Source organism: Bubalus kerabau, chromosome 5 (genome assembly GCF_029407905.1).
Source record: "Bubalus kerabau isolate K-KA32 ecotype Philippines breed swamp buffalo chromosome 5, PCC_UOA_SB_1v2, whole genome shotgun sequence".
Taxonomy (NCBI): Eukaryota; Metazoa; Chordata; class Mammalia; order Artiodactyla; family Bovidae; genus Bubalus; species Bubalus kerabau.
In genome coordinates, this window is record NC_073628.1 from 39,864,760 (window position 1) to 39,925,005 (window position 60,246).

Genomic DNA, 60,246 nt, shown 5'->3' on the forward strand with positions numbered 1-60,246 from the left:
TAGCAGAGGAGAGAGAAAAAGGAAAGGACACTGGCATAACTCTGCTAGACCTGGTTTGGGAATCCCTGGTGGTCACTAACCAGCTGTGACTAACCTCTCAAGTCTAGAATCCTCGCCTCAGAGAGCTGTTGTTAAGATGGAAACAAAAAATAGTATGTTACCTGTTGCCACAGTACCTCGCATTCTAAAAATATTCAAAGAATGGTAGCATCTGCTGTTATTCTATTGTATCCTCAGCATAGAGTTTCAGTGTTCTGCACATAGTAGGTGCTAAGTTAAAATATCTGACTGATGGTGTGATTTTATCTGGACTTTTAATATTTTTTTCTACTGACCCTGGACTCTCTTTCCTCTTTTCCTTTCCTCCTGCCTCTTTCACATTTGTCTTTCCATCTCCTTTCTCCTTCTCATTACACTCCACGTCTTATGCAACAATCTTTGTCAAGTGCTCTGAACAACATTTTTCAAAATCCAACTCCAAAAGCCACTGCCTTGGCAGCCTTACCTGAAGGTCAGCAGCAGTGACAGTGGTTCCCAGTCTCCTCTTCACTCTTGCTCCTTGTTTAGTAAATGCCTGGCTGCAAACACCTGGACTCAGGATGCCCCCTGTGCTTGATTGTGCCTCGGTCTGTTCACATGGTGCTTCCCGGTGGTTTGTGACAAGTTTGTCTGCTAGCCTTTTCTTTCCTCAAGGCTGAAGCTAATTCTGTTTCTTATGATGCTTCCTGCATGTTCGTGTTCATCAGTCTCATAAAATTGTTTATAGCATTTGTTAGTCAGCAAACGATCCCCCTTGCCTGTCTTCCCCCTTTCATCCCTTCCACTCCTTCACCCTCCCCTTCTGAAAATATAACCATTAATTATTGTTTGTTTTGCTCTGACAGAAATTTGTGTTTGCTTTGGGAGAGTAGGATGAATGTTTTTGTGCCTATGACCCATAGGCACAATATTGACAGTGTGCGTACCTGCGTGTTCAGTCGCTTCGAGTCGTGTCCAACTCTTTGTGGCCCCTGAACTGTAGCCCACCAGGCTCCTCCGTCCATGGGATTCTCCAGGCAAGAATACTGGAGTGGGTTGCCATGCCCTCCTCCAGGGGATCTTCCTGACTCAGGGATCAAACCCACATCTCCTGCACTGCAGGTGGATTCTTTACTGCCGAGCCACCAAGGAAGCCCAATAGTGACAATACATCCTTGTATTATTTCAGAAACATACTAAACACTTTAGAGAGCAACTGATCACAGTGGGATGTAATCCCGCAATAAGCTCTGGATTCCCTCCCACCCCCATAGCCTCATAATTATTAAAGTGTGTGTGCAATTATGGGGTGTGTCTTTAGACTAGATTGGAATTCTGTCTTCAATACTGTACAACCACAGGCAATTCACCATCCTCTCAGCTTTGGCTTCCTCATCTATAAAAAGAAAATGATAATGTTTATCTCAAAAGGTGGGAATTAAATGTATGTAAAGCATGTAACAGACACTCTAACATAGGGTAGGTGTAGGGACATTCTCTGACACAAAGGGAAATGTGAATTTCCTTTCTAAATTTGTTCTTTCCATGGGGATTTATAATCCAGTAGAAAAAGCCAAGACCTCAATAGATGAAGTAGACACTAAACATAGTCAAAATGAATTTATCAAACACACAGCACATACCATGAGCCAAGCGCTCTATTAAAAGCAGTTTACAAACCCAGGGATCAAACCCAGGTCTCCCACATTGCAAGTAGATTCTTTACCAATTGAGCTACCAGGGAAGCCCTTATGAACATTACCTAATTTAATTTTCACAATAGTGTGAAAGTACCTTTAACTTTCACAGGTACTTTTGTAACTGTTTTAAGATGAGGAAACTAACATCCCGCTGGCCCGACAGTTAGGAAGAGGCGAAGCCCGAGCTGTCTGGTACCAGTGTCCATGCTTATAATCACCGTGTCGTAATTTTCTTACTTATGCCTTGCACATGGTAGGAACCAAAGAAATATCTTCAAGTCTACCCTAACTTTTCTGACCAAATCAGAGAGTAGTGATCACACATTCCCAGAAAAGCACCTTTTACCTATTCTTTGATCAAAACAATTGACTCCTTTGCAGACAGGCTAAAAGTCCAACCCAGCCTGGTGCAAAGGAACAAAACTAGTGTATTTTTTATTTTTTTTACTGTCAAGAGGCTAGTTCCAGTGACTCTATAATAATAAATATCTTAGAATGTGAAGAGGTTGCCTTTTTTTGAAGGTCCCTTTAGACTCCACAGATTCTCTCAGAGAGGTATCATTTGGTAAGACCCTTTTATATTTGCTTTCTTATTTAATTCTCACAATTACCTTACAAAGTATCTTTTATAGACCTAATTTATACTGACGGAGAAATTGGAGCTCATAAATGTTCAATTCCCAAGGTCACCCTAGCCAGGAAGTATTTAGGATTTGAACTTTGAATTGTCTGAAGCCACTGATGCTTCCATTGTTCTCCTCTTGGAAATATCTATACGACTGCCCTTAGCACCTGTGGATTCAAGAGTTCTGAGTACTTGTGTGAATCCAGGTGTGCTCATTTAAAAGCACTCTCTGTTCCCAATCAATGAAGGAGTAACTCTGGCAATAACATTTCCTCTTAATTCAGATCATTTTAAATCTCCAGGACACCAAGGTAGCAGCAGCTCTGGTTTAGTCATGATAAGGGACAGAAAATATTTTGTTCTACCCAGTCTGTGACTCTATCCATCAACTTAACGATACCAAAATACTTCAAAGGTTCAGACAGCTATAGAAAGACTAACTGTAGAAGCCCTGGGCTTCAGTTGTATTTAACCCTGATTCAATAATATTAACAGCTCATCTTGCTGGGGAAACTTTTGTTGTGAGTGACTCTTTTAGACATTTGAGGATGTGGCTAGGAATATACTTTATAACCATAGTGTTGATATTTCTTATTGAAATCATTAGAGACAGTGACTTAAAAATTTTTTTATTGAGGTATGGTTGATGTATAATATTATATGTTTCAGGTGTATGACCTAGTGATTCATGATTTTTAAGGCATGCTCCATCTATAGTTATTATAAAATATTGGCTATATTGCCTGTGTTTTACAGTATGTCCTCATAGCTCATTTGTTTTCTGCATAGTAGTCTGTACCTCCTAAAACCCTACCCTTAATTTGCCCCTCCCTGCTTTCCTCTCCCTGCTGGTAAACACTAGTCTGTTCTTTATATCTGTGAGTGTGTTTCTTTTTTGTTATATTCACTAGTTTTATTTTTTAGATTTCACATATAAGTGCTATCATACAGTATTTGTCTTCCTCGGTCTGACTTATTTCACTTAGCATAATTACCTCCAAGTCTATCCATGTTGCTGCAAATGGCATTATTTCATTCTTTTTTTTTTATGCTATGCTAAGTCACTTCAGTTGTGTCCGACTCTGTGCGACCCCTTAGACGGCAGCCCACCAGGCTCCCCCATCCCTGGGATTCTCCAGGCAAGAACACTGGAGTGGGTTGCCATTTCCTTCTCCAATGCATGAAAGCGCAAAGTGAAAGTGAAGTCACTCAGTCGTGTCCGACCCTCAGTGACCCCATGGACTGCAGCCTTCCAGGCTCCTCTGTCCATGGGATTTTCCAAGCAAGAGTACTGGAGTGGGTTGCCATCTTTTTTTACGACTGAATAGTATTTCATTGTATATATCTGTTGTTGTTGTTGTTGTTCGGTTGCCAAGTTATGTCTGACTCTTTGCAACCCCATGGACTGCAGCACACCAGGCCTCCCTGTTCCTCACTATCTCCTGGAGTTTGCCCCAGTTCATGTCCATGTATGTATCTATCACATTTTTGTAATCCATTCATCTGTTGACACTGCCTTTCCTTGAAGTAAACAATGTAACCATTAGAAGTTCCACAAATTTACATTTTGTTTTTTGGCTGCGCTGGTTCTTGCTTGTGGTGCACGGTCTCTTCATTCTGGTATAGGCTTCTCTAGTTGTGGCATGTGGGGCAGGCTTAGTTGCCCCTTGGCATGTGGGATCTTAGTTCCCCAGCCAGGGATCAAACTCATATACCCTGCATTGGAAGGCTGATTCTTAACCCCTGACTACCAGGGAAATCCCCACAAATTTATGTTTTTAAACAGAACCTCAAGTCTGTTCAAAAAGAAATTCCAAAACAATGTCATTTACTGTGTTGAAGTACAGTTGATTTACAGTGTTGTGTTAAATTCTACTGTACAACAAACTGATGCCATTGTACACACACACATTGTTTTTTAATATTCTTTTCCATTAGAGTTAATCACAGGATTTTTTTTTTTTTAAATCATAGGATATTGAATATACTGTACTATACAGTAGGGGATTCCAAGGTGGCTCTCGTGGCAAAGAACTCACCTGCCAATGCTGGAGACGTAAAGTGATGCGGGTTTGATCGTTTGATCCCTCGGTCGGGAAGATCTCCTGGAGGAAATCATGGCAACCCACTCCAGTATTCTTGCCTGGAAAATTCCATGGATGGAGGAGCCTGGCAGGCTGCAGTCCATGGAATCACAAAAGAGTCCAACACAACTTACCTACTAAATAACAATGGCAAAGTCTCTTGATGTTCAGTTAAGATGCTGTCTACCCCCCAGTTTTTTAAGCGATGGGTTTGGGTTTTATAATTATTTTTAAAAATATTTATCTTTTAATTTATTATTAATTTATCTGGCTGCACCAAGTCTTAGTTGTTGCATGAGGGCGCTTTAGCTGCCACATGCGAACTCCTAGTTGCAAGGTGGGATCCAGTTCCCTGACCAGGGATCAAACTCCAGCCCCCTGCATTGGAAACTTGGAAGTCTTAGTCAGTGGACCGCCAGGGAAATCCAACTCAAAAAACTGAATGGGAATAACTGAAATATAACAGTGTTTCTTTTGGGTTTATAGTCTGTAGGCAATTAATCATTTTCTTCTTTTCTGTATTTTTTGGATTTAATGTAAATACTCATTTAATGAGAATGCATTAACTTTTAATTGTAACTACATACAAGTTTTGTAGTTTAAAAATTAGATCATGATTTCTAAGCAAGTATTTTAAAGAATACTAATCTATACACATTTATTCATTGTTCTTTAAAAATTTTTTTATTTTATATTGGAATGTAGTTAATTTACAGTGCTGTATTAGTTTCAGGTGTATAGCAAAATGATTCAATTACACATACATATATATATTCCATTTCAGATTCTTTTCCCATAAAGGTTTTTACAGGATATTGAGTAAGGTTCCCTGTGTTATATGGTAGGTCCTTGTTGGTTATTTATTTTATATATAGCAGTATGTATCTGTTAATCCCAAACCCCTAATTTATTCCTCCTTTTCCCCTTTGGTAACCATAAGTTTGCCATATCTGTTTTGTAAATAATTTCATTTGTATCATTTTTTAGATTCCACATATAAGTGATATCATATGATATTTGTCTTTCTGTATTATTCTTATATGTTTAATTTAATAAGGTCCTTATCACCACTAACTTTCCCTCTATTTCTTCCAGTTCAGAGCTGCCTTCCTCATTTAATGCTTTTCAGTTAATGGTGAATGACCTCTTGGGGGTCTGAGTCTTGATACCAGCTTGCAACATCCGGAAAATAACGTCAAACCTATGAATTCACTGGGAGAAATCTAAAAGCGAGTGGCTTCTGCAGTGGCAAAGAATCTGCTTGCAGTACAGGTAGCTGCAGGAGACACAGGTTTGATCCCTAGGTCAGGAAGATCCCCTGGAGAAGGGAATGGTAATCCACTCCAATATTCTTGTCTGGAGAATCCCATGGACAAAGAGCCTGGCAGGGTCCATAGGGTCACAGAGTTGTTCACGACTGAAGCGACTTAGCAGGCACATACACACAATCTGTTTGTAAATACACCTTCTCTAATTTTGAAAGCACCAACTGTTTCCTGTTGGGATCTTCACTATTATGCTTCTTAATGTTCGTTTTCCCATTCTTTGGAAGCAGAATGCTCATTTTTACCTGAGTTCATTGTTACACAGAGAAGCCTGGCAGGCTACAGTCCATGGGGTCGCAAAGAGTCGGACATGACTGAGTGACTTCATTTTTATTGTTACACAGCTGAAAAACTATATTTCAAGTTTCCCTTGTAGCTAGGCAGAGTCACAACAAGTAGAAATGGTATAGATTCTTCTTACATTTTTTTCCTGGTATGTATATTATTTTTGAGGCTTGAGATCTCCATTTACAGAATTTAGTTTATAACAGATTCGAAAACCAAACTTCTTGACCTCCCAATGCTAAAAAACTAAATGTGCAAAAGAACTACTATTAAATAGCACATAAAAAGCTATAAATTATTCTTCAGTTCAGTTCAGTCTCTTAGTCGTGTCCGACTCTTTGCGACCCCATGAATCGCAGCACGCCAGTATCTTTCTAAAAGGCTCATCCTTCTCTAGTCTTCCACCCTGCTCTCTAAATGATGATATGATTCCTGGAGCTCTAGCATATATTTTGGAACATGAGGGTTAGAGTCACACACTAGACTTGGAAGAATAGAATGTTAGAACCGACCAGGGTCTCTGATAAGTTGATAACTGGCCATAACAGCCTTGAACTGCCTCTTTCACATGAGAAATAAACTCTGTTGTATGAAGTTTTTCTGTTACATACAGCCGAACAAATTCTAAATAATGTATTTCTGGAACTAAAATTTTATATTGTGGTAGCTACCTGTTTCAGAGAAGGCAATGGCAACCCAGTCCAATACTCTTGCCTGGAAAATCCAATGGATGGAGGAGCCTGGTAGGCTGCAGTCCATGGGGTCACTAAGAGTCGGACTCGACTGAGTGACGTCACTTTCACTTTTCACTTTCATGCATTGGAGAAGGAAATGGCAGCCCAGTCCAGTGTTCTTGCCTGGAGAATCCAAGGGAGAGGGGAGCCTGGTGGGCTTCTGTCTATGGGGTCACACAGAGTCGGACACGACTGAAGCAACTTAGCTGCAGCAGCAGCAGCTACCTGTTTACATAACCCTTATCACTCACTAATGTATTTTTTTTTTTATTGCCTGCTTCCTTCCACTACAACGTAGGCTTCTTAAGGGCAGGGCATGTGTGTGTGTGTGTGTGTGTGTGTGTGTGTGTGTGTGCTCAGTTGTGTCCAACTCTTTGCGATCCTGTGGACTATAGCCAGCCAGGCTCCTCTGTCTGTGGGATTCTCCAAGCAAAACTAAAGGAATAGGTTGCCATTTCGTCCTCTAGGGGATATTCCTGACCCAGGGATGGCACCTGCATCTCCTGTATTGGCAGGCAGATTGTTTACCACTTGAACCATTAGGAAAGCCTTTAAAGGCAGGGACTCGGCTTATTTTGTTGTATCCCAGCCCCTAAAGCAGAGTTCACCATATAGGGGCTCAATAAATATTTGTTAAATGGTGTCTGGTGCAAACTGCAGATGTGGGAACTGCTGGTTGAAGGAGTGACAGCAGGAAGTATAATGCTTGTATTCATTAACTTACGTGAAAGAAAGTGAAAGCGTTAATTGTTCAGTCCTGTCGGACTCTTTGCGACTTCATGGACTGTAGCTCACCAGGTTCCTCTGTCCATGAATTCTCCAGACAAGAATACTGGAGTAGATTGCCATTCCCTTCTCCAGGGGATCTTCCCAACCCAGGGATCAAACCCAAGTCTCCCACGTTGCAGGCAGATTCTTTACTGTCTGAGCCACCATTGAATGATAACAATTTAGTCATACTGTTTCACACTTCCTTGCCTTTGCTCCAGCTGCTCGTTCTGACAAGAATGTCTTTTCCCTTGTCCACCAGTCATGCTCCTACTTATATCTCAAGTTTTAACTTAATCACCACTGCCTCTGGGACACTATCCTTCAATCACCACAAGAAGAGTTGATCTTCCTTTATTCAACTGTATTTCCAATTCTCAATTGAATTATAGCACTTATCACCCCACACTACAATTAATTTTTTACATCTCTGCCTCCCCAACTAGACTCTGGACCTTGAGGGTAAAGTCTATGACTTATTTATGTCTGTTTTTCCCAGTGCTTAGTCTAATTCCTGGTTCATGCTTGGGTGCAGTACATGTTTGCTGAGTTGTTAGCAAGATGACAGGTCTGAGGCTGTGATTTGCTTCTGCTAATTGCAATAAAACCTTAAAAATACTTTTGTATTACTTGATTTATGGGGGAAAAATTAACTGTATTGGATCAGCTGAAGGACAGTCTGGATTCTAGTCCCAACCCCAGAACTTCCTACCTAATGACCTCTTTGAGTGTGTTTCACCTCTTTGAACATCTACACCTTCGTTGATAAATCGGGATGTGATGATCTCACAGGGCTATAATGAGGATCAAGCCAGCAACTGTGGGTAAAAGCTTTTTGTAAATGAACTAGTAAGCTTCATGCAAGAACAAATTTAAAACTGCTCAAGTTCATGGGACTTCCTTGGAGGTTCAGTGATTAAGACTCCATCCTTCCAATGTAGTGGGTGCAGGGTCTGTTCTGCTGGGGAACTAAAATCCCACATGCTGTTGGGCTTGGCCAAAAAAAAAAATTTTTTTTTTAAAGTGCTCAAGTTCAGAGTTTGTCCTTTTTAAAGTAACAATAATCCCCAGAAAACTCTCCTCCCTGTCCTCTGGGTACAAAGATAACTATACTATACTATGCTATGATAGATAACTATCTTAGGTCTCTTCTCCTTATTTCTAGAGCCTCCACAAGCTGAAGCAACTTTCAAATTTTGAGGCCCCTCATCTTGAATCAGTCTTCTCCCTCAGATATAGCTAGTATTAGGGATACTTACGGAGAAGGCAATGGCACCCCACTCCAGTACTCTTGCTTGGAAAATCCCATGGACGGAGGAGCCTGTTAGGCTGCAATCCATGGGATCACTAAGAGTCGGATACGACTGAGCAACTTCACTTTCACTTTTCACTTTCATGCATTGGAGAAGGAAATGGCAGCCCACTCCAGTGTTCTTGCCTGGAGAATCCCAGGGACGGGGGGCCCTGGTGGGCTGCCGTCTATGGGGTCGCACAGAGTCGGACACGACTGAAGCGACTTAGCATAGCATAGCACAGGGATATTTAAATTTCATCTAGAATGAACATTTATAAGAAAGCCTTTCCTTGCTCCCTGAAGATTCAACACTAAGAAATAGCCAAAAGCTGAGGTCTCGTGTGCTTGAAACCTGGGCCAAACAGGAGTTCCAGCACCTGGAAGACCCCTCCCCTCAGCCTCTGAAAACTGGGCCTCTGAGTATCCTAAGAAACGTAACACTCATTTTTGTGTTTCTCTGGTTCTTTTGGTCTCACCTTGATTTGCTTTAGCAGGCTAAAGAATCCAGCCACTCAGTTAATAAGAGGGAATTGTTATGATTTAAAGACTTTTGGGAAAGGAAGAGGGGGGCATGAGGAGATGACAGATGAAAGAAGTGCCTTCTAATTGGTTACCTTTAGAGGTGTTTCCATGGGCCTCACCTAGGGCTATAGTTAGGATCAAATGGAAAGATGGGATCATTAACTCAGCCCTGGAATGCAGTCTAGCAGCACTGATGAGATGCTGCTAGACTGGCTGCTAGAGACTAGACCTCTCCATTCCTCTGGGCTGGCTGCTCACAAAGGGTTTGTGTTGTTAGAAGTGGTGAGCATTTTGTGAATTTCTCCAGTGTTCCTACCGCTTCTGTTTTCGTGATAGTTTTAACTACCTTTCCCTCTTTATGGGGGAAACAAAACAAATGAACAAAAACGGACCTTTTTCTTTTATGGTGCCTCTAATCTCAGATTAGTTTTTTGGACTTTAAAGATTTCCTTTCCAGGCCATATGTGCCTGGACAAACACAGGAACAGCTGTGAGGTTCAGGTTTTCAAACCTGCTCCATTCAGAGGATTTCTACCACATTTGCCATACTCAGTCTCCCATATACTTCCTCACCTTCGCCCTCACTATCACCCCCCACCCAGAATGCTTGTGGGGGTTAATCTCTTATTAGTCTTAAATCATTCTAGGGACTTGGCAGTCCAGTGGTTAAAACTTTGCACTCTCATTTCGTTTGGGCCTGAGTTTGATCCCTGGAAGGGGGAATTAAGATCCCTGCTTGCCGCCTGGCCAAAAGAAAAAAAAAAAACATTAACCAATGATACCCAGTTCTCAAAAGCCATCTCAATTCAATTCAACCTTATTCAAACTACTATCTATTGGGTATTAAGTTCTGTGTTAGACTATGGGAGCACAAAGGTTATGGTGGTTTCTGACCTCAGGGAACTCACGTTCTTGGAGGGAAGGAAGGCAGGAAAACTCCTTGAATACAATGTGATCAGAGACATTACTTTTAGCCCCATAGGAAACACATATGCCTGAAAGGGTTTAGGGCAACTCATATATCATCCATGAAACTATTTTGAAGTATTCAAATGCACATTTATGTATATTTTCTTAAAACTCATTATAGTAAGCATCAGGTTTTTTTTTTTTTTTTTTTGGTATGTCACAATTGGATTTAAGGCCCTTGAGTTTAAGAACCATATATATTTTTTCGTATCCCACCCATGGCACATATGGAAAAGAAAATGGCAACCTACTCCAGTGTTCTTGCCTGAGAAATCCCACAGACAGAGGAAGGATACCTTTGGGCTATAGTCCATGGAGCCGCAAAACAGTTGGACATGACTTAGCGACTAAACAACAAACAACGTGGCACATAACACTCAACGATACTCATTTGCCTTAATAGCTGGTTGCTTGATGTGCAGAAGAATGGAGTTGAAGAGAGAGCTTGGACTGGGCAATCCGGCAGTGCTAGGTTCTAATTTTAGCAGCGGCATTTGTTAGTGGTAGACTTTGGCAAGACATTTAGCCTCTCTGAGTCTCACTTCTTCTTAAAATGGAGACAAGAACATCTTCCTCTCAAGTTGTTATGATTTTTATTTGATAAGTGAAGTGTTTGGTTTTAAAGTAGAATTCTCTTTATTCTTCCTCTTTTTTCTGGTAGGACTATTGGAAAGGGGATAGTCCTTTGCACCTTTTCACAGACAATGTGACATTATTTTTTAAAATGAAAAAATACGGACACAGGCTTTAAATCTTGCAAAGCATAGAAATTAAACCACATCTAGCGACTCATATAAGATCGTAAGCTTCACAAGGGCAAGGATCATGTTTATTTTGTTCAATACTGTCAACTTCTTTATCTCACACTGTGTGCGTGCATGCTAAGTAGGTGCAGTCGTGTCCAGCTCTTTGCGACCCCATGGACTTTAACCCACCAGCCTCCACTGCCCATGGGATTTTCCAGGCAAGGATACTGGAGTGGATTGTCATGCCCTCCTCCAGGGTATCTTCCTTACCCAAGGATCAAACCCACGTCTCCTGCGGCTCCTGCACTGGCAGGCTGGTTCTTTACCACTAGCGCCATCTGGAAAGTCCTTCTCACACTGCTGCTGCTGCTGCTGCTAAGTCGTTTCAGTCATGTCTGACTCTGTGCGACCCTATAGACAGCAGCCCACCAGGCTCCCCCATCCCTGGGATTCTCCAGGCAAGAACACTGGAGTGGGTTGCCATTTCCTTCTCCAATGCATGAAAGTGCAAAGTGAAAGTGAAGTCACTCAGTTGTGTCCGACTCTTAGCGATCCCATGGACGGCAGCCTACCAGGCTCCTGCATCCATGGGATTTTCCAGGCAAGAGTACTGGAGTGGGGTGCCATGGCCTTCTCCGCCTTCTCACACTAGGTGTTCAATAAAAATAAAAGGAAGGAATGAATAAATTGATAATAACACATTTATATAAAAATAAAACAGCTCACAAGAATCAGTTTGAATTTATTTACTTATTGACTGTGCCATGTGGCACGTGGGATTTTAGTTTCCCTATCAGGGATCAAACACATTCCCCTTGCAGTAGAAAGGTGGAGTCTTACCCACTAGACCACCAGGGAAGTTTCCCAAAAAATCAGTTTACAATATTTGGATATTTTAAATTTGGATTGTCTCAAAAACCTAGATCCAATCTTTATACTTCTGACCTCAATATGACTGCCTGTGGCACAAACCCATGGGTCTAATGGAGTTTGATTCAGGACAGTTGGCAGTAGGACTCCAGAGTGAAGAAGTTGTTCCTGACAGCTCTATAGCTGAAGGCAGAATAAGCCCAGAAAGGGCCGTTTACTACACAGTGAGATCTAAAACATGCCCCAAAATATCAATTTTGAGAATAGGAAGAATGACACTATCTAGCCAACTTTTGTCTGAGAAAAGGTAAAGCTTTTGACTGGTTAAGGGGCACAGTACCGTGTGTCTATGATATGTTCTAGTTTTCAAAACAGTTTTATACACATCTTGTCATTTGATCTCTATAACAACTTTGTGGATTAAGTAGTTCAGTAAATATTTGAGTGTTTTCTAGGTTCCAAGTACTATGCTTAGTACCATAGGGCATTACATTTGGCTAAGTTACTGTCTTTTCTTTCCAGTAATAATAATAATTACCATTTATTGGGCTTTTTCTACTTGTCAGACACTATCTTGTTATTTTTTTGAAATATATCATCATTTTAATCCTTAACCTATGAAATTGGCATTATTATTTGCTTATTTTAGATGTAAAGAAAATGATGCTGAGATATTAATAACTTGTCAAGTTCACATAATTAACAAGTAAGATTAACAAGTAAATTAATAAGTAGATATGGGATTCTAACCTGGGTTTACTTGATTCCAAAGGCTCTGTTCTCTTAACAAGTTACAAAAAATTCCTAGTAAATAATTTGGCTGATAGTTCCTCACTCCTCAAAGTGTCTCAATTCCAATGTGAAATAATAAAGGATACATTAATTATTTTATTTACATATTTTATTTTGGCTGCACTGGTTCTTTGTTGCAGTAGCAGGCTTCTCTAGTTGGGGCAGGCAGGCTTAGTTGCTCTGCAGCATGTGAGATCTTAGTTCCCTGGCCAGTGATCCAACTCTCATCCCCTGCATTGGAAAGTGGATTCTTAATCACTGGATCACCAGGGAAGTCCCAGGATATATTAATTTAAAATTGCTAAATGTTATAATAAGTGGTCCTAGTTAAATAGGCATTCCTTACACCAACTTTTTTGGAGACTATTGATCAAAGCTTGAAATGCTTAATCCTTGCACCAGGAATAATTCTACTTTAATAATTCTACTTTAATTATTGACTGAATCCAAGTAAGCAAATATATGATAACATTTTAGGCTAAGTTCCTCCTGAAACAGTTTTTGGGACAAGGATTTGAGTGTAAGCAGTTTATTTGGATAGTGAACCCAGAATCACTTGTGAGGGACCAGAGGGAAGGATAGGTGCAAGATTAATTAACAGATCACTACCATGGGTAACTGGGGCTCAGTCCTGCTCAGGGGAACTATGCAGAATTTGATTCAGAGGTGTCTCACCCAAGAAAGCTGAGGTAGTTATCCACAAATTCTTTGCAGCCAAAGATGGAGAAGCTCTATACAGTCAGCAAAAACAAGACCAGGAGCTGACTGTGGCTCAGATCATGAACTCCTTACTGCAAAATTCAGACTTAAATTGAGGAAAGTAGGGAAAACCACTAGACCATTCAGGTATGACCTAAATCAAATCCCTTACAATTATACAGTGAAAGTGGCAAACAGATTCAACGGATTAGATCTGATAGACAGAGTGCCTGAAGAACTACAGACGGGGGTTCATGACATTGTACAGGATGCAGGGATCAAGATCATCCCCAAGAAAAAGAAATGCAAAAAGGCAAAATGGTTGTCTGAGGAGGTCTTACAAATAGCTGAGAAAAGAAGAGAAGCTAAAGGCAAGAGAAAAGGAAAGATATACCCATTTGAATGCAGAGTTCCAAAGAATAGCATGGAGAGACAAGAAAGCCTTCCTCAGTGATCAATGCAAAGAAATAGAGGAAAACAATACAATGGCAAAGACTAGAGATCTCTTCAAAAAAATTAGAGATTCCAAGGGAACATTTCATGCAAAATGGGCACAAAAAGGACAGAAATGGTGTGGACCTAACAGAAGCAGACAATATTAAGAAGAGGTGGCAAGAATACACAGAACTGTACAAAAAAAAATCTTCATGATCCAAATAACCATGATGGTGTGATCACTCACCTAGAGCCAGACTTCCTGGAATGCAAAGTCAAGTGGGCCTTAGGAAGCATCGCTACGAATAAAGCTAGTGGAGGTGATGGAATTCCAGTTGAGCTATTTCAAATCCTAAAAGATGATGCTGTAAAAGTGCTGCACTCAATATGCCAGCAAAGTTGGAAAACTCAGCAGTGGCCACAGGACTGGAAAAAGTCAGTTTTCATTCCAATCCCAAAGAAAGGCAATGCCAAAGAATGCTCAAACTACCGCACAATTGCACTCATCTCACATGCTAGCAAAGTAATGCTCAAAATTCTCCAAGCCAGGCTTCAACAGTACATGAACCATGAACTTCCAGATGTTCAAGCTGGATTTAGAAAAGGCAGAGGAACCAGAGATCAAATTGCCAACATCCACTGGATCATAGAAAAAGCAAGAGAGTTCCAGAAAAACATCTACTTCTGCTTTATTGACTACGCCAAAGCTTTTGACTGTGTGGATCACAATAAACTGTGGAAAATTCTTCAATAGATGGGAATACCACACCACCTTACCTGCCTCCTGGGAAATCTGTATGCAGGTCAAGCAGCAACAGTTAGAACCGGACATGGAACAATGGACTGGTTCCAAATTGGGAAAGGAGGATGTCAAGGCTGTATATTGTCACCCTGCTTATTTAACTTCTATGCAGAATACATCATGTGAAATGCCAGTCTGGATGAAGCACAAGCTGGAATCAAGAGTGCCGGGAGAAATATCAATATTCTCAGATATGCAGATGACACCATCCTTATGGAAGAAAGCGAAGAGGAACTAAAGAGCTTCTTGATGAAAATGAAAGAGGAGAGTGAAAAAGTTGGCTTAAAACTCAACATTCAAAAAACTAAGATCATGGCATCCAGTTCCACTTCATGGCATCCAGTGCCACTTCATGGCAAATAGATGGGAAAACAATGGAAACAGTGAGAGACTTTATTTTCTTGGGCTCAAAAATCACTGCAGATGGTGACTGCAGCCATGAAATTAAAAGACTCTTGCTCCTTGGAAGAAAAGCTATAACCAAGCTAGACAGCCTGTTAAAAAGCAGAGACAGTACTTTGCCAACAAAGGTCTGTCTAGTCATAGCTATGGTTTTTCCAGTAGTCATGTATGGATATGAGAGTTGATCCATAAAGAAAGCTGAATACCAAAGAACTGATGCTTTTGAACTGTGGTGTTGGAGAAGACTCTTGAGAGTCCCTTGGACTGCAAGGAGATCCAACCTGTCCATCCTCAAGGAAATCAGTCCTTAGTGTTGATTGGAAAGACAGATGCTAAAACTGAAACTCCAATATTTGGCCACCCGATGTGAAGAGCTGACTCTTCACATTGGAAAAGACCCTGATGCCGGGAAAGACTGACGGCGGGAGGAGAAGGGAACGACAGAGGATGAGATGGTTGGATGGCATCACCAACTCAACGGACATGAGTTTGAGCAAACTCTGGAAGTTGGTGATGGACAGGGAAGCCTGGCGTGCTGCAGTCCATGGGGTTGCAAAGAGTTGGACAAACCTAAGCAACTGAACTGAACTGATCCACAAATCCCCGTCCGTCATCGGATGGTGAGCACTGGGTGTTGATGCCCTACCCAGGCATGATCCAGACTCTCTCCTCCCGCTAGGAAGTCTAAGGCCAAGTCACAGGTGCCTGAAGTAGAAAGAGATCCTTTAGTGTAAAAAACATTGAAGGCCAAGGGAATATCTGTGGGCCACCAACAGCTCTGTTGTAGTATATTAATAGTCTACAGAGTTTTATTCAGGTCATTGTGCATAATGGCTAAACCTGTGTGTGCGCCTACGGATTGTAGCCTGCCAGGCTCCTCTATCAGTCAGATTCTCCAGGCAAAAAGACTGGAGTAGGGTGCCATTTCCTCCTCCAGGGAATCTTTCTGACCCAGGAATCGAACCTACATCTCCCGAATTATCAGGTGGATTCTTTACCACTCGTGTTCCCTGAGAAGCCACAAACACTATAAACAACCTAAATATACTTTAGAGGGGATTGGCTCAGGATATTTTCTGAATAACCTTATATTATATAATTTCTGTCATGCTTTTTCTGAGACATAAAACCAGGAGTCCTTAACCTGGTCTGGAGGGTCAGAGAAGGCCTCCTTAGTTAAGTGACAGTAGCTACTTGTGTGTTGTAGGGAGGAAATGCTCTGGGAAGCAATTCAAGCTGAGGAAATGGCATTGCCAAAGCCCTGAGGAAAGAAAATGCTTGGAGCTCTATTTACATGGGAGCGGATTAGAGAGCCAGGGTCAACTGGCTTCCTGAAGCTCAGTGGGAGGCAAAGGCCAGAGACAGTGGGACCTCAGGATCAAGGACTTGATGCTGGGTCAATGGGCAGCCAGGGAAGGGTTTAAGTTTCTGCAGTAGATGTTTGGCAAGATGGCTCCACCTGCAAGAACAGAGAGTGGGAACCCACACTATGCTGCTCAGCTTCTGAGTTCTTTGCTAAATGAAGAATGTGAGTGAGGCTGTCAAGGGTATATTCCAAGGTCTGTGACAGGCTGATTATTGTATTTAAACAAGAAAATGACATATTCATTTCAGATTATCAGAGATACTTTCCATTTTTATTACCTAAAAAGGACTTTGTTAATGTAAATTTTTAACCAAGAGCTTTGCACACAGAAAAGACTTCATCAGTATGGGAGTTTTTAAAAACTAATATTCAATATATTAAGATGACAACTGAAAAAACTTAATTTTCAAAAATTGTCTTTGAACTCATAATAATTTCTATTATTTTATTTATATATCAAGAAAATGTCAAAAATTGCCTAATGAATATGCAATCAACTTCACTTGAGTAAACAAATCTTCATCAAACAATTACTTAATTGCATTTCTTTAAACCTTTAAACTGCATTTGTAAATTTAATACATTCCATTTTAAACACTTTAAATGTTTGACCTTATAAGCAAAACTTTTCCACGCTCTCAGTTCTCTTAAATATTGCAACAATATTTATGAATAGTCAGAGAAGGCAATGGCACCCCACTCCAGTACTCTTGCCTGGAAAATCCCATGGATGGAGGAGCCTGGTAGGCTGCAGTCCATGGGGTCGATAAGAGTCGGACACGACTGAGTGACTTCACTTTCACTTTTCACTTTCATGCATTGGAGAAGGAAATGGCAACCCACTCCAGTGTTCTTGCCTGGAGAATCCCAGGGACGGGGGAGCCTGGTGGGCTGCCGTCTATGGGGTTGCACAGAGTCGGACACGACTGAAGTGACTTAGCATAGCATTTATGAATAGTAAGATTATTTTATAAGTTAAAAATCAACCACAAATTTTTGTTTGAAAACGGTATGGTTATGTCTCAAATTCTGTAGAATGCTAAATTTTCTAAAATTGCAAACAGTAGTTTTTAAAAATGAATTACTTAAATTGATATAATATTCAATTTATTTAAATAAAACCACTCATTTTAAAACAATGAGAATTATTTAAGCATATCATAAAAGGTATAGAATGAATTATCTGAGGCATTGTGTTACAATTCTGGTTCAGAGGCAGATATTCTTAGAGAAGGTTGAAATTGTTAAGGCCTTAGAATTGTAGCAGGGAGAGTAAAGATATATCAAGGATGGTGAAAGTAAGACCATGTAAAATGTTTTACAATCAGAATTTTCCTTTGATTTAAAAGGAAAGGAGTAAACAGAAGCATATGAAAACCCTGGCTCCTCCAAGATCATAGGGCAGTTGATTTTTCTGTATTAATCTGTAAATGTCAAAACAATTTTAAAAATGAACAGTTACTTGTGTTTATAATAGAACTTTCTCTGAAATTTTCTAGATGGTGACAGTATATAGGCGATCAGGAGTCCAAAATAGAGTGCATTCACAGAATTTTTGCAAAAGGTTAAACATTTTTCAACAGAAAGAAAATGAAACAAATCTGCTGAGAAAATGATACACTTTAGAGCTAGAGTGTTATGTTGCTAACCAGATCAAGGTGTTTCTTATCAGCTATACCAAAATGTTTCACATATTGAATCAAGGTGATTGGGAAATAATGGCTATAAATTTACTGAGCTATATTTAAATATTCATGTTTTCTTTTATGTCTGTAGTTCCATTTTGTTTGTTCTTTTTAGAGATTCATTTCTTTAAAATATTTATCTTTCATTCATTCTGTTCATCAAATAATTTTAATGTATTTACAGTAGTTATATTAAAGTTCTTCCATCTTAATTCAACATCTGGGTTGTCTATAGATCTGCTTCTATTTTCTATTGATTTTTTTTCCTCTTGATTTTAGAAGGCGATGGCACCCCACTCCAGTACTCTTGCCTGGAAAATCCCATGGATGGAGGAGCCTGGTAGGCTGCGGTCCATGGGGTCACTAAGAGTCGGAGACGACTGAGCGACTTCACTTTCACTTTTCACTTCCATGCATTGGAGAAGGAAATGGCAACCCACTCCAGTGTTCTTGCCTGGAGAATCCCAGGGATGGGGGAGCTTGGTGGGCTGCCGTCTATGGGGTCGCACAGAGTCGGACACGACTGAAGCGACTTAGCAGCAGCAGCAGCCCTGTTTCTTCTCAAGTCTTTTAATTTTAATTGACGTTATCCAGACAATGTTTTAAAAGACCATAGATACTGGAGTAAATATTACCTCCTCTCCCCTAGAAGACACGCCCTTTCTTCTGTTAGGCATGAAGGACAAGGACCTGATCACTTTGGTCCAAACAATAGTTGAGGCGGTCCAGGATAGTTTACAACTTTAATTAGTTTTGTTTCATTTCTTGTTTCAAACGTCTTGAGGGAAAGATGAATTGTATGCAAATTAGAAGATTCAAGTAGTATGTTTTGACCTATGTACCACAAGATCTTGTCTTTGTCATCTAGTCCAGCCTTAGGTTTCATGCCTTGCCACACACTCAGCAAAAATCCTGCTGCTGGGTCTTCTTGTCTTTCATGATTCAGTGTGTATTGGCAAAGGCACCTTTGAGCTGCTATACCCAGTAAGGGTGAAAGCTGAGGAAGGCAACCTGGGGCCAGAGGAAGGTGGTGGCTTGTATTGGCTGCAAACTCATACTACTGCACTATCTTGCTCCCTTCTCTCTCAAATAAATACCAGATATGTACAGATAGTATTGCCAGTGAGCATCACTGACTCAGTGGACATTAATTTGAGCAAACTCTGGGAGATAGTGGAAAACAGAGGAGCCTGGTGTGCTACAGTCCATGGAGTTGCAAAGAGTTGGACATGACTTAGTAACTGAAAAACAACAAGTATACAGATTATTCCAATATGGGTTTAATTTACTTCATTGTATCTATGTTTACCAACCCAAGGAAACTGGGGCTACCAGTTCAGCAGGATGAGATTGTTTATGGACCAGAGATTTTGTGTTGTATCTTGGACTGCATCTACCCAGAGTCATTATTCTTAAGCCATTAAGGAGCACATTGAACTCTTTGAAAATGATATGATAGATCGAATCACTGCTCCCCATGCTTCATGAACTTCCTGTATTACAGTTCTACATCCACATACTTATATAATTTTTCAGTGTCTCCTACTAGAGGAGGCAGAGGACATCTCCCCTCACCCCAACCTATGATGTATTTGCCTTGTAACTTGGTTTGGTCAATGAGATGTGGGCCAAAATGACAAGTATGCCAGTTGCAGGCCGAGATCTCAAGAGGCATCTTATGTTTCAGTTTACTCTCCTGGACTCCGGTGACCCTTCATGAGAAGAACATGTCCCAGGTAGCCCCTGGTCCAAGGAGAATGAGGAAATATGTGGCATAGGCTTGAATCCAACCAGCAGCCTGGAATCAAGCCTAACTGATTCCTGTCAAGCCTGGCAGAGCCACATCCAACCTACAGATCAGTGAGAGAGGAAATAAGTATTTGCAGTTAAAAGCCTCTAAAAGTTTAATGTTGACTGATATGCAGCAAAAACATTTTCAAGCCAATGATTAGTGTTAAACAATTTTTTTAAAGTTTATGATGATTTGGCTCTGTGAAATTTTCTGATTTGTCTTAGGTTTCTTCGTTTGAGTGATCAGGTAGCTCATTTATTTGCTGTGTGATTGAATTGACATTATTTTCAGATCTTTGTTTGTCTATGTCCATGATTGTTATGATCATTCTAATAACAGATGCAAAGTAACTGATGCTGATAACAGACGTAAAGTAACTGCAGTTATCAGGATGTTTAGATTTCATGTATTTAATTCTGAAGCAGCTTAATAAAACTGTGTATTTGAATACAAGATTTTTAATTGTTTTATGTTTTTCCTATTGTTAAAAAAACAAAGAGTTTTTAGGGGCTTCCAGGTCGCAAAGAGTTGGACATGACTGAGCGACTGAACTGAACTGATGGTGGTCCGGCAGTTAAGACTCCATACTTGCACTGGAGAGGGTGTGGGTTCAGTCCTTGGTGGAGGAATTAATATCCCACATGATGTAGCCCTCCCATCAAATAAAACATAGAAGAAAAAAAAACTTTTAGAATAATGGCTTTATCTCAGAATAAAAAGACATTTTATGTAATTCATTAAGCATCTTTCAGGACTTGTGGAAAGTATGTATACATATCATCGTTTTCTTTAAAAAGAAATTTAATTTTTTTCATTAATACTTTCATAAGGTGGAAAGTTCCAAAGGCAAAAAAGAGAATGAAGTGAAAAGATTTCTTCTTACCCTGTTTCCCATGTTGCCCTGTCCAAGGGCAATTACTGTCACCCGTTTCTCTGGTATATTCTTCCAGTGATATTATCTGCACATACAAACATGTACATCATTATGTGTGTATATTGTGTTTCCCTGATTTTTAAAAACCAATGTAGTATTAACATTGGTTAATATAATGTGACAACCTAAATGGGAAAAGAATTTGAAAAGAAGTGGATATATGTATAATTGAATCACTATGTTGTAAACTGGAGACTATCACATTGTTTATCAATTATACTCCAATATAAAATAAAAAGAATAATATTATATTAATCTATAATGGAAAATAATCTGAGAAAGAATATATATTCATACATATATAGCTGAATCACTTTGCTGTACACCTGAAACTAACACATCATTATAAATCAAATATACTTCAATAATAATAAATTTTTAAGAAAAGAAAAAAAATGTGTTTAGGGAATTTCCTGGTGGTCTAGAGGTTGAAACTCCATGCCTCCACTGAGGAGGGACCCAGGTTCCATCCCTGGTTGGGAAACTGAAATCCCACAAGCTGTGCTTGTAGTATGGCCAAAAAGAATTTAAATTTTTAAAAAATATATTTTTAGATTAATATGTAAAGGGTTTATTATTGTATATTAAATGAATAAATATTTTTTATGTCTAAGTTCTAATTTCTAAAATGATAAATGTTACTATATGTAATCCATATAAACTAAAGATATTTGGGGGTCCTCAAAAAATTTCAAGAGTGTAATATGGTCTTGAGATTAAAAAGTTTGAGAACTGCCCTTCTATTGCACAGATGTATGGGCTTTCTTTGTGGCTCAGCTGGTAAAGAATCTGCCTGCAATGTGGGAGACCTGGATTTGATCCCTGGGTTGAGAAGATCCCCTGGAGAAGGGAAAGTCTACCCACGCCAGTATTCTGGCCTGGAGAATTCCATGGACTGTATATTCCATGGGGTCGCACAGAGTCGGACACGACTGAAGCAACTTAGCAGCAGCAGCAGCAGAGCAACTGTCACTTCACCATATTTTAGTCTGTCCCACGACAATGGACATTTCAATTGTTTTCAGTATGTTGCTACTTCAAGCCATACTGGAATGAATAACCTCCTGCTGCACGTGTGCTCAGTTGCTTCAGTCGTGTCAGACTCTTTGCAGCCACCAGCCTCTTCTGTCCACGGGATTCTCCAGGCAAGAATACTAGAAGGGGTTGCCATGCCCTCTTTCAGGGCATCTTCCCCACATAGGTATCGAATCTGAGTCTCCTGCCTCTCTTGCATTGCAAGCGGATTCTTTACCCACTGAACCACCTGGGAAGCTCGAATAGTCTTCTACACACTTTATTTCCCAAATGTGAGTAAATTGGTTTTGTGTGGAATTAGAAGTGAGATTGCTAGGTCAATGTACCAGGACAAAGTCCACAATAATATCTATCATCTCATTCCATCCTTGTAATTACCTTATAAGGTAAGACTTGTCAATAATTCCCTCTTACATATGAGAAATCAGAAGTTCAAAGATGTTAGATAATTTTTTTTAGAGTCATTGGGTTAAGAATCTGCTACAGGGAAAGGAGTAAAACTATTTTATCAGCCTCCATGCTTTGAACCACTATTCTGAGTTATGGTTTCTCTATGCAGTACACACTCCTTCAGTTTAATTCACTTACCTGATAATGGGCTCTGTTCTTGCCTTAACCCAAGTTATTTCTTGGCACAGAACAGTCCTGAAATTAGATGAACTGGCTTCTCAGAGCAGAAATCACCACCAGAAAATGATTTAAGTGCTAAGAAGAACAGGGCTTTTTATTTTGACTCACAAGAATTTCCGCCACCAGGTAATCTGGGAAATGAATTTTAGAATGTGATGCAGTTAAAACTAAAGCACGTAATTCCTTTTTAAAATCTATATTTATTTATTTTTGGCTGTGCTGGGTCTTCATTGATGTGCGAAGGCTTTCTCTAGTTATGGGCAGAGCAGGGGCTACTCTCTAGTTGCAGTGTGCGGGCTTCTCTTTGCAGTAGCTTCTCTTGCTGGGAAGCAAGGGCTCTAGGTGTGTGGGATACTGAAATTGCAGTTCGAGGGCTCTAAATTGCAGGTTCAGTACTTGTGGCCCATGGGCTTAGTTGCTCCTTGGCATGTGGGGTCTTCTGAGATAGGACTGAATCCATGTCTCCTGAATGGGCGGGCAGATTCTTAACCACTGGACAACCAAGGAAGTCCTAATTCACATAATTCTCAGAGTAAACTTTATAACCAAAACTACATGTCAAAATTACATTATGTATATCTACTTTCCACCCCATGAAACTTACACTGTAGTTACCTTTGTTTAAGCAGCATCACTTTTTTTCTTAAATACACAAAAAAGGCAACCCTAAGAGTTTTGAAAGAAATAATTTTGATTATTTATAAATATATTTGAAAATACAAATAAATACATTTAAAAGAAATATAATAATTTTTTTTTAATCAGACCTGGCACTCACAGAATTATCTTTTGATACAAAAAATCTGGCCACTCCCCAATAAAAATCCTTCAGTGGACTCCCATTTCTTATACTTCAAAGCTCATTAAAGGCCATTTGCAACTGCTCTTAGCTCATAAATTCTCCTACACATATATTTTTGATCTGTTTTAAAATAGTTGCAGATCTCAGAGATTTATTTCCTTGTTTGAACAGGTTACTTCAAATAGGTTGTACATACAGTGAAACCAGCAAAACCTCACTTAACATAGGCCATAAAACTTTATATGTGTAATAGTGCACTCTTTTTCTCTGAGAAGGTCTCCAAACTGTGTATGTTTTGGGACCCACGAAACCTGGATCTACCTGTCTTTTTGCTAGGAATGCCTTTTTCCAAATGCCATGCCTTTGAAAACTGTCAACTGTTAACAAATCAGGGAGGGCTTACCTGACCACTCCAGTCTGATTTTACATGCTTCTTTCACACTCACAGTTTATGTTGCTATCTTGTCACACTGTATGGTAAGACTCTTGTCACGCTGGTTTAATTGCTTATCTCACTCAGCAGACTATGACTCTTTCTCTGTTTCCTCTCTCTCTATATAAAAAATATAGACTACATATACACAATGTGGCTTCCCAGGTGGCGCTAGTGGTAAAGAATCTGCCTGCCAATGCAGGAGACATAAGAGATGAGGCTTCGATCCCTGGGTGAGGAAGATCCTCTGGAGGGAAATGGCACTCCACTCCAGTACTCTTGCCTGGAGAATCCCATGGACAGAGGAGCCTGGTGGGCTACAGTCCATATGGTTCCAACCAGTGGGGCGCAACTGAGCATTTGAGCACATATACAATGTAACTATCTCCATGAAAGCAGGGGCCATGTTGAATGGACTAATGAAAAAAATCAACTTTTTAGCAAGAAAATCTAGCTACCTATAATCTGTTATGAAATAACATTTTGGAGGTTTTCTGTTAGTATATATTTGCTGCATATTCTTTTGCTTTTTTCAAGCACAATTGGAAAGAAATGCTGAATGGTTAAAAATAAATATATGGGAGTAAAACTTAAATTGAGAAATTATATCATCATATTTTTCTGCAAACAAGTGAAAAGATTGCTAAAAGTAGGGGTGTTGGCAAAATTTCTAAGGCCCCAAACTATGAACTGATTTTTGGAACACGGTGATCACATCATTTGAATTGTCAGCCTCTTCCCCCTGATTATCTCTCAACTCCATAACATCAAGTCCAGCCTCAGCCTAGGTTCTCAGCTGACCTTGTATTTGCCTATTTCAGCTAGTGGAATACAACAGTGGACAAACAAGGCGAAACTGAAATCAGAAAGTTTGGGTCTGTCAACAAGTGTTCTTTGAATATTTACTATACGCCAGTTTTAGAACTTCGTTTAGAAATACCAGAATTGCTTTATTCTTGAGAGCTATATTTCTAAGCCATAAACTTTAAAAACAAATACTTTGAGTTACATAGTTTTAGGTCTGCTCATGAAAGGATGTCCATTATATTTTGAGTTTGAAAAGTAATGGACCCATTTTTGTCAAGATCAAATATAATATGCTGTACATATCATATTTATGCATACGTTCATTGAAAAAGGCATGGAAAATACATTATATACTGAACAGTAATTATCTTGTGGCCAAGGGCAGAAAGTGGAACTTTCTTTCATTTTTTAATATTTAATTATTTGGCCACACTGGGTCTCAGTTGCACCACTCAGGATCTTCCATCTTAGTTGCATCATTCAAGATCTTTCGTTGTAGCATTCAGAGTCTTAGCTGTGGCATGTGGGAATCTAGTTTTCTGACCAGGGATCGCACCCCAGCTTCCTGCCTTGGGAGTGTGGAGTCTTAGCCATTAGACTACCAAGGAAGTCCCTCATTTTTTATTTATATATTTGTACTTGAATTCTTAAGAATAAGCATGCATTACTTTTGTGATTGTAAAATGTCTAAATAACAAAGAATGTTTAAGTGGATACAAATTTTCTTCATGTTTTCAGCAGTCATGTGATAAGTTGCTTCAGTCACCTCTGACGCTTTGCGACCCTATGGACTATAGCCTGCCCAGGCTCCTCTGTCCATGGGATTCTCCAAGCAAGAATACTGGAGTAAGTTGCCATGCCCTTTTCCAGGGGATCTTCTGATCCAAGGATCAAACCCGCATCTCCTGTATCTCCTGCACTGCAGGTGGCTTCTTTACTACTGAGCCAATGGGGAAGCCCTTGAGCAATCATATACATATATATATTTAAAATATGCAAATATTTTACATATATACATACACATGGGGCTTTCCCCGGTGCTCAGACAGTAAAGAAATCTGCCTGCAATGTAGGAGACCTGGGTTCGATCCCTGGGTCGGGAAGATTCCCTAGAGAAGGGAATGGCTACCTACTCCAGTATTCTTGTCTGTAGAATCCTATGGACAGAGGAGCCTGGTAGACTGCAGTCCACGGGGTTGCAAAGAGTTGGACATGACTGAGCAACTAACATACACACACACACACACACATACATATACTCATGTATATATATATATACTGTAAATATTATCCCTGCATATTATTTATACAAACTGGATTCACATGTTAAAGATAATATTTCACCTGCTGGAAGTGCTAATTATCTGTTTATAAAGGGGTTGCTTTTTAATTCTTATTCCCGTATTTCCTTTTGACTTTTTATGTTTACTGCCACTGCTAAGTCGCTTCAGTTGTGTCCAACTCTGTGCAACCCCATAGACGGCAGCCCACCAGGCTCCTCCGTCCCTGGGATTCTCCAGCCAAGAACACTGGAGTGGGTTGCCATTTCCTTCTCCAATGCATGCAAGTGAAAAGCGAAAGGGAAGTCGCTCAGCCGTGTCCGACTCTTAGCAACCCCATGGACTGCAACCTAGCAGGCTCCTCCGTCCATGGGATTTTCCAGGCTAGAGTACTGGAGTGGGGTGCCATTGCCTTCTCCGTTCTATGTTTAGTATATACATTTTAGTCTGATGACATCATTTACATCAAAAAGGTACCTGATTTCCTAAGACAGAGGTTTTTTTGGGGAAGAGTTAAGTCCTCTTGTAAACACTGTGAACCAAGGGAGGAGTTTATTTTCCTCAAAAAAAAAAAAAAAAAGAAAGAAAGAAAAGGAAAGAAACAATAACCAGTTGGTTTGATTTTTTACAAAAGCTCTGGGAAACCCACTGTTTCCTGGTCAGGTGTAGTACTTTTTCCATTTTATTCCATGAGATTATAATTGGGCTGTAAGTATGATAAGGGCCAGGCCCAGCGCCTATCATGGTCACCGATGAACCTAGCATAGAGATGGGCTTAATGTAGGTGCAGAGCGCATTAAAAGAACTGGCGTTGTACCTGTCACGGGAGAAGTTTCATGCATTCATTTGTGTATTTAAAAATACTGATGATCTCGTTCGTGGAGTACATAAAGTAAAAGTGTATTCTTGTAAAGGAGGTAATTTAAATACGATTGTACAACACGCTTGAGTTTTCCTCGTCTTTTGTGGGTACATAGATTTGCTGATTTATATGCTAAGCATATACTGTTTACTCTCTATGTAGCTTCGGAGGGACACAATAGAAGCCAAATCAGAGCTATGAAAACTTATTTTTTAAACGTTCACTTGGTTGTTAAGATGATTTAAAAAATAAGGAAAGACAAGGTATTTTCTGTAACTAAAAGTTTAGTAACTAAGTTCAGCTTTAAAATTACAAGGAAAACTATTAGAAGGGCTGTTTTACTGCGGACATGTGCCTTGAGAAAAGAGGAACTTTGACAGTTTCTCAATTTTAACTCTATTATAACTAAGAATCATCACTAACAATGGTATTGAGATTCATAAATACTTATTCAACAATATTTAGTAGCTTCAAATAACAAAAAATAAGTTCTCCTCCCTAGGCTTTCATTCATTTGCGGTATGAAAAACACATGTCAAAACAATCTTGTACACTTTAAATATGTGCTATTATGAATCAATAAACCTCAATCACGCTGCTGAAAAACCCCAAAAAGAAACAAAAAGAAACGAAAATGTTAACTTTACATAGGACAAATAAAGGAATTACTTCATTTTAAGAGCAGTTTTCTTCTGGGGAACAAGTACCTCTGCAGAGCCTAGTAGCCTGAGGGCAATGCACATTTTATGTAATTAATACCTATTTTTTTTTCCAGCCTACATTTAGATTACTATCTCGACTCAACGAAAACAAAACCCACCATTTATTGTGTTCTGTGGCAGCTCCTCCGCACTTGAATGCTCTGTGTTTTGCGTCATTTCCAGCCTCCAAATAGGACTTTAGAAACCTGGGAAAAGATCCTTTCAAGTATTTATGTAGTATTTCTTAGGTGACCCAAACTGCGAACCCTAGGGGTGTTTCGAAGGGGCTATCGGCTCGGGGCTGGGTGAGGCTGTAGTGAGAAAGCTTTCCTAGAACTCAGGACTGGGTTCCCAAATATCTCCTCCACATGCCTCATAGAAAAGCCTTCCTCTTTTCCTCTCTGTCTCTCACACATACACCTTCTAAATCAAGGGCTTCAACTCTAGACAGCCAACCGAGGTGTTTTTTGTCTGTGGCAGTGGAAAGCGGCGCGCCGGGGCCGAGTCTAGGGGCTCTTCCCGAGCTTCCGGGTGAAGCCGGCGCTTCCCTCCGGCCCTCGGCTCTGGGAGGGGACGGTCGGCCGCGAGAGCGGGGCCCGCCCAGGCTCTCGGGAGTACCTGAGTCGCAGGACTCGCCGGGGGTAGGCGGGGCGCACCAAGCGCCCCCTCTCGGTTCAGCCCTGGCTTTCCGCCGCGGCCGCCTGGCTGCCGGAAGGGCTGGTGATTGACAGAGCGCCTCAGCAGCCGGAGCGATGCGGAGGGAGGGTCGAAGAGCCGGCCGCTGAGAGCTAGCCTTAAATCGGTTGGGTTGGGCCTCGGGAATAGCTTCCCCCGGGCCCACTGGCCTCCCTGAATGGGTTGTTATGGCAACAAATGACCGAACAGTCCCTTACGAATCGGCCAATGAGAGAGGCCGTCTTTTCCACCCCACTTCTGAGAAATAGGTGTTGCGAAAGCCCGGGTAGGATCCCGAGAAGAAGGTGGTGCCAGGACGTTCAGCGGAAGGGCCGGGGGCGGGGCTTATGACGTTGCAGGGCGAGCCAATCGCGTCTTGTGTTATCAACGGCCCCGCCCCTTTACCGCACATTTCCCCTCCCCTAGCTCATTTCGCACGACGCAGCGGTTGGGAACACAGACATTTTCGGAGCTGGAGCCGCCACTGCCGCCGCCATTTTGTGTCTGTGGAGAAAGAAGATTCTGTGGCGGCTGGAAGTGGACGGAGATCACCCGTGAGACGGCCGCGTTTCATACCCGAGGTTCCCCCTGTGTCGTCCCCCAACCCCCCTCCGCGGTCAGCATGTGGTGAAGCCGGAGCCGCGAGAGACCCGGGGAGAGGAAGAGAGGAGTCGGAAGGGAGGCGGGGTATCCAGAGCGGCTTCAGCTTCAGCTGCGGCGGACCTCGGAGGGGGGCCGCGGCGCAATGTCAGAGCAGACGCCGGCCGAGGCCGGTACTGCGGGGGCCCGGGAGGACGCCTGTCGGGATTATCAGTCATCACTCGAAGACCTGACCTTCAATAGCAAACCGCACATCAATATGCTGACCATTCTAGCCGAGGAGAACCTGCCCTTCGCCAAGGAGATCGTCTCTCTCATCGAGGCCCAAACCGCCAAGGTTTTTATACACCCCGCAGCCTCCTATTCTTCTAATACTCCCTGATTTTAGTGTCAGCCTCATCCCAGGTCTCGCTTCCATCCGAAGGGGGACGGTGTTCCTCCTCTCCAACCCTCCCCCGCACCCCCCCCCCCCAACTCAGGCTCTCGGTCTTTGGCCCAGGCTTCGAGCATGGGCCTCTCTCGGGGGGAGGGAGTGGGGAGGATCAAGGGTGGAGTCCCACTTCCGCTCCCCAGCTCCCTATTTAGGCCACTGCCTCGTGTATCCCGACACACGCGCTCCTTTGGGGAGGGGGAGACTGGAAGGCACTTCGTGGTGTGGGGAAGTAAGAGTTAAAGCCCTTTGAAGTCCCCGTCCCCGTCCCCCCCCCCGCGCCCCCCGCCCTGGGAAGGTGGGGAGTGATTCTTTCCCCGTTCCCGCCCCCCCCTCCCCGAGCCCTTTTGGGTAATTGTGCTCTGTGGGTTGGAAGGAGGTGAAGGGGGACCTGGGAGCGAGCTGTTGGGGGGTGGGAATAGGGCCTTGGCCCCGAGTGGAGCAGCCGCCTGTTAGGAGCCCAACATGGCGCCTGGAAAGCACATGATGCGAAAGGGAAGAGAGGAGAATCCATTCTCTGCCAGCCAGGCAGCTGCTCACACCCGTCATCCCCATTTTGGGGTGGGGGCGGCTAGATAGAACTTGTGTACATTCTCCTGTCGGAAGGTCTCATTTGTCCCCAAATCCGGGAAAATTGGGGTCGAGGGTGGGGTTGGAGAGGGTGGGGAGGAGATCTTATCCAACCTGTAGGTGGAGAACTGGCCCAGTGGGTAACAAGTACTTGTAGTTCTTTCTTGTTTTTTGAAAAGTTCAGTCCCTCCTCTTCCTTTTCTCCTTTCCCCCCTCCCTTCCTTCCCTGAGAGTGAAGACGTTCTTTGCTTCACCCCTTGACAGTAGTGGTCCTCTGTCACCCTATATTTCCCTATAGTTCTCCTCTTCTGTGGGTTCATGGGGGAGCGATGTGTCATTTAAGTCAACTTACTGTTAAACTTAGTTATCGTAATGAGTTTTAAAAGCTTCCCAGTAATACGTTTTAAGTTATTTTTGAAGCTTGTACTTACGGTTTAGTTTTTTTTCTAGTTAGTGATTGAAATGATCAGGATCAGCCTCCTTTTAGCAGAGTGAACCCCTTTTAAAAGGCCACTTTTACAACAACCACCAATATATTGTTTAGAGGCGGTTTCTGTCTAGTGTAAAACTGAGTGGTCTGACTTTAATAAATGGTTTTGAAATGTGTGACTGGTATTATAAAATTTGTGAATAAAACATATGAAATATGTATTTGTCTTTTTTATTTACCTTTGTAAGGTGTAGAATTTGTTTCCAAGACTTATTTTTATCTACGTGGTTGTGTGTTTTAAACAAAAGTCTTTAAGTGACTTGGGTTCATTCTCATAGGTTCTGTCCACTCTTTTGGGTAAATGTGTTCACAAGATACACGGTTTCAGGCGGTCCTTTCATACTTTAAAGAGGACAAAAATAAGGGTGTTTTTTTTAAGCCCCAACAAGTTTGTCATGCTCAGTCTGACAGCTAAAATATGAGTCCTTATTCACCTTTTCCTGTGAATGTCTGTGAAACAGCTTTTGTTCTTTTTTGAAAGTATGAGATTTTAAAAGGAAGCATTCCTCATATTCAACATCCTTTTTATTGATACCACAAACATGTTGGACATGAAAACTTTAAGTTTTTGCCTTGTTGAAGGCTTAACATTAAATGCCTTTTCTAAAAAAAACAAAAGTGCACTTGCGTTTTTTAAGAAAATATCATTGGTTTTTAAAATCCTACCTCGTATTTTTGGGGTTACTAATATTCCACAGAGCCTAATATTTAGCAGCTTAGGTTGTCACTCAACCGTTTCCTTGCTGGTTTTTAAAAGGATCCAGAAGACCTCCGAGAAGTGAAAGCTAAATGCTGAATATAGTGACCACATTAAAATTTGTATTTGTGTATGGCTACACAGAGTGGTGAAAATAGATGGACTATTTGCTGATGAAAGACAGCTGAATCTTTTTTTTTGGCACACATTTCCTGGTTATTTTTGTAAAGCCAGATGGAGGGAAAGATGTAACAGTCACTTTGGGGAAATATCTTAATGAGGGATGGGGGCAAGGGTGAGGGGAGGGATTTTCTGTCATTTGGTAGCAAACTGGCTTGGTTTTGTGCTTCTGGAGGTGAATGTTTGTGTCCTTATCCTCTAGTGTCTCAGCATTACTAAACTTAAGGATTCACACTTCTTTGACTCCTCCCATGAGGCAGTAGTAGCGAAAAAATATTACATACAAGGATTCATTTACTTGTACAATAAAAAGTTAGCCTACTGAACAGATTCTGGTTTTAAAGAGCCTGTTTCTTCATAAGTACAACAATGACTAAAATGGTATAAAACATGACATGGTAAGATAAAGACACAGCAGTAAAGCAGTTGACATGTTGGTAATAGTTTACCCACATGCAATGGCCTTGTGAAACCCTTGTATTAGTACTGTAAAAAACTTCTTTCATACAGAGTTATTCAAAGGTTTCCTTAGTCAACTTTGGTTGTTATCAGAAGCAGGAGCACTTCCACACACTTGTATGGGCAATTGGTTTTGTGAAATAATGGTGGCGTTGTGTACTGCAGAACTGTGAGCTTACCCTAGCTACAGGTAGCTGTGGGTAAGTGTTCAGGGTTAATTCCTATACACATGGGAAGGGTAAAATGGGGTTAATTTTGTTTTTAAATCGTGGGTGCTCCTGTGGAGTGGGAGTTAACACTTGGTTTATGTGGTGTGTTTTAATGCTCCTCAACAAGTCTGTGAACCTGCTGATGCTTTCTGGAAACTTGCTGTGCCTTCTAAAAGCCAGTGATGGGTAGGCTTTACAGTTGAGCGGGGGCAACGTTTCTTTGCTTTGGAAAAGGCCACCTGTATCGGCGTCATCATACAGGCCCTGCACAAATTTAGAACCTTGGTTTGTGCTGGTCAGAGGAAAACTATTTCGACGGAGAATCCATGCGGTGAAGAAAATCTTCAGGACAAATCCTGGTTTCCAGAGTCAAGTTCAACCTGACTTTCATGACTCAGCGGCTGATCCATCCAGTTTTTCTTGTATCAGTAACAACTTGCACTTTTATGCATGTTAATGTGCAAGTTTAAAAAAAATTTTTTTTTGTCATTAACTTCATATGTGAAGTGTACTTAATTTCTTTTGTTCATTGGATTATAGAGAAATAATCCTAATGATTTTACAGGTAACAAGGGTTCACAGACTTTAACATATAAAAGACTAGGGTCAGAGGTCTGAAAACTGTTTCATTGAGTCTGGGTACATCAAAGTTAATGTGGGTCACAAAGCTTACACTTGGATTGCAGAAAATATCCACCCCCTTTTTTGGTCACTTTTAAACACATTTATTTTTTTTACTATACAAACTTGAAATTCCATTGATTGTTAAATGAGTGTACTAGAGACTTTTCTTTCCGATTAATTCTGAAATTTGTATGCTCAACTAAAGACCATTGTAAGAGGTGAGAACTTGAACACTTAAATTTCATAAAGGTTAATATTGATTCAAAAGTATTTAATACCAACAAAATAGAGGTCTGTATTGTAGCTTAAAAACTCATTTTTAAAAGTAATTCTTTGGTTGCAATTCATTATACTAAACTTCTCAGTTTCTTTTTATTACTCAGGCTCCCTCCTCAGAGAAGCTTCCTGTTATGTACCTTATGGATTCTATCGTGAAAAATGTTGGAAGAGAGTATCTCACTGCCTTTACTAAAAATCTAGTTGCAACATTTATTTGTGTGTTTGAAAAGGTATATATACATTTAGAAACATTTGAATTTTAAAAAAAATGTTCCTGATTAAATAAATTCTTGCCTTTGTGTTGGGTTTTCTTGGGTGGTTAAATGTTTATTCTTTTTGGGCTAAAGTTAGTGTTATATACCTAAAGTGGGTGCTAGGTTTTTTAATATTATCCATTCAAAAACAGATGAGTTTGCTTTTAGAATTTTTTATGTGTGTTTGTTTATTAGATAGAAGATCTGTTTCATCACTAGCATGTAGGCAAAAAGATCTGAAGCTGTCAAGAGTACTTCAAATGTCATTGTTTAGGTTTCTGGTGTTAGGATGTTAACTATTTCTTAAAAAGCATAATGCTATAGTGTGTGTCAACCTGTGATTCCTGAAACTGTTGATTTTTTTTTTTTTTTTTTTCTTCTGGAAGTGTTAACTCTTGTTACTTTGTTCAAGTATATTTTATGAGATGTGAATGGTGGATCAGTGAAATGCTTTAGGTTATTTTGGAAGTACACTCACACCCACCCCCCTCCTGCGCACCACCAATTCTGAATCTTCTTAGTGTTTAGAAGAAAGGATTGTTAGTTTCTCTTACCTAGAAATTGTAAATTCCTTCTATAACAGTGTATCTGATAGTTTGGTTAATTTAGTTATTATGTTGAGGAAGACAAAGGATTCGCTGAAGTAATTCTTTTTCCTGTCAGGCTTCATCTTTCACACTGAGCAAAAGGACATTTATAAGATACTTGGGTTTAAATACTGTTTCTCACCAAAAAATGGGTGGTTCTTACATTTTAGTAGATATCTTGAGAAATCTTATAGTTGTCAGGTTTGGAGAATTGGAATTATTTAGAACTACTGGTTATCAGATTTTACTTGTTTGTTAGAAAATGTGTAGTTGCTACTTGAGGAACTTTTCCCTTTAAGTTCCTAGAGAAAATAAATGCTAAGTAAGTATATGCAGAAGAAATTTGGAAAGCCATATTTCAAATTGTATTAATAGAACTTGTTAATAGTACTGTAGACCTTTACTAAATACTGCTTGCCTGGGACTTTAGTCTAAGGAGAAACCAACTTTGCATTGTAGAAATAGGGATGCTAAACCAGTTTCTTGGTTTCAGTTTCGAGATGTTCAAATTCATTTGGGTGTTTGGTAGAATACTTTTACTGACTCTTAACTAGGCCTTAACACTGAAGATGATGAAAATGACTTTGTAGTAAATATCTGAAGATTCAAATATAGTTAAAAATTAATTCAGTTTTCCAAAGTGCTAGATTTCTCTAATGGTAATTTAAAAAGTATTATTGTGCTCATCACAAGCATGAGCAGTTAAGTTATATAAAACTAAAGCATGAGCAGATATGTTATATAAAACTAAAGCTTACCAGTGAGTAAAATTTTGTGAATTTAAATTATTCATGTGTCTACCACACTACAAATAGCTTATTCATAGGTACTAACCATATTGTATTGCATGAAATCAGTTAAATAGTTTTGTCTTACTTTGTACTAAATGTAAATAACTTAAAATTTAAGTCATCAGATAAACTATTTTCTAGTTTTATATTTTTGTCTGGAGTAAAAGTTACATTAGGAATACTTTGTCTTTTTTTTGACAAAAAGTTTTTTTAATTAACTTTGTATGTGCAAATACAACTTGATTATTACTGTTATATATAATTATGAATGAGAAGTATGTGTGCTATATGTGAAGTAGAACTGAGATTGATGTAGCATTATACTTGATATATAAAATATCCTATAGTAACTTAACAAGCCATAGAATTGTTCTGTTGTTCTAGGTGGATGAAAATACTAGAAAAAGTTTATTTAAATTACGTTCCACATGGGATGAAATATTTCCTTTGAAGAAACTTTATGCCCTGGATGTCAGAGTCAATTCGTTAGATCCTGCTTGGCCTATTAAACCTCTGCCCCCCAATGTGAATACATCTAGCATCCATGTGAATCCTAAGTTTTTAAATAAATCGGTAAGTTTTAACATAAATGATACATAACTAATATTTTCAACTGTCAAGTTTTGACTTCTCTAAAATTTCTTGCCAGAAAAAAGTATCAAGAATATGCTGTGCTGAATCAGTTTAATTAAAAAGTTCCCCCCCCCCCCCTCAGGTTCACAGTGCCTTAAAGATAAGTATTGTCCTTGTTTAGTGCATAATATATTTATTTTGGTTTTTAAATTCCTGAAAATTTTCTATGCTTTTAAACATGATTAGCCATTTAAAATTATGGATAGTGTTTATTAAAAGAGAAACTGATAGCTTTTAGTTCCCCCTTAGCCACTTCTTTTTAGCTTTGATTTTTTTTTTTTTTAACAAATTATTTTTTCTTGTAGCCTGAAGAGTCTTCAACACCTGGCACAGTGGTCAGTTCCCCTAGCATCTCCACTCCTCCTATTGTCCCGGATATACAGAAGAATCTTACTCAAGAGCAACTAATCAGGCAGCAATTACTGGCAAAACAAAAGCAGCTGTTAGAACTTCAGCAGAAAAAGCTGGAGCTTGAACTTGAGCAAGCTAAGGCACAACTGGTAAGTAAAGGAGATTTGGTATTCTGAGTATTTTTAAATTTGCCTTCTGATGGAGGTGGAGTTATTTAGTATTTGTATTAACATGTTACGTTTGTTAACAGTGTATTTGTTTTGCCTTTATTTTGCAAATTAAGGTATATTTATTAGGCCAAATTTTTATAAAATCCTTATTGTAAAACTCAGGAATCCCTGTTAGCTCAGCTGGTAAAGAATCTGCCTGCAATGCAGGAGACCTGGGTTCCATCTCTGGGTGGGGAAGATCCCCAGGAGAAGGGAATGGCGACCCACTCCAGTATTCTGACCTGGAGAATTCCATGAACAGAGGAGCCTGGCAGGCTACAGTCCATGGGGCTGCAAGAGTTGGACACGACTGAGCGACTTGCACTTTATTGTAAAACTCACTTGAATATACACTGCACTATTTTCTTTTCAAAAACTTTTTTATTAGATTGCTGTCTTATGAGATAGCATCTTAGTTTTGTTAAAAATGAGAATTTCTTAATATCACTCCCCATATGGTGTATTGTGGCAAATGTTTTTGCCTAGTCTCTATTGTGAACTTAGGTTTCATGAGCAGAAATCTTTAGCAAGTTCCTTAGAAGGCTACCAAAAAAAAAAAAAGCCATCACAAAATTAAGGAGGCCAGGAAGATTGTGTATTTCTGTTCATGAATAACCTTATATTATTTTACTTAGTGCTTGGCCTTATTTCAGAGTGAGGGAGTACAGCACTGCAAAATTTTAAGAGTTCATTATCAATGCCACTGTCAGAGGAACTAAATTTTATGACTTGAAATTTAGCTGGAATGACTTTGATGCCTGTGCAACTAGAGTGTAGTGATTTATTTAGTAGTTTCTCAATATCAATCTGGCCCAGAATTCTGAATAATTAGAAGATTTTTTTTCCCCTATTCTACCTAAAAGTTATAAAACCTCAAAGTAGAGAACCAGGAAGAAATAACAGGCCACATAAATAAATATGATCTTTCTCCTCTTATTTTTATCTCCACTTAAAATACCAAAAGGATGCACTGAAAATTATGTTGGAATGTTTTCACAGCTCTAACATGAACATTTATTTTGTATTTCAGGCAGTTTCCCTTAGTGTTCAGCAGGAGACATCCAACTTAGGTCCTGGATCTGCACCATCCAAATTACATGTTTCACAGATTCCCCCTATGGCAGTTAAAGCTCCCCATCAGGTTCCTGTGCAGCCTGAGAAAAGTCGTCCAGGTCCATCCTTACAAATTCCAGATACGAAAGGAACTAACCGGGATCCCCGTCTTAATAGGATGAGTCAACATTCTTCTCATGGAAAAGATCAAAGTCACAGGAAAGAATTCCTAATGAACACACTGAACCAATCTGATATTAAGACAAGTAAAACTGTACCCTCTGAAAAACTAAATTCATCCAAGCAAGAAAAAAGTAAATCAGGTGAAAAAATAACCAAGAAAGAACTTGACCAATTGGATTCTAAATCCAAATCTAAATCTAAATCACCGTCACCTTTGAAAAATAAATTATCCCACACAAAAGACTTGAAAAATCAAGAAGCTGAAAATACAAGGGTGTCTGATATGAGCAAGAGAGATCCAAGATTAAAAAAACATCTTCAGGATAAGACTGATAGCAAAGATGATGATATAAAGGACAAGAGAAAAACTGCAGAAAAAAAGGATAAAGAGGAGCACATGAAATCATCTGAACACAGACTGGTGGGAAGTAGAAATAAAATCATAAATGGCATTGTACAAAAACAGGATACAATGACGGAAGAATCGGAAAAACTGGGGACAAAACCAGGGAGATCGAGTACTAGAAAGCGATCAAGATCACGATCACCCAAGTCTCGGTCACCGATTATACATTCTCCCAAGAGAAGAGACAGGCGGTCACCCAAACGAAGGCAAAGGAGTATGTCTCCAACCTCAACCCCCAAAGCTGGGAAGATTCGCCAGTCAGGAGTTAAACAGTCACACATGGAAGAGTTTACACCTTCCAGGGAAGAAAGAAGTGCAAAGAGAAGTACTAAACAGGATGTTCGAGATCCAAGGCGGATAAAAAAGACTGAAGAGGAACGACCACAAGAGGCTGCAGGTCAACATTCTACCAAGTCAAGCACTGAACCAAAGGAGAATGTAGAAAATTGGCCAAGTTCCAAGTCTACCAAAAGATGGAAATCCGGTTGGGAAGAAAATAAAAGGTAGGATGTTAACATTTTTAATCAAGTAGAATAATGTGTACCTTTAAAAACATAGTGTTACTTTAAAAACTGGATAATGTTTACTGGGTGGTATAATTAGTACTCCCCCCTCCCCTTTAATTCTTAAAACCTTGTCAAGTTAAGTACCATTATTATTGCTACCTTACAGATAAACTGAAGTTTAGGAAGGTTAACTAATCTACCTAAGGTGGCACATCCAGGATACACAAGAATCAGTATTTATATCTGATTTTCCTGACTTCAGATCTTGTGCTCTTAATCATTGAATTAACTTGTATGATGTGTTCATTTTAACCAGATCCTATAAAGGATCTTTGAATATGGTCCTGAGTATTTAAGTATTTTTTATAAAGTAACATATTCCTTTTATGGTTTCAGTTTACAACAGGGTGATGAACATAGTAAAGCTCCTCATCTAAGGCATAGGGAGAGCTGGTCAAGCACTAAAGGAATCTTGTCACCTCGAGCCCCAAAGCCGCAGCATCGATTAAGTGTAGATGCCAATCTTCAGATTCCTAAAGAGTTAACTGTTGCAAGCAAAAGAGAATTACTTCAAAAGGTAGCTACCACACTCCCATGTAGTCATGATTCTCCTTTTGTCTGTAGCTTTTGTAAGTACTTTTTATATTTAAAATATTTGATTTCCTTTTATCATCCCTATGCAGACGAGTGAACGTTTAGCATCTGGTGAAATTACACAGGATGAGTTCCTTGTTGTTGTGCATCAAATACGACAGCTATTTCAGTATCAAGAAGGTAAACATAGATGCAGTGTACGGGATAGTCCTACAGAAGAAAATAAAGGTGGATTAAAAAAGAAACCTCTCTTATCTGATGCTGAATTAACCTACTATGAACATAAAGCAAAACTGAAAAGGACACAGGTTCAGCATTCATTTCCAAGACTTGATCTCTTAGATCCTGATATTTTTGACTACCCTTTGACTGATGCCTTGTTGTCTGGAATAGAATGTGAGCCAACCAAAAGTAAACATGCAAGTAGGAATAGTGGAGCACAGTTTGACAGAAAAGAACAATTTAGTGAAAGAGCAAGACGTCTTTCTCCTATATCTGGGAGTCGTACTTATGCTGAGAATCTTTCACCCCATGAGGGCCGGAGAAGACATGACGAGCAAGTCTCTTCTAAAGGTAGAAAAAGTTAAATCAGATTATACCTATTGAATCACACAGCAGTGAAGGGAAAATGAACAAGCTAAGTGGGGATGGATTTTTGTTCAGACTACTGCTTTGTTGTTTGTTTTGTTGCGGTTTTTTCCCTCAAAGGGGAGGGAGCTAATACTAAAAGGGTCAACTGTGTGTTAGGTACTTAATCTAGTAATCTGATGCATTCCTCACGGTGACCCAATGCAGTATGTATTATCCCCATTTTACAGATAGGAAACAAGACCAGAGAGGTTAAATAACTTGCTCTCAAAGTCAAATAATTAGTAAATTGTCTGGGGATTTTTTTTACCCCGGTGTGTTTGGTTCTAGAGGGCATTCTCTTAGCCGCTGCTTGTTGCTGTCTTTTCCCTCCCCTCTGATAGTGAGATAGTTATGGGTGTTTTTGAATAAACATTTACAAGAATATAGGAAGAAGATTTTAAGATAATTTGATATACATTATCAGATTCGGGGAAATAATTTTTTTTTCCTTTTAAAAGGTGTACGAGAAGAGCAGAGATCACCATTCAATGATCGTTTTCCACTTAAACGGCCTAGATATGAAGATTCAGATAAACCATTTGTAGATAGCCCTGCATCAAGATTCGCCGGCCTTGATACAAATCAGCGACTTACGGCTTTAGCAGAAGATAGACCATTATACGATGGACCTAGCAGGCCATCAGTAGCGAGAGATGGCCCAGCCAAGATGATTTTTGAAGGACCTAATAAATTAAGCCCTAGAATTGATGGACCTCCTACACCGGGTTCTCTTCGGTTTGATGGGTCACCAGGACAGATGGGGGGAGGTGGTCCTTTGAGATTTGAAGGACCACAAGGCCAGTTAGGAGGTGGGTGTCCTTTGAGATTTGAAGGTCCTCCAGGACCAGTCGGGACACCTCTGCGATTTGAGGGGCCGATTGGTCAAGCAGGAGGAGGTGGCTTCCGATTTGAAGGTTCCCCTGGTCTAAGGTTTGAGGGATCTGCAGGTGGTTTGCGATTTGAAGGACCAGGGGGCCAGCCTGTGGGCGGTCTCAGGTTTGAAGGACATCGGGGTCAACCTGTGGGTGGTCTGAGGTTTGAGGGACCTCATGGTCAGCCTGTGGGTGGACTTCGATTTGAGAATCCTCGAGGTCAGCCAGTAGGTGGACTTAGATTTGAGGGAGGTCATGGTCCATCAGGGGCTGCAATGAGGTTTGATGGACCTCATGGTCAGCCATCAGGTGGGATCAGATTTGAGGGCCCATTGTTACAGCAGGGAGTTGGGATGAGGTTTGAGGGCCCCCATGGTCAGTCAGTAGCTGGTATGAGGTTTGAAGGACAACATAATCAGCTTGGTGGGAACCTTAGGTTTGAGGGTCCACATGGTCAGCCAGGGGTTGGGATCAGGTTTGAAGGACCTTTAGTCCAACAAGGAGGTGGAATGAGGTTTGAGGGTCCTTCGGTCCCAGGAGGTGGCCTGAGAATCGAAGGACCTCTGGGTCAAGGTGGTCCAAGGTTTGAAGGTTGTCATCCTTTAAGGTTTGAAGGGCAGCCAGGTCAGTCATCACTCCTGCCAAGATTTGATGGATTACACGGTCAGCCAGGTCCTAGATTTGAAAGAACTGGTCAGCCAGGCCCACAGAGGTTTGATGGACCTCCTGGACAGCAGGTTCAACCAAGATTCGATGGTGTGCCTCAGAGATTTGAAGGACCACAACACCAGCAAGCATCAAGGTTTGATATTCCTCTTGGTCTTCAAGGCACACGATTTGACAATCATCCTTCACAGAGGCTTGAATCAGTATCTTTCAATCAGACTGGCCCATATAATGATCCACCTGGCAATGCTTTTAATGCCCCATCCCAAGGACTACAGTTCCAAAGACACGAACAAATGTTTGACTCACCTCAAGGACCAAATTTCAATGGACCACATGGCCCTGGAAACCAGAGTTTTTCCAATCCCCTTAACAGAGCTTCTGGACACTATTTTGATGAGAAGAATCTTCAGAGTTCTCAATTTGGAAACTTTGGCAATTTACCTGCTCCAATAACAGTAGGAAATATTCAGGCATCTCAACAGGTAAGTCTGTTATTCTAAAGTTACAGGAACCATTTTTAATGTGTCTAGTGTTTGAGAAAGGTTTTTAGGATATAGTTTATGGGTTAAAGGGCTTTTAAAGATTTAATTTTTTTTAGTAAATTTTTGTTTTTGGAGGAAGTTTTTAGTGTACTTCAAAACCCCAACTGCTAGGAGAATGGGATGACAGTCTTTAGGAACTGAAATTTGTGATTTAAATCCAAAATTGATCTTAGTTCTTTCAGGATCTAGAGAACCCTCCCAATCTCCCTCCCCTTACCCCACAAAATCTTGTGTTTTTTTGTTTTTTTTTTTAAAAAGACTTGTTTTTTTAAGAGTCGTTTTAGGCTCACAGCAAAATTGAGCTATGAAGTATAGGAATTTCCCATATACCCCTTGCCCTTACATATGCATAGCCTCCCTGTTATGGCTTTTCATTTTATGGGTTGATTTTTATTTTTTTGGCTTCAAAGGTATGATTAAAGTATGATACAGTTGTGTGTGTTTCATAGACCTCTGCTACATTATACAACTGTTAAGCCTTCATAAGCTTTTAAGTAACCATAAAGCTGATCTTATAGACTGTTCTTTGAGAACTTCCTTAGCCTGAGTTAGATAAACAAGAAAATCCAATTGTCCATGTTTTTATGATCTGTAGTTCTTTTTCTTCCTCTATTTTTACTTTTTACCACCTTTCTGTCATTCCAGTCAAATAGAGTTGTTTGATGTTAACTTGTTCTGCATATATTTTAAAATGCACATTGAAATAATGTTAAAGCATATGTTTATAATTTGTGGTTAATTAGGTTGATGTTAATGACTATTATTGTTTGCCTGTTCAAATTCTCCAGGGCTAGAATTACTTTTTTCCAGGTACTGACACTTTCTTACTAGGATGAATTTATTTATACTAGTAACATTGCATGGAAGAAAGTCTAAAACAAGAAAGCTTTTAAAGCATGTTATAAGCATCATTGTTAGAAAGCAGCCTTCTGTCCATATCCAGTGGCTTGAGAAAACAATTGGCCTCCTTAGATTTACGCTATTAGCTGTTCTTAAATGATACTGTAATCAATAAGATACTCTAGAATGGGACTTGACTTAGTCTTGTTCCTACATTATACAGAATTGATGGGGGTTTCATACATAAGAAAAAATACATACCACTAAGGGTTCAGAGGAATCCTGAACAAGGCTTATAAATGAATATTTGTTTATATAGTAGCAGTATGCAGATGTCCTACCTCACTCTTGAGTACAATACAATATTTGTATGCATATACAGTTCTTGTTTCATGGCTGTTTTATTTTTTAACAGTCCCCTAAAATTTTTACAGACTACTTTGTAACTCAAAGTTTGATGGCTAACAACGTGATCATAAAGCAGTTCAGATTGCTAATTAAAGCAGGCTCCTGAAATCTGTAAGGAAGTCAGGTCAGGAGTTCTGGCCTCAGCTCTGATATTTACTGGCCATTATGATTCTATATAGGTCACATATCTGCATGTCAGCTTTTCTGTTTGTAAAATAAGAGAATGCGCTGGCAAGGTAAACTGATTGTAAGGTCACACAGTTCGCTGGTTGCTGGCCACCTTAAGTTTGCAGGGTATCTTAAACTTCAAAGAACTTTCACATCCATTCTCAGTTTCTTATAATTCTATGAAAAATCTAAGGGAAGGTATTACTGCTTTTTATAGAAAGCCTTAGAAGTGAATGAACTAGTCAGGTCATACTTTCACATCTTCATTATCATAAAAACCTGGCCTTATGATATCTGTGACTATTTTAATGTATTGGTAATTTGAATGTTAAGATTTTAGTTAAAATAGAGAAAAAACATTCTTAAAACCAAGATTTTTCTTAAAGGTTCTGACTGGTGTTTCTCAGCCAGTAGCATTTGGCCAAGGACAGCAATTTTTGCCAGTTCATCCACAAAATCCTGGAGCATTTGTTCAGAATCCTTCAGGTATGTTAACTTTCTGAGCTTTGTGTTTCTCAAAAGACAAATAATTATTGTTTGATTGAATAGCTACCTTGTCAGTTTTAGAAGATGACAATTTTGAGAGGGCATGTGCAATTTAGAGAAATTTAATGTGACTGGAATGTTTTGCTTCCTTTCTTTGCTTGTTTGCATTGTTGATGTGTTTTCACATTAATCCCCTTTACAACTATAGATGGTTAGCCAGGATTGATAGACCACAAAAAAGAGGGAAGGAGTTCTGTTAGGTGGCAGCTAGAGGTTGGGATAGGAATGTGACAGTTGTGTTGAGATAAAATGAAATCAGTGACAAATCTCAGAAGTCTTAGTTATTTGATACTTTGAATTTTTGTTTTGTGTGTATGTGATGATCCAGTAAACATTAAGTGAATACTGGGGACGTCACGTTATAAGTTGATTCATTTATATGTCTTTATGAATGCTCAAGTAATAACTGTACACAACATGCTGAAAGAGAAGTAGAAAAACACTTCTGTGATTTCCTAGATGTCCATGATAAGCATCTATGGGGTGAAGCATAACAGTGTTATGAATACAATAACAATAGTAGATACTGAGGCTTTAAAAATTAGTTTTAGGGAATTCCCTGGTGGTCCGGTGGTTAGGACTGTGCACTTTCACTGCTGAAGGCCTTGGGTTCAATTCCTCGTAAGGAAACCAAGATCCTGCAAGCCACATGATGCAGGCAAAGAAAAAAGAAAAAGTTTTAGTTTTAATAGGTGAAAATGGAAATATGTAAATAAGAATTGCCCTGAAGTCAATGTACTGAGAGCTAACTTAACCAAATTGTAGTGGTACTTGCTTTATTTCTGAATCATTAAAACAGCCATTTTCAGAAACATGGTCTAGCGTGCTTCTATTAAGGGTACAAATTTAGAGTTTTCAAAAAGTTCTGAAGTAATGAGTAAAGTCCTAGCCAAGCTCTAGTTTATGGATTAATTATTAAACTGTATCATCACAAGAAACTAAATTAATTTGAAAACATTTTGCTTTTAATTGCTAGACTGACAGGATTAGTATTTTCTTATTTTCACATAATGAAAAGGGAAGGAAAATATTAGGATTCTAGAGTCAAAAGAGCAGGGATAGAATCTCTCTACTCTGCTGCTATACATGTATGTAGGCAGAGTTCATATAAGCAAATAGCCTCTCTGGGCTTCATTCAGATTTTTCCTCTGTAGATAGGATATAATAAACATCAGGATTTGCCTGGGAATCTTATTTTTTTCAGAGAATCAAATGAGATAGCATATGCAAAAGTACTTTGTGACTTGTAAAGTGCTATATTAGTGTATTTTCCTTGAGAACTCAGTTTTTCTTGTTGAGTGGAGGGTTTGTTATATTGGAGTTGGTAGCATGAGATAGTGTGCAACAACTGTAAATTTTGCTCTTTTTTGTAGGAGATAATATACAGAACCTGTCAGTGTTCTTTTGCTTTAACAGCCTTAGGGTGCTGATATATACAGGGCATGGCAATGTCACAGAGGAAATCACATCTTATATCCTGGGTTGGAGGTTATTGAATATGTTAGATATGCCTGCCTTCTTCATTTTACTTAAAGAGATAGGAAAAGTATTCAGTGTTTGGCTTCTCTCAAGGTCTTTTTCTCAAGATTTAAAACCTTTTTTTCCTTGTAGTAAACATACTCATGTTCATTTAGTCATTCAAACAAATATTGATCATTTGCTGTATGCTAGGCATTGTGCTGGGAGAAGGCAATGGCACCCCACTCTACTCTTGCCTGGAAAATCCCATGGACGGAGGAGCCTGGTGGGCTGCAGTCCATGGGGTCGCTAAGAGTCGGACCTGACTGAGCGACTTCACTTTGACTTATCACTTTCATGCATTGGAGAAGGAAATGGCAACCCACTCCAGTGTTCTTGCCTGGAGAATCCCAGGGACGGGGGAGCCTGGTGGGCTTCCGTCTATGGGGTCGCACAGAGTCGGACACGACTGAAGCGACTTAGCAGCAGTAGCAGCAGCAGGCGTTGTGCTAGGATAATTTTAATAAGGTTTATCCTTCTAAGAGCTTTATAGTGTAGCAGGATCTGTAGATTGTTTTTTTATTTAAATAGTCGTTCAGTTACATCTATCGGTTGATAAACTGGACATCATCATTGGGTACCCAAGTTTGAAATTCCAGGTCTGTTCTGAGAATCACCTCTTATTCCTGTTTCTAAATGCACAGAAAAGTAAATCTGAGACTGTCAAAGCTTCTTTTTGTTTTCTGTGTTTTTTTAAAAAATTATATTTTAGAGGTGTACAATAGAGTGATTCATAATTTTAAAAAGTTTTGCTCCATTTATAGTTATTGTAAAATATTTACTATATTCCCTGCATTGTACAAATGTATTGTTGAGTTTATTTTATACCTGATAGTTTGTACTTCCTAACCCTTTACCCTCTATATTTATATTGCCCTTTCCTTCTTCCCTCTCCCAACTAGTCACCACTAATTTGTTCTCTTGTGTTCTCTTCTTTTTTTGTTATATTCACTAGTTGTATTTTTTAGATTCCACATGTAAGTGATACAGTATTTGTCTTTCACTGACTTATTTCATTTGGACTGTTTTTCTTTAAACAAATATTATATATACTGCCAAATACCTCAGTGCCTTAATAATATTAATTCATTTAATCCTTATAACAACCTCCGGTAGGAACAATTATCATTACACTTTTATAAGTAAAGTAAACTGAGGCACAGATAAGCAACTTAGCATGTAACACAACCAGAAAGTGGAATTTCTAGGTAGAATCCCAGGAGTCTGATTCCTGGCTGTTTTTCCTACAGTTCATGTTCTTGATCAGTAAACTTGGCTGCTGGCAGACATGTGATCAGCTAGTTAGGATTCCTAGACATATAAATAACTAATTCTAATGAAATGTAAATGTTAAACTAGTGTGTGAAATGGCTGTTGTAATTGACTTGTTCATGCAGTCAGACGTTTCAACAGACATTAATTAGCCTACTGTACACACGGCACTGTGCTACATGTAAAGAGTGTGTGCATGGTAAGTTGCTTCAGTCGTGTCCAATTCTGTGTGACCCTATGGATTATAGCCTGCCAAGCTCCTCTGTCCATGGGATTTCCCAGGCAAAAATACTGGAGCGGGTTGCCATTTCCTTCTCCAGGGGATCTTCCTGGGATCGAACCCACATCTCTTAGATATCCTGCGTTGGCAGCTAGACTGTTTACCACTAGCACCGCCTGGTAAAGAGTACGCAGCGGTTAAGGGCAGAGATGATGTATGGTATTGTGGTGGTGGTTCAGTTGCTAAGTCGTGTCCGACTCTGTGACCCGTGGACTGCAACATGCCAGGCTTCGTCCTTCACGGTCTCCCCGAGTTTGCTCACATTTATTGTATTGTGGATGCAAATTGAATTTCTCCCATTAAGAGGAATTTTTAGTGGTTCAGAACTGTTGTGTAAAGGTGTGGTAAATAAGATGGATAGTAATGGTATACAAACATATTAAAATACTGTCTTTTATAATTGAGTTAAGGAATTATAATTTTTAAATTAGAACTTAGCCAAATATGGAATTTGACTGATTGCTTGCCAGTGAGCTTAAGGAGAATATTATTATTCTTGTTTCATTTATTCAAATTATTGGAGCTTCAGTAATTTACCTCTTCAGCAGTAGTTTGAACTGCTTTCCCAGGGCAGTGATTAAGTACAGGTCAGAGGGGTAGGTATATTCTGAGCCCTATGGCTCATCTCCCTGCATTAGTTCCCCTGGGTAGTTATGGGGAGGCGGGGGAGTTGGGGAGCTGGGCAGGAGTACTTCTGTTTAGGCTCTGGTTATTTTTTTTTCCTCTTGGAAATCTCTACTAAGAGATGGTAGCCTACTTCATCTGTATAAGACTACCTTTCCCAATATAGTTAGGTGAAGAACAGAGAATTGAAAGGGTGAAAAGTCGGATCTAGAGGTGTGGTGCTACATTGCATAGAAGAAAGCATTAAGCTTTCTGTACTCGGTCTTTCTTTGGCATGGATTAATTGGGCAACAGTGGGTAATACTGGTTTAATACACGAAAGTGAAAGTGTTAGTCGGTCAGTTGTGCCTGACTCTTTGCAGCCCCATGGACTGTAGCCTGCCAGGCTCCTCTGTCCTTGGGATTCTCTAGGCAAGAATACTGGAGTGGGTTGCCATGCCGTCCTCCAGGGGATCTTCCTGACTTAGGAACTGAACCTGGTCTCCTGCACTGTAGGCAGGTTCTGTCTGAGCCACCAGGGAATGTCCTTTTAAATATTTGTGGTTTCAGTATTTGTCCTAAATAGATTTTTAAGAGGTGATGATTTGCTGATGTAAATTGCAAAGTACATTTTTAGGAGTTTTGATAATTACACTGATCTTAACATTTTTTCAAAGTTAATATTGATAGGATATCTTAAAAAAAACTTTAAAAATGTTTAGTATAGTTTGCCTCTGTTCTACTTTTAAGAGTGTTATTTTTTTAAAGGAGCCCTGCCTAAGGCTTATCCTGATAATCATCTCAGTCAGGTGGATGTAAATGAATTATTTTCAAAACTGCTAAAAACAGGAATTCTCAAATTGTCCCAGCCTGATTCAGCTACAACACGTAAGTATGGATCTGTAATTCATCTACACAAAGCTTAAGTTACAAAGACATATGATATAAAATGATATGTTCTATGATAGAGTTCTTACAATAATTGAATTCTTAGGTATACTTTGTTTTTTGAAAATTAAATATAACTGGTTTATAATGAAACTTAAAAATTTTCTAACATGGAACTGTTACCTTTATAGTGGACATTGTATCAGTTAACAAATATTCCTGCAAATACCATGTGCAGACTTTTTTCTAGTTGTTCTATATTATTTTAGCCTATAAAAATAGACTATTAATGAGTTTCATAAAGATTGACTTTCAACAGATCAAACATAATATCACTTATCAAAATAAATAATTGTATTAGGTTCCTTGGCCAGTAAACCTAAGATCAGAAGCCCTGAGTAGACAGGATGGGGTTCTCCATATGCTTTTAACACCCTAATGTTCCCCTATAAAGAATACATGGAAACTGGTATTTAGAAATTTGTTTTTTTTTTTTCAATTGAAGAAGTAAATGAAGTTGCTGCTCAGCCCCCTGCTGAGGAGGAGGAAGATCAAAATGAAGATCAAGATGTTCCAGATCTTACCAATTTTACAATTGAAGAATTAAAACAGTATGTAATTTAGTTTTCTGATTTTTCTCAGGTAAAAGGGACGGTGACTTTGCAACAGTGGTTATTGTCATTAGTGCCATTCATCTTACCCCTCTTACTGTTTTATAGCAAGTATAAGGAGATTGAGTATTAGGTATTAGTAAGTCACTCATGTCTTCCTTTACCTTTATTTTCTCCTAATCATAACTTTTTTTCTTTACTGCTATTCTTGCTTTTGAAGTTAAGAAAATGAGATTTTTATAGGCTGATATTTAAAAAATTAAAACTTTTCATTTTACAGAAATAAAATCAAGAAAATAAAGTTACCTACAATTCCCACTTTACTGATAACCAGTGTTAACATTTGGTGCATATATTTTCATTTTTTTACTGCCTATATTACTTACATAAAATCATTTACAGATTTATTAGATTTAGATTTATTAGATTAGATTTAGATTACAGCTTTATTAGATTAAGAGCAACTTCTTAAAAAAAAAATAGAACTGATTTAGTACATTTCTTGATTTATCCCATTTAGACAATTTCTTGACTTCCTGAAAGTGAAGACTTAGTTAGGTCTTCTGCTGTCCTACCAGCTCTCCCCTATATAGTTATTAAACCATTTCTCATTACATTTTTATTCAGTAGTAATATTATGCCTCTAAATATTTTGTTTTCTGGTATATAGAATACTAGTGTACTATGCTTTGCTTTATTCTATTATTTTAAAACGTTTTTGGAGTTTTTAATGGCCTGTTTGTTCACTTGTTCTGCATTCCTATTTCTTTCCAAATAGGGAGCCCAGAATTTAACAAAAACTGATTATTGCTGACCTCAGTTTCTCTTTCCCTATTCTTTAGACCAGGGTGGGACAGTTGAGTTATTCAAAACTGTGAAGTTCTAGAAAGGTGAACCTGAATTGTTCTGCTATATCCACCTTGATACTGACATTAATCGAAGAATAGGCCAAGTCTTGCCTTATTAGTGGGCCAATGATCATTCCATTATTTGCTAGAGGGAAATAAGTAACTGAGCCAGGTCTATTAAGAGGGTAGACTCCATGTTCCAAAATTTAACCACCAGTAAGGTAAAGACAGTCAGTGATACAATACTAGAGAATATTATTGATCTTTGGATAGTAAGTCTCAACCAGCTCTTGGCTGAAATGTTATTTTGTCACATAATAATGGCTTCACCATTATTAAAATGTGGAAAATTGAAGTACTTATAACTGCCTTTTTTTTTTAAAGGCCATTAAGCCATGTTATAAAAACTAAAAATTATTTCTGTATTTTTCAAAATAGACGTTATGATAGTGTTATAAATCGACTGTACACTGGTATTCAGTGTTATTCCTGTGGAATGAGGTTTACAACATCACAGACAGATGTATACGCAGATCACTTGGACTGGCATTATCGACAAAATAGAACTGAAAAAGATGTAAGCAGAAAAGTCACTCACAGACGTTGGTACTACAGTTTAACAGTAAGTAATTCATGTGCCTCTGAACTTCTAGCCTTTAAATTCTATCATTCTAAAAGTAAATTAAGTAATTGATGAGTACTAGTGAATTTTTTGAATAAAATTTGACCCCAAGAATATAAAATCTTTTTAATTAAAAAAAATTTTTTTGAAGAGTATGTATTTGCTTGTATTAGAGTAGAACACAGGTTTGTTCCAGCTCTAAAATTTCAAGTTTCCATGACTGATTTTTTTTTTTTTTTTTTTTGGTACATTGTAAATGAAATTTATTTTACTTGCATAAGTAGTTGTAACTGTAGAGGTAGTGGAATGTTGATACTAAGATAGTAATTGTTCATTAGTTGCTTTATGTTGTCTATTAGTTATGGGGCTCATAGAGATGACAAAATTTTAAATAACCAATATTAAAGTATATTGTAGAAGAATGAACTTTTTATATTGAAACGGCATTATATTGAAGGTGTTAAGAATTTAGAAACAAATGAATATACTCTTTAATTCTTTTTAAGGACTGGATAGAATTTGAGGAAATAGCTGATCTGGAAGAACGTGCAAAGAGCCAGTTTTTTGAAAAGGTACACGAAGAAGTTGTACTCAAAACTCAGGAGGCTGCTAAAGAAAAGGAGTTCCAAAGTGTACCGGCTGGACCAGCAGGAGCAGTCGAGGTAAAAGGGAAACATTAAATTTTCTATCTCTGGTCATTGCCTTTCACTTCCTTTAAGTAAATAACCATAAACATATAACTTTATTTACATCCTTCTTTTAATGAATTTAAGATTTCTTATAAGCTTTACTCTTCTGTGTTTTTCTTGAGTTTGGTTTTGTATTTTATACAAAAGTGAGAGCAGTGAAATGTTAACTATTTTTCATGGAAGAATGCAAAATTCTTAGGTCTTATTTTGTATTATATATTTGAACGTTGTTTAAATTTGCAGAAAACTCATTTTCTCCACGTAACAAAATGTTTGCTTATTTTTACTTAATGGGATTAAATGTGTTGTTATATAAACTTCATTTTTATATGATTCTATTTTTAGAGTTGTGAAATCTGTCAAGAGCAATTTGAACAGTACTGGGATGAAGAGGAGGAGGAATGGCATTTAAAAAATGCTATTAGAGTAGATGGAAAGGTAATTTTCAGCTCTTTATGATGTACTTTATAAGGACGTGTTAAGATTTAAAAATTTTTAATTTTGTAGGGATAGTTCTACTCTGAAAGAAAATTGTTTTTGTTTTATGGTTTTTAATAAAAGCAGTATTTCTTAAGTATTAGACTTTAGGGAGTCACAGTATTTGAGATGGAAGGCATTTTACCAATCGTCTGGTCTTGTACTCATTTTATAAAAGAGGTTGCCTAACTAGTTAATGATAAATCCAGCACTAGGTCTTCTGAGTCTAGCTAGTCTTCTGCTTAATCACACTATTTTGATCTGAAATTATATTTCATCATCAAAACTCATATATTAACTAGTTTACTATACCATGTTAACTAAATATACAAAGGAAGCTTTAAGAAAAATCAGAATGAAAATTTTGTTTTTATCTGTTTTTCTGACCAGATGATTTTCTTTGCCTTTCCAAAGATAGTTTACCTTCTGGTTTAAATTTAAAAAGAAAATTTTGTCAGAATAGTCCATTAGAAATGAGTATGCATGCATGTGAATACTTAATTCGTGAATACTTAATTCTTTTTGTTAACAATAGAATTAATAACTTTTTGTTTTTGCTTCAGATTTATCATCCATCATGTTATGAAGATTATCAAAATGTAAGTTCTTTTTGGTTACTCTTTGTTCTCATTTACACTGACAAATTTTATTTTTTGCATCTCAACATTGTTAATTTTGATATGTTGAGCTGTTAGATTTGATGGAGCATTTAGGTTGTTCACTAAATATTGGTGATAGATTGATATGGTCTGTTGAGATTGTGTGTCATTTTCCTTGCATTCTTTTCGTTTGAATCTTGATCTTACTACAGCATTAGGCCTAGAGAAATGTGAGGAAGACTAAAAATGAGGTTCATGATGGTAATAATATTGAACAAGTTATAGGTCACATTTACTTCTTTTATATACCCTACTCAGCCACGTAATATAGGAATAATTTTTAAATTATCATATATGAATTATGAAAAGACATCAGTATATTGACTTTAGAAGTTCAAATTTTCATATTTGTAGAGTGACCATTTTTTTAAAAAAACTAAACTGTGAAACATATTCACTGAGAATAGGTTCAAGGGGCAGTTTGGAAGATATACTTAGGTCACCAAAAGATTAAACTTCACAGGATGTTTTGATGGTTTGGGAGGATTTTTTAAAAATCCTCAGAGTATTTGAAACTAGGAGTCACAAATTGCAGGATATATGTAGGGGGTTATGCTGCTGCTGCTAAGTCGCTTCAGTCGTGTCCGACTCTGTGCGACCCCAGAGACGGCAGCCCACCAGGCTCCCCCGTCCCTGGGATTCTCCAGGCAAGAACACTGGAGTGGGTTGCCATTTCCTTCTCCAATGCATGGAAGTGAAAAGTGAAAGTGAAGTCGTTCAGTCGTCTGACTCTTAGCAACCCCATGGACTGCAGCCCACCGAGCTCCTCCGTCCATGGGATTTTCCAGGCAAAAGTTCTGGAGTGGGGTGCCATCGGGGGTTAAAATATAGAAACATGTCTAATCATTTAATCAACTTCTTTTGGCCTCATGACTGCTTTTCTTACCTTATCTCATTACTTGAGTAGATATCAAGTGCTCAGTATACATTCTAATTGGCTGCCTTTATGGCATGTTTTGCAGGACAGCAGGGTTTTCAAATTACATTTGGTATATGTATGTTTCATTGCCCATAAAAGGGTCTTATAAAACTAAATGTCATTTAATGTGATATTTATCGGTACTTAAAGGGTTTTTCATTTTGTAGACATCTTCATTTGATTGTACACCATCTCCCAGCAAGACACCAGTTGAAAATCCCTTGAATATTATGTTGAACATTGTCAAAAACGAATTGCAGGAACCCTGTGAAAGTCCCAAAGTTAAGGAAGAACGAACTGATACTCCACCAGCTTGCACAGAGGAAAGCATAGCAACAGCCACTGAAATTAAAACAGAAAATGATACAGTCGAGTCAGTTTAAATAAAATGAGAAAGGTATGTTTTTCTTTTTTAAAAAAAAAAAAGCTGCTGTTGAAATCTAGAAGGTGAAGAAATTTTTATGTATATATAGACATATCTATATAAATTGTCTAGCTGGGGCAGGGCCTTCAGCTATCATTTGGTTAATAAATACATTTTAGTATTTGCATTTCCTACTGCCTGCACAGTTTCAGGTGCTTGTCGTGTGAAAGTTCTGTAGATGTGTGCAAATTTAACAAAATGAAATTGTATGTGTAAAAATGTACGATTTTCACTTGTGAAACTGTAAATTATAAATAAAAAAATATTTTTGCTATCCATGGAGTGTAATATTTATGCACACCATCAAATAAAGACAGTGTTTCTGTACTTTTTATTGGGCGAAAATGGAATTAAACAGCAACCTCAACATAAGATGTTTTTCCAGCAGCTTCCCATGATTAAAGCAAAGTCTGAATAACTTTTATTCTTCAAAAGGGGATTGTGACGCGAGCACTGCAGGACTTTTCTCAAATTGAAAAGGCAGATTTGAAAAAAAATTTTTAAACGAAATAGGACATATTTGCATATCTATCTATGTATGTATCTCCAGCTAGAGAGAACCATCCAGATGTCCATTTTTGAAAAGTACCTAATGAAGCAACTTTTATTCTTGGACACTGATGCCCTCAAAAGATTAACAAATATATTTAAGTACTAAAGGTGATTTTTTTTTTAAATGACATTTTTCAGATTTGTCAATTTAATGCAGATGAACGTATTTCTATTTTAAGTTACAGGGGAATCTGTAAGAATGTTAATTTGAAACATGGTTAATCTTTTTTCCTTTGTTGGTTTTGACTGAATTAGATGGATGCCATGACATGTTAATATTCATACATGTAATAAATAGAATGATGAAGAAACTCCAGTTTGTATCTCTTTATTTCTTGAGTGCCTTCAGAAAGTGATTTCCTTTTCCTTTGTCTTTCATCACTCTGTTCTTTAAAACATGAAGAAGGCACTGGCTATGAGCTGGGCACTCTGAGATGCAATATTAATCTTTTCTGCCATCTACTGGAGGAGACAGACTATTATAAAACAACAAAGGTCCGTGTTTAGCACTTATTATATGGTAGGCACTTATATGGTAGGTATATTACATATACTCTGATGGTTACAAATAATTCTAAATGGTAGATGGTATTTTCACTTTACAGATGAAATTAAATCCTTCATTTATGAAGTTGTAGAGTAAACCTAGCTTTGTTTCACTTCATTTCATACTATTTCTGCAATTTACAAAAATACCCTAAGACAACAGGCACACCAAACTATCTGAAGGTTGGTTAAGGAAGACTTTGTATGCTGAGGTGGTAGAATCTGAGGGCAAACTACAGTCCACAGTGGGTAGGAGGCAAGGGTATCTATGAAGAATGAGCAGCAGATGTGAAGGCTTGAAAATGCTTCATGTTTGTATTACACTGATGACCACAGGAGCCACTAGAAATTTTAAGCAGAGGCGATATCCTATCTACATCCTAGGCTGGTCTTCGTTTTTAAAGAATAAAGTGAATAAAAATTGAAAGAGATTTGTAGTAAATGCAGTGGGGGGGGTCCAGTGAGAAAACTCGTCTCCACTACATTTGAGACAAACATTTATGATTTGCGAGAGATAAAACACATTCATATGTTGTACGAACAATGTCATGGAAGAAATGCTGCAGTCTGAATCTAAAAATGTAGGCCAAGACTTCATGTGCCTTTTTGGGGGACGACCATCCATAGCTTTTATCAAATGCTTATAAGTATGTCACAGTCGAGGAAGGGGACATTCAAACCTACATATGTATCAAGAATATTCAGGGAACATTAAAGACTCATAGGTGGGAAGGTGAGAAATAACCACAACTGAAGAAATAAAAACCAGCAACTGGGAAATTTTTTTTTCAGATAGGTAGTCCAAAAGGTCAAATACAGAAAAATTAAGAGGTATCCCCTACTGACTGAATAACAGTTGAGTATGGGTGAGAGGTGACAAAAAGTTGCTATTCTATGAAATTTAACTAGAGAGATTTGACTGTAGTTATATAAACAGATGTTAGCACTTAGTTTACTAACGGAACTCACTGGAGAGACAGACTGAAGACGGAAATGATGGAGAGACCAGTCTCAGCTGGAAAGAGATGTGGCAGAATAGCACAAGAGGACTTAGAATGGAGGAAGGACAGTATTTCTCTTAGATACTCACAGGTATCTGCAAGTGAAGTTGAAAATTCAGTTCCTAGTTTTTGATGCAGATGTCAGGTAGTGACTTAGAAGGATGGCCCTTCAACTTGGCTGTGCATTAGAATCATGGTGAATGCTAAGAAGAGACTGCTTACCTCCAGTCTTACTTAGTAGATTCTCAGAGACACCTCTAATACGTAAACAGCTCCAGTTACACCAAAACCAATGTTCTATGTCGATTACATCCCCATTAAAAAGCTGTATAGTTAATTCTAGTAAACAGCCAGATCTGACAACTGATCTAGCAATCAGCAGCGCCTACTTTTTTGCCTGTTAAGAAAATGGAAAAGAGTTACACATACCATTAGGAACTAGAACCATTACTCTACACAACAGAGTATAGCAAGGAAAGCTAAAGGAGGCCCCAGGGAAGATGGAATATTATCTTTTTTTTTTTTGGTCCTGCCTCACAGCATGCAGGATGTTAGTTTCCAGATCAGGGATCGAACTTGTGCCCCTTGCAGTGGAAGTACAGAGTCTTAACCACTGGACTGCCAGGGAAGTTCCTGGAGTACTGTCTTGAAATAAGAGTTGGAAGTTTGTTTGAAGAAATAAAAGGAATACTTCATTGTTTATACCCTCTTTACAATATCCTCTGATTTTAACATAATTTACCTACTTTTAACTTCCAACTTTCATGTTCTGTAAAATACTACAAAGTAATTTGTTATTCAGCTAACAATAAGCTTTGGGGAGAAAAATAAGGACCTCATTATATATTAAAAACATAACAAAATAATGATATCAAGTGTGTTGAATCTAAAAGATAAAACTAGTAAACAACAAAAACAATTTACAAATATAGAACTAGTAGTTACCAGTGGGGAAGTGGGAAGGGGAAGAAGCAAGGTAAGAGTAAGGGATTCAGAGGTACAAAACCTATGTATACAGTCAACTACAAGCAAATACTGCACAGCACAAGGAATATGGCCAACCAACATTGACAATAACTATAAATGAAATATAACCCTTACCACAAAAACTGTACATCACTGTTATACATCTAACACCAAATGTCAAATATACCTCAATTAAAAAAAAAACAACTAAAGGTTCTCAGAATAGTTCAACCTAAAATAGACAATTTTAGATTTTCATTGTATTTTCCTGGATGGCTTTCTTTATGCCTAGTTAGCACTCATTGAATGCTTTGATGGGTTTATTCAGAATATTCAGAAAGATAGAATAAGGTCTCTAGGCATTGTCTGCAAATGGAAAGATCTAGCTGACTCAAGAGGAGGCAGTCTGGAGGTGGAGATGGAAAATCAGGTAACTGTCAAGAACAGCCTGAACTTCTACTGTTGGAGTAGGAATTTTCCTCAATCCTATATGGGGTCAGCTCTCTGAAATAATGGGCACTGCTGGGCAGGTGGGGAAGGACAAGTTACAGAATAAGAGCAAAAAAGCACCCATGGGGCAGCCCAGTGAGGGTTTAGAGGGGAGCACCAAAGGGAAGCCAAGAGGGTGTAAAGGCAGAAAGCAGAGATGGTTTCCAAAACCCACTTAATTCTTGTCCTGGGGTTGGCCCTCCTCCCTCCTGTAGAACTAGATGGAAAGAGTTCGTTTACAGAGGATTAGAGGAACAACCTGCTTTATCACCTCACTTTGCAAAAAATGAGATAGCCAATTTTACTTGTAACCACAAATTTCCTACTTACAAAGGGTTCTGATTCTCTGGAATGCCGATACCCACTTCAGTGTTCTGAAATGTTTCACTTGAGAAACTTCCTTCAGTTAGTCCCTCACTTACCTTGAAATCCTGTGGTTTTATACAGCTGGCCTATTTCATTAAAATTGCTCTCCTGAGTATTATCAATGACTCCTTGCTAAAAACAGCGTCCTCTTAGCCTCTTAATCATTCTTGGCTCATATACTTAAAAGTTTGCTTTATGTAAGAGTGCATGTTTTCCTGTGCTTCCTAATTTTACTTGAAAGTGAAAGTGAAGTCACTCAGCCCTGTTGGACTCTGCGACCCCATGGACTGTAGCCTACCAGGCTCCTCCCTCCATGGGATTCTCCAGGCAAGAGTACTGGAGTGGGTTGCCATTTCCTTCTCCAGGGGATCTTCCCAACCCAGGGATCGAACTCGGGTCTCCTGCATTCCAGGCAGACACTTTAACCTCTGAGCCACCAGGGAAGCCCTAATTTTACTTAGGAATATCTAAAAAATAAAAAATTGATACCAGACAAAAATAGTTTCTTTTCATATCTTATTCTGTAAAGTAGCCACTGAGTTAACAATTTAGATCTTCACCAAACTTTGGAAAATTCTACAAAGTAATTTTTAGAAATTAGATGAGATCACATATGTATTATTTTGCCTCCTTTTTCATTTACTGTCTTACAACTATTTTCATTTTGATTAATGCATGGAGAGCTGCATTTCTCCTCATGTAATATTTCATTATATGAATATAACATAATTTATCCAGCCATTCTTTCCCTAATGTATATTCAAGTTTCTAATTTACAAAGTACTACAATGATTACTCAATATCTGGGTCAGGAAGATCGCATGGAGAAGGAAATGGTTCCCTACTCCAGTATTCTTGCCTGGAAAATTCCATGGGCAGAGGGGCCTGGCAGGCTATAGTCCACTGGGTCCTAAAGAGTTGGACAACACTGAGTGACTGAGCACACACAAATAATTCACTTCTGTTTTCAAAGGCCCTCATATCTGTAATATGTTCCCCTTGTTCCCGTTTTCTTTCTTTTTCTTCCTCAGATTTGCTATTTGTTCTTTTCAAACACCAGCTACTATTATGATCAATTTTATTTGTTTCATTAATTTCTGCTTTTATCTTTAATTCAAGTTTATTTTGGGAGATTTTCCTTTTTCTGCTTCTCTGTTTTCTTTCCTGATTCTTTCCACCAAATGTATATCAAAAGTGCACTGCCTTATTCCTTCAGTGTGTTTATCCATACAACAGAGCAAAAGGGAAAGTCTTTACCATTATTATAATGTGGCTACAAACACTGGATTAATTTGGAGTCAGTTATAGTGGGTTCTAACTCCCTATCACCTAGCTATGTGATCTTGGCCAAATCTTGGTTTCTTCACCTGTAAAAATAGAAATAATAATACAGATTAAGTTTAAGACTATTTACAAATCATTTAGCATAAGAACTGGCCCATATTAATTAACTCAATAGATGTCTGATAAGACAAAAGGCCTCAGTTACCCCATTTACAAAAATGAGAGGACTAGGCTGACTAATCTCAAATTCTCTACCAACTGAAAAATTTTGCTTTTTTTTGGCTTTGCTGAGCAGCAAGTAGGATCTTAGTCTCCCAAGCAGGGTTCAGACCGGTACCCTCTGCAGGGGAAGCGCAGAATACTGTTAGGGAAGTCCCTGAAAAAATTTATGTTCAATCTACTAGTTCATTTACCGGACAATCAACCAAACATCAACCCACTCATTCACCCAAACAGTTAGAAAGCACTTCCCTTGAACTAGGTATTCTAGATGTTAGGAATGCCACGATGGACTAACCATATAGTTCCTACCTTCCAGGTCAGAGTCCCTAGGGGGTAGGAGTGGGCACCAACTGTTAAAAGGTAACTAATACAACGTGATAGGAGAAGGTGATGGCACCCCACTCCAGTACTCTTGCCTGGAAAATCCCATGGACGGAGGAGCCTGGTAGGCTGCAGTCCATGGGGTCGCTAAGAGTCGGACACGACTGAGCAACTTCCCTTTCACTTTTCACTTTCACGCATTGGAGAAGAAAATGGCAACCCACTCCAGTGTTCTTGCCTGGAGAATCCCAGGGACGGGGGAACCTGGTGGGCTGCCGTCTATGGGGTCACACAGAGTCGGACACGACTGAAGTGACTTAGCAACAACAACAATACAAGGTGATACTTGGTCTAATAAAGACTGTGGGAATTCAGAGACTTTGAGGAGTATGCACAGCAAAATCAAGACTTAGGTTGGATACCTCATGCGGGGACTCACTACTTATTAGCTGTGTGTGCTGTGCTGTGCTTAGTCGCTCAGTTGGGTCCGACTCTTTGCGACCCCATGGACTGTAGCCCACCAGGCTCCTCTGTGCATGGGATTCTCCAGGCAAGCATACAGGAGTGGGTTGCCATGCCCTCCTCCAAGGAATCTTCTCAACCAAGGGATCAAACCCAGGTCTCCCGCACTGCAGGCGGATTCTTTACCGTCAGAGCCTGCTGCTAAGTCACTTCAGTGGTGTCCGACTCTGTGCGACCCCACAGACGGCAGCCCACCAGGCTCCCCATCCCTGGGATTCTCCAGGCAAGAACACTGGAATGGGTTGCCATTTCCTTCTCCAATGCATGAAAGTGAAAAGTGAAAGTGAAGTCGCTCAGTTGTGTCCGACCCTCAGCGACCCCATGGACTGTAGCCTTCCAGGCTCCTCCATCCATGGGATTTTCCAGGCAAGAGTACTGGAGTGGGATGCCGTTGCCTTCTCCAAATGTACCCTCAAAAATTAACTTTGGCGTTAAACTTCTCTATCTGTAGAAAGGAACAGTAATACCAACCTGGTAGGTTATATTAAACAACACATCATTTGGACTCAATGAATGGAGGTTGTTATTATTATTACAAGAGGCGATGAAAGGTAAAGAAAGGCATTTACTATATTTCAAGAGAGGAAAAGCAGGGTGAGGGGAATTTCCCAATTGTGTTCACAAAACAAAACCTGTGGCAAGGCAGTTAAGGATGGTGAGGGGTGGGGGGTGGGAAACAGGTTAAGAGGGGAATGAAAGTGTGTGATGCCCTTGCCCTTGGAGGGCAGAGAATTCTAATTTCTGTATTTTCAGATGCTAGCACAACACCTGACCGTGTTTGCTATAAACACGAATGGAAGAACACACGTCAAGCAACTGGGCTGCAGAGAAAGATCTGGGCCAAACTGTTCAAAGAAACCATTTTACAGTGAAACGAAATCTTGGGAGTCAGGAGATCTGGAGCAGTCTTTTGACTAAAGACCTCTCTTTTCACACTGGCTTTGCAACTTACCTGCTGTATGGCCTTAACAAATTACTTATACCTCGAATCTCCTCATCTGTAAAACGGGGATAACACCTACCTTACAAAATTAGTGTGAGAAATTGTACCAAGCGATTATCAAAGAGGCTGGCGGTGGGCACACTCAATAATAGCACAGCGCTGCAGCCGCTTAACTTCTCCATTAGGTCTTTTGTCCGTATTTATGACAGGGTAAGAATATATTTTCTCCAACGGTCCAACCGGCACCGAAAAAGTACACCAGGTTTCCCGAGGATGCAAGGCCCCGCCCGGTTCGCGGCACACACTCGGGTCACGGACGCCGACTGCAGTCCCGGAGCCTCTCCACCTGCGTAGCCGAGCCCTGGAGGGCGC

The 60,246-nt window shown here is 39.2% G+C and overlaps 1 protein-coding gene and 1 long non-coding RNA gene across 7 annotated transcripts; one reads left to right on the forward strand and one right to left on the reverse strand.

Annotated features, from left to right (window-relative positions):
* Nucleotides 1-1,217: 1,217 nt before the first annotated feature.
* Nucleotides 1,218-28,259, reverse strand: LOC129652650 (uncharacterized). Of its 3 annotated transcripts, XR_008714654.1 has the most exons (6): nt 28,016-28,259; nt 27,517-27,603; nt 23,117-23,178; nt 22,471-23,023; nt 20,797-20,872; nt 1,218-1,414 (listed from the first exon to the last, which is right to left on the reverse strand). It is a non-coding gene; the product is annotated as an uncharacterized LOC129652650 (long non-coding RNA). The 3 variants fall into 3 exon arrangements; XR_008714655.1 differs by lacking the exon at nt 1,218-1,414 and having other exon boundaries at nt 20,679-20,872; nt 22,471-22,977; XR_008714653.1 differs by lacking the exon at nt 1,218-1,414 and having other exon boundaries at nt 20,679-20,872; nt 28,016-28,257.
* A 265-nt stretch (nt 28,260-28,524) lies between these two features.
* On the forward strand, nt 28,525-53,525 carry PCF11 (PCF11 cleavage and polyadenylation factor subunit). 4 transcript variants are annotated; one of them, XM_055581466.1, is made up of 16 exons: nt 28,525-29,009; nt 32,715-32,840; nt 34,627-34,815; nt 35,181-35,375; nt 36,466-37,580; nt 37,980-38,160; nt 38,267-38,750; nt 39,266-40,830; nt 42,693-42,792; nt 47,294-47,413; nt 47,919-48,024; nt 49,311-49,494; nt 50,001-50,156; nt 50,529-50,621; nt 51,224-51,259; nt 52,406-53,525. In XM_055581466.1, the coding sequence occupies exons 1-16, from the start codon at nt 28,818-28,820 to the stop codon at nt 52,619-52,621; spliced, it is 5,058 nt and encodes a 1,685-aa protein (XP_055437441.1). In that variant the 5' UTR covers nt 28,525-28,817; the 3' UTR covers nt 52,622-53,525. The 4 variants fall into 4 exon arrangements, with proteins under 4 accessions (XP_055437441.1, XP_055437442.1, XP_055437443.1 ...); XM_055581467.1 differs by having other exon boundaries at nt 47,922-48,024; XM_055581468.1 differs by having other exon boundaries at nt 28,526-29,009; nt 38,267-38,357.
* Nucleotides 53,526-60,246: the final 6,721 nt, after the last annotated feature.

Excerpts from the sequence above, each read along its gene's own strand:
- PCF11 (XM_055581466.1), top strand. The coding sequence starts at position 28,818 with ATGTCAGAGCAGACGCCGGCCGAGGCCGGTACTGCGGGGGCCCGGGAG. Across the intron at positions 42,793-47,293 it reads ATTTGTTCAGAATCCTTCAG|GAGCCCTGCCTAAGGCTTAT; the intron begins GTATGTTAACTT and ends ATTTTTTTAAAG. Across the intron at positions 47,414-47,918 it reads GCCTGATTCAGCTACAACAC|AAGTAAATGAAGTTGCTGCT; the intron begins GTAAGTATGGAT and ends TTTCAATTGAAG.